This window comes from Daucus carota, chromosome 1, assembly GCF_001625215.2.
Source record: "Daucus carota subsp. sativus chromosome 1, DH1 v3.0, whole genome shotgun sequence".
NCBI classification, from domain to species: Eukaryota; Viridiplantae; Streptophyta; class Magnoliopsida; order Apiales; family Apiaceae; genus Daucus; species Daucus carota.
In genome coordinates this window covers 7705583-7777671 of record NC_030381.2, presented here as the reverse complement: position 1 = coordinate 7777671, position 72089 = coordinate 7705583, and the positions used below count along the sequence as shown (strand labels likewise).

General features: G+C 36.9%; 1 protein-coding gene across 1 annotated transcript; it reads left to right on the top strand.

Annotated features, from left to right (window-relative positions):
- The first annotated feature begins 45572 nt into the window (after positions 1–45572).
- Positions 45573–47987, top strand: LOC108217448 (uncharacterized). The gene has a single exon (XM_064087773.1). The coding sequence runs from the start codon at positions 45573–45575 to the stop codon at positions 47985–47987; it is 2415 nt and encodes an 804-aa protein (XP_063943843.1).
- Positions 47988–72089: the final 24102 nt, after the last annotated feature.

The following is a 72089-nucleotide window of genomic DNA, read 5'->3' as shown; positions in this document are numbered from 1 at the left end:
CACAATCAATAAAGCAGAATGACAATATAAGAGATTGAAAGCAGTAAACTCTTATTCACTAAGCTTGAATGGTTACAAAAACTCTCTCAGTGATTTATATATTATCACTAAGAGCTGCTAGGGTTCTTAACAATGTACTCGATAACTTAACTCCTATAGAGTAACCCTAATCTGTGTTTATATAGACACAGTTACAAAATCAATCTCTGATTTGATATCCTATAAATCAGCTATGTATTCTATCAATCAAAGATTGCTACAGTTTTCTGTTTAGTTTCCATAGTCAGCAAATTACTCCTCCGCTTCTATCCTTCCTTGAAGTATATCCGCTTCTGAGCTCTTTCCACGTGTAAACTCTGACGAGTCTTGACTATGTAAACTCTGATCAGACTTTATCAAACTCTGGTCAGACTTTATTAAACTCTGATCAGCTTCCAGCTTAAACTCTGATCACTCCTGTTCTAAAACAAACTTTAAGAACATTAGTAATCATCAATTATATCTAACATATATATATATATATATATATATATACACGGTAATAAACTAACTGTAATAAATTTATTAAAATCCGAATTAAATATTCATATATTTCTGATATCCGAACAAATCTCACAACTCATGGGTGTGTACTTATCATATACCATGATCCAGTTTAAATAGGGATCTCAATGTAGTGTGACGATTAACTTATTCAAAAAAGCCAAGAATGTGACAATGAAATACTTTGTCTTGAAGCTAGTAAGTTTGTTACTGATGGCCATGATGTTTTACATAGAAGGAGCATCCGGGAGTACGCAGCAGAACAAGATATCACAATGTTAGGAATCAATAATTTTTGATGATAACATAAACATTTTTGTAACATGTCTTACTTAGAATCTTTATCAAATTTCAGTTGTAATTGTTACATTTCTTGTCTTTGGGAATTATCAACGGATGGGTAGAATAGGATGGCTAATTGTAAATATCCAATGCCATGTAATTTTATCTAAGTGAAGGATATTCAACTGATGAGATGTAACTGTTCAACTGATAAAGACTGGATGATGTTTCAACTGATGAAAATCAAGCATTCAACTGAAGACAAAGTGTTCAACGGATAATGCTGAGGAATTCAACTGATGAGACTGGAACAGCATTCAACTGATGGAGTTTGTAATTCATTCAACTGATGAGCCAGGCATTCAACTGATAAAGTCAATAGCAGTTGAAAGCAACCAGAACCTTCAACTGATGAAGCAAAGAGCAGTTGAAAGTGACTAGAGCTTAAGTCTGACAAATCACATGGATCGAATTACACTAAAATAGACATGGAAGCCTAATTAGGAAAATAAAGAAGAAGCAGAAACATACTTATCTCATGCAGTGCAATCTGGATCAAATCAAGATGATGGTCAAAGATGAAGACATCTCAGAAAGCATGCATAAGACAAAGTTGTGCAGCATTGTTTTTAGATTAGAGTGCATTTTGTAATCTAGCTAAAAGCTTTGTAAAACTTGGAGTATATAACCAAGTTAGTAGCATCAGTTGAACTTGTTCAAATTACTTGAGAGAAAAATCTGAGAGTTAGAACTTGTTTTGAGTGATGAACCAGCAGCTGTGCGAATTGTAAAACAATCCACAGATTCTTCTATATAAAATCTCACGGGTGGATCATTCAATCCACCCGTATTTTTAATACTTGGTGTTTTTCTGTTTATTGTGTTCTTAGTGTATTGTTCTTGAATCTTTTAAATTTGTAAAAGATTGTATTCAACCCCCCCCCTTCTACAATCTTTCTCATAGTTGGTGTAAAATAACAATTGGTATCAGAGCCAGGTTCCCAACAAACAGGGAAAAAGATCAACACTGCTAGAGAAAGATGGGAAAGAAGGATGCTGGAGTGAAGATTCCTGTTCTTGACAAAGACAACTATTTTCACTGGAAAGTGAGAATGCATCTGCATCTGTTGTCCATTGATGAAAGCTATGTGAACTGTATTGAAAAAGGACCTCATGTCCCCATGAAGGTCTGCACAAGTATGGGAGCTGATGGTGAAGACATGGTAGGTAAGATGATTCCAAAACCTATCCATGAATATTCTCAAGAAGATACTGAAGAAGTGCACAAGGACAAGAAAACCATGAATCTTCTGTTCAATGGTTTGGATCAAGAAATGATTGATAGTGTTATTAGCTGCACAAGTGCCAAAGAAGTTTGGGACACCATCAGGACCATCTGTGAAGGGAATGAGCAAGTGAGAGAGAACAAGATGCAGCTTCTGATTCAACAATATGAGTCATTCCATTTCAAGGCTGGTGAAAGTTTGAGTGATACATTTAACAGATTTCAAAAACTGTTAAATGGTCTAAAGCTCTTTGGAAGAGTATATCAAGTTAAGGATTCAAACTTGAAATTCTTAAGAGCTCTTCCTAAAGAATGGAAGCCCATGACAGTCTCTCTCAGAAATACACAAGAGTTTAAAGACTATACTCTAGAGAGACTGTATGGAACCTTAAAAACTTATGAGCTTGAAATGGAGCAAGATGAAGAAATTGAGAAAAGCCAAAAGAAAGGGCATTCATCTGTGGCTCTAGTTGCATCTCTGGAGGATACTGTCAAGGACAAGGGAAAGTCTCAAGTTGAAGAAACTGAGAAGTTGGTCAAAGAGGAGAGCTCAGAGTCAAGCAAAGGAAGAAGAAAGGAGAAAGAAGTAGCTGATTCTGGTGAAGAAAGTGATGGAATTGATGAACATCTAGCCTTCCTGTCAAGAAGATTCTCCAAACTGAAATTCAAAAAGAATTTTAATTCTGCAAAATCTTTTAAAGGCAATCCCAAGTCTGATAGAAGCATGGTAGACAGATCAAAATTCAAGTGCTTCAACTGTGGGAATGCAGGTCACTTTGCAAATGAGTGCAGAAAGCCTAAAGTTGAGAAAAAGTCAAATGAAAACATTGACTACAAAAAGAAATATTATGAACTTCTCAAACAAAAGGAAAGAGCATTCATCACAAAGGATGATTGGGCAGCTGGAGATGATTCTGATGAAGAGGAGGAGTTTGTCAATCTAGCTCTAATGGCCAACTCCACAGATCAAGAAGAAAACACTGGAAGCAGTAGTCAGGTATTCACTACAAACTTAGTTGAGTTAACTAAAGATGAATGCAATGCTACTATTAATGAAATGTCTACAGAATTATATCATTTGCATGTTTCTTTAAAATCTCTTACTAAGGAAAATAGTAGAATTAAGGAAGCTAACACCTTTCTAAGTGATAGAAACAGTGCCTTAGAAGCTCAATTTATTGAGTTTGAGAAGCTGAAAATTGAGTGTCAGACAGCCAAGGATGATCTCTTGGTTGTTCTGAAAAGAGAAGAGATCATAAGAAAGCAGCTTGATAAGGAACAAGAGATTATTGCCAAATGGAAATCTGGTAGGGATGTTTCCACCAATATCATCAACATGCAAGGTAGAGAGACCTTTGTAGAGAATGAGTGGAAGAGGAATAAGAAAGTGCTTGAGATATCTGGGAACAGTTCAGGTGATGAGAATACTGATGATGATCATCAGTTGAAGAACAAAGTCTCAACTGATGAGAGTCATCAGTTGAACAAAAACTCATCAGTTGACAAGAGTGTTCTCAAGAAGCTTAACAAGAAATATGGTCCTGTTAAAAAGAATTTTGTTAAAGGTGAGAATAGTTCTTCTGAGACCAGTGATAGTGTTAATAACACTCTTCATTCCAGTAACAAGAACAAGAAGAAGTTGGATACTAGTGAGCATAAATCTGAGGAGACTAAAAAGAAGAAAGGAAATAGAAATGGCAAAATAGGAGTTAACAAGCACACCAATTACACTCCCAATGCTAGTGCTCTTAGGAAAACCTGCAGTAAGTGTGGTAGTGTAAATCATTTATCTGCTAATTGTAAAACTGTGGTTGCTCCTAATTTATCCTTGCCTATTCCTATGACATCTGTTCCTCACATGAATTTATCTGCTATGAATATGATGCCTGGTTTATTGCCTCACAATCCTTATTCTCAGCCTAACATGCCATATATGTTCAATCCTTATTTCAATGCCTTTAACATGCCTCAATTTCATTCAAACTTGCATGGAATGAACAATTTATGCATGTCTCAAAGGCCTGTGTTTGAAAACAGAGTTGATGTTCCAATTTCTCAACCAAAACCAAAGATTGAAACAATTTGGACCCAAAGGTTGAGAAAGTGGAAAAGGCTGCTAAGACTAACAAATCTGGACCCAAAGCAATTTGGGTACCAAAATCAACTTGATCTGTTTGTAAAATGTGTGCAGGGAAACCACAAGAAGAATTTGTGGTACTTGGATAGTGGATGCTCCAGGCACATGACTGGTGATTCCTCCCTGCTCACAAAGTTTGTGGAGAAAGCTGGCCCTAGCATTACCTTTGGAGATGACAGCAAAGGATATACTATGGGATATGGCTTGATTGCAAAAGAGAATGTCATCATTGATGAAGTTGCATTGGTGTCTGGTCTTAAGAACAACTTGCTTAGCATCAGTCAGCTCTGTGACAAAGGTTACAAAGTCAATTTCACTTCTGCAGCCTGTGTTGTCACCAAAGGAGATGACAACAATGTGGTTCTAATTGGACAAAGAAAAGGAAATGTGTATGTAGCTGACTTCAATTCTGTCAAGTCTGAATCTATCACTTGCCTTCTCAGCAAAGCAAGCTCAGATGACAGTTGGCTATGGCATAAGAGATTGTCTCATCTAAATTTCAAAACCTTGAATGAGTTAGTAAAGAAGGACTTGGTAAGAGGTCTACCAAAGCTGGAATTCTCAAAAGATGGACTTTGTGGAGCCTGTCAGCTAGGAAAGCAAAAGAGAAGCTCTTTCAAAAGCAAGACTCTTTCATCAATTGTGAAGCCCCTTCAGCTCTTGCATATGGATTTATTTGGACCAGTCAACATAATGTCCATTTCAAAGAAGAAATATTGCTTAGTGATTGTTGATGATTTTTCAAAATTTACTTGGACTTTCTTCCTACATTCTAAGGATGAAGCTGGGAAAATCATCATCAATCATATCAAGGCATTAAACAACAATCCAGATGTCAAAGTTGGAAGGATAAGAAGTGACAATGGAACAGAATTCAAGAACTCTGTGATGAAAGAATTTTGTGAAGAAGAGGGAATTATTCATGAGTTCTCTGCACCAAGAACTCCACAACAAAATGGTGTTGTTGAAAGGAAGAATAGAACTCTTATTGAGGCTGCAAGAACCATGATTAATGAAGCTCAACTTCCAACCTATTTTTGGGCTGAAGCTGTGAACACTGCTTGTTTCACTCAAAACATCTCACTAATTACCAAACCTCATAATCTAACTCCCTTTCAACTCTTCAAAGGAAAGAAGCCAACAATTAGCTTTCTTCATGTATTTGGATGCAAGTGTTATGTTCTAAGAAATCAAGGTGAAAATCTTGGAAAATTTGAGGCCAAGGCAGATGAAGCTATTTTTGTTGGATACTCTGATGGAAAATCATTTAGAGTATATAATCTGAGAACCAACATTGTTATGGAATCAATCCATGTAGTTTTTGATGATAAGAAGATTCAAGGATTCTCAGATGAAGGATTTCATGATAATCTCAGATTTGAGAATGAAGGTGAAGGTGATCTGTATGACAGTGATGATGATGATGACATTATTCAAAATGTTGGAATTAATCCTGGAATTAATATTCCAACTGATGACTCTCTGGTGCAAGAAACAACTGCTATTGGAAACTCAACTGAAGCATCAGTTGAAACTACATTGGAAGGATCAGTTGAAACATCTCAAGGATCATCAGTTGAAAGAATGTCTCAAAGTTTCAATCAGTCTAGAAATAATGAGATGTCAAATTTAGGGGGAGCTTTCCAACATGGAAACCTGAACTTCAATAATGAAGCCACATCATCAAGACAATCACTTCCACCACAAAGAAAGTGGACAAGGGATCATCCTTTTGAGCTAATTATTGGAGATGCAAATGCATCTGTACAAACAAGAAGAGCAACTCAAGATGAGTGTTTGTATAGTGCATTCCTTTCACAGGATGAACCTAAAGTCATAGAAGATGCTCTCAAAGATGCTGATTGGGTTCTTGCTATGCAAGAAGAATTAAATCAATTTGAGAGAAACAATATATGGAAGCTGGTACCCAAACCTAAAAACAGAACAATTGTAGGAACAAGGTGGGTATTCAGAAACAAGGTGGATGAGAATGGAGTTGTCACCAGAAACAAGGCAAGGCTTGTTGCTAAAGGATACTCTCAATCTGAAGGAATTGATTTTGATGAGACCTTTGCACCAGTTGCAAGACTGGAAGCAATAAGAATCTTCCTGGCCTATGCTGCTCATGCAAACTTTAAAGTTTATCAAATGGATGTCAAGAGTGCTTTTCTAAATGGTGAACTGGAAGAGGAGGTATATGTCAGTCAGCCTCCTGGTTTTGAAGATCCAGAATTTCCAGAGTATGTTTACTTTTTATTAAAAGCTCTCTATGGACTAAAGCAAGCACCTAGGGCATGGTATGACACTCTGTCTCAATTCTTGTTAGATAATCATTTTTCCAGAGGAACTGTGGATAAAACACTATTTTACAGAAATGTAAATGGTGCCTTTATTCTGGTTCAAATTTATGTAGATGATATAATCTTTGGTTCTACAGATGAGAAACTTTGCAAGAAGTTTGCTAATCTAATGAAAAGTCAGTATGAGATGAGCATGATGGGAGAGCTCACCTACTTTCTTGGTTTACAAGTTAAACAAGTAAAGGAAGGTATATTCATAAATCAAACTAAGTACATTTATGATCTACTTAAAAAGTTTGATTTATTGGATTGCAAAGAAGCTAAGACTCCCATGCCAACAGCCACTAAATTAGAATTAAGTCCTAATGAGAAATCTGTGGACATCTCTAATTATAGAGGCATGGTTGGTTCTCTTTTATATTTGACAGCTAGTAGACCAGATATTATGTTTTCTACATGTCTCTGTGCTAGATTTCAATCTGATCCTAAAGAATCACATCTTATTGCTATAAAAAGAATATTCAGATATCTTAAGGGAACACCAAATCTTGGTATTTGGTACCCTAAAGACTCTGGATTTGATCTAATTGGATATTCAGATGCTGATTTTGCAGGATGCAAAATTGATAGAAAAAGTACAACAGGCACCTGTCAATTTCTTGGTGACAGATTGATTTCTTGGTTTAGCAAAAAGCAAAATTCTGTATCAACCTCTACAGCTGAGGCTGAGTACATTGCAGCTGGAAGCTGTTGTGCACAATTATTGTGGATGAGAAATCAATTACTTGATTATGGATTAAATCTCTCAAAAATCCCAATATTTTGTGACAACACCAGTGCTATTGCTATAACTGAAAATCCAGTACAACACTCAAGAACCAAGCACATTGACATCAAATACCACTTCATAAGAGAACATGTGATGGCTGGTACTGTTGAAATGCATTTTGTTCCAAGTGAAGAACAGATTGCAGATATTTTCACAAAGCCTCTTGATGAATTCACATTCACAAGGTTGGTAAGTAAATTAGGTATGTTAAATTTCTCCTAATTTAGAGTGAATTTTTCTGTAATTTGGCAGCCAGAATTTGATTAATTTTGATTTATCAAAATTGAATTAATTATAATTCTGGATAAAGTCTATAGTATTTCAACTGATGAACTAGTGAAATTGTTTCAACTGATGCTTGAAACAATATCCTCTTGCGTTGTTTTTCATTCAACTGATGACACCAGTTGAAGACGCCTTCAACTGATCTTCATCAGTTGAATAGGAAGTTTAAAGAGGCGCTTATTTCATCCGTTGAAAGTATTATCAGATCTGAGCCGTTGAAATTTCTTTTGTCTCTCACCTACTTTATACACACGATCGTGTGTGTAATTTTTGTAGAGATAAATAAGAGTAATTTCTTCTCAACGGTAATTTCTCAGCCAATCACAGCAATTTTCTGAGAAAGTATTTAAGTGTTTTAATTTATTTTCATTTCTTTTCATCTCACTCTTTCGAATTCTTCAAGTTCTCTTCTCTCTCTGTGCAAAAGCAAACTCTAATTTTTCCTCAAGCTTTCTCTGTAACTACAATGGCACCAATGAAGAAGTATACTGCACCAAGTGGGTTTATTTATGAGAAGAACAACTTCGCGTCATTTGTGGATATCAAGGCTGTGGAGGAGAAGGAGTATCACAGGATGATGGAGTTCATCAAGTCAAGCCAGCTCTCTTATGCTATGCTTGAAGCTCCTACCATCTACCATGAAATAGTGGAGGAGATGTGGACCTCTGCAGAGTTTAATAGTGAGCATGAAACTCTAACTTTCTCTGTCAATAATGAAATTCATTCTGTCAATGCTGATGTTATGAAAGCATGCTTTAAGATTCCTGAAGATACTGTTTTATCTTTGCCTAGTGATAATCAGTTGGTTAATTTACTTTATGCCATGAATTATGTTTTGCCAACCGATGCCTTAGGTAAAATAGAAAGAAGGGGTCTTAGGAGAGAATGGAGTTATTTATGTGATGCTTTTATTAAGGCATTTTCTGGTAAGATTAGTAATTTCAATGCTCTCACTTCCCAGATTTTACAAATGCTTTACATGTACCTGACTAATGAATATTTCAACTTTGGTGGTTTGATGATCCAAGAAATTGGGGAGAAACTAGGTGATAAAATTGGTAGACCTAGGAATATTTATTATGTCAGATTTCTCACGATGCTAGCTAATCATCTCAACAAAAAGCTAGTTATTACTAACAAGGAAGCCAAGCTTCCCAGTTTTGTGCAGGAAAAGAGAGTCTTTAAAGACCTCTTTAGGATGAATTTATATCCCTCCTTGGAGGTGGTGTACCTGCCAACAATGGAGGCTGGAAAGCACAAAGAGGTACATGGCTTTCCTACTACTCTTTCTCAACCCTCACCTTCTTTGCTTTCTGCCATCAGGGCTGTTGAAGAGGCCCATCAACAGTCCACACAAGTGGCAAAACCTTCTAAAAACAAGTCCTCTAAACCAACCTCAGATGCCTCCCGAAAGACATCTGTTGTAAAATCCAAGAAACACAAACCTGAGGGGAGTGTGATTGGAGGTTGTGAGGGGGAGGGAAAGGGTGAACATAAAAGAAGCCCTAAGAATAAGGATGGAGAGATGTGTGTTAACCAGCCAAGCCACTCTGCAGTCTCCCAAAAGACTGTAGATGTTAATATGGAATTAAACTCATCCCTAGCAGCATCCTCCCAAAAGGATGTTGCTATTGAAAATAGTCCTCAACCAGGGACACAGTTAAAAAGGGGGAGGGACACCACTTCTTCACCAGTAAAAGCTTATGGGAGAAAGAAGCTAAGAAGTGAAAAACTGAAGCACTCTGCACACACACAGGCATCCATTCTGGATTTTATGCTTTTAACTTCTCAAAGTCAGATTGATGTGACTCCAATAAATGTGGAGTCACAGCCCCCTTCTTCATCTCAACCAATCACCCATATTTATGATCTTACCATCTCTACAACTCAAACACAATCTCCAACCTCTTCTGTGGATGTGGAATTAATTCACACCACACTTGTAAATTCTCCATCTTTGGATTTCATGGAGAAGCCCCCATCTGAGATTGATCATCATCATTTTGATGATTTGTTGGATCTTTCTCTTCCATTTCCTTCTTCTGTGACAATGTGTTCTGTGGATTTTCCTTTAAAATCAATCACCACAGACTCAACTGTCACAGCCTCTAAACCTATTTCTTCATTTTCTTCAACTGATCTCCCTCATCAGTTGACAAGTGTTTGTCCTTCAACTGATCTGCTTAACAGCTCTCATCAGTTGAATGCCTCTTCTACTCATGTTTCAACTGATGTCTCTCATCAGTTGACAACTGCTGCTACTTCAATTAATTTACCTCTTTCTACAGCAGTTGATCACATGGTAGCACAAACACTTCTAGGATTGAGTGGAGTGAGCTATGGAGTGGAGAGGCAGCCTAGTGAGCTGGCAAAAGGAGAGGGTGTGGAGAGTCTGGCATTTTCTTCTAGCCAGGAAAAAGGAGAGGATAAGAGTGACCCTTTAGTAAGGGTAAGTGAGGGAGAGGTGAGTGGTGTGGTGAGCCAAGGGGAGCCCTTGATGCAAGAACAGAGAGAAATTGAGAGAAATGCAGGTGTCAATGAAGGGTTTAGTGAACAAGAGTTTCAAGCTGAATACAGATCCATATTGGATGGTGTTTCACTAGACCCTGAGACTTTTACTCATGGGATGTCCTCCATTCAAGACTTTGCCAGATTGGACAATCAAGCAGCTGAGAGGCACCTCAATCTGATTCACACTACATCTTCAATGCTTAGAGCAAAGGAGGCATTTACAGCTCTGCCTGCCAATGCTGGAGATGATTTTCATTATGATGATAGTGATGAAGACCTCAATGATGCTCTTGAGGAATCCCTTGTTGAACAACCTACAACTTCTCTACCTTCATGGCTCTCCATGCAGTCTGCCAATGCAACTGTTGTTAGCATGGAGCTGGAAAGGCAAGCCTCCACCATTCTTCAATCACAACCTGGAAGCTCATCCTCTTCTCCAGTCATCTCTGCCACCATTGCCAGTCAAGCACTAGACAATCTCAAGCTTCACAAGTTTCAATCTCTCCATTTTCAGCATGAGATAGAGCATCTCAATTCTCTTATTGCCTCTGTTAAGACTGATCTGACCAAGCAAATTGATGAAAAGCTTCCAGCTCAGGTCAAATCAGCTCTTTCTGCATCTGAGCAAAAACAACTACAATTGGAGAAGCAAGTGGAAGCTCTGGAAGGAAATGTCTACACCTTAAACTCTAGAATGGATGAGATGTTGCAGCATCAAAGAATTCAGACTGGACTGCTTGAACATCTTCTTCTTGCCTCTGGTGTTTCACTTCCTAGTTCATCCCCTACACTTGCTGCTAACAAAAAGGGGGAGAAAGAATTACCAACTCCTGCAGAATTGATCAGTCAAATTCCTCCCCCTTTCCACACTGAAAGGGAAAAGCAGAAGATTGCAAGGATGAAAGAACTGGACTCCATTGCAAAGAGAGTGGCTCAACTGGGCAAGAAATCATCTACATCTTCTACAGCCACCACAGCTCAAATCTCTTTTCCAACCACAACCACAATTCTCAGGGTAATTACACCTGAGATTGTTATTCCCTCCAAGACAGAAAAGGGTGAGCCATCATTTCTGAATGAGTTCAAGCCAATTCTGTTTCCAAACAATTGTGGTTACTCCAGGCCTGGAAAAGACTCAAGCTCAATCTACTTTCCACTAGCCAGGCCTGACAAAAATGAATACAAGCTTTTGGGCCAAGAAATCAAAAGTTATAATGATTGTGCAGATGTGGCCTTAAAGGCTCATTTTGCCATCATCTACAGAGAAGGCCAGAAGCTGTTTATTGGAACTGGCCATCCTCATTACTCATTTGCAAAAGCTGAAGAGGTGGCCAGAGAATGTGAAAAAGAGGAGTTTGAATCCCAACTCTCTTTGAACCAAATAGAGGTGGATGAAAGGTATGCTATTGAGCTGGAAGAGGAGTTGGCAGCTGAGCTTTTAAATGAGAAAGGATTGCCTCTTGAATCTTCTACAAAGAAAAAGAGAGTCAAATCTAAAACTAAGATGCCTGAGGCAGCCAAGAGAAGAGAAGAAGTGCCAGAAAAGCCTATCTCAAAGCCTTCTTCTCCAATCAAGGATACCACAGTAGTACATCCAGATGTCAACTTCCATGATGAGCCAATAATGCCAAAGGAGGAGCCAATTGACTTGGAAGATATTCCAATTCCAGCTTTTCTTGTCCAAGAATCTTCCAAGCCAAAGAAGAAAGTCAAGTCTGTGGCTAAGAGGATAGCTAACCCTCCTAAACCTCCAAAAGAACCTGAGAACCCTGATGACTATCTCATCATTGCTAACATTGAAGAAATTTCTGAGTTGGATCTGGAGCTGGATGATCTTCAAGAAGTAAGAGGAATAGAAGCAACTTCAAAGTTACCTGAAAGATTGGTATTCTCTTACAAAAACAAGGGTGATGTCATCTGGCCTCTTCACAGAGTTCTGAATTCTGAGGGATTCAGTTCTCTAACAAAAATATATGGATCTATGAAGAGGACTGGAGGATTTACACCACCTGCAAAGCAAATGGTACTAAAGAGAATCCTTGAGATCAGGAAGGAATGGAACTCAGATGCTAGTCTACAAAGAAGGCTGAAAATTCCCTACACTGGAAAGAAAATTCATCATGAACCTACTCCAGTCATGGAATTTAGGGACAATCAAGGTGTTAGGAGATTTTTCAGACCTAAAGATCAACTCAAGGTTGCTAGCTTGAATACTCTGAAGACTCTCCAATCCAAGCTCAACAGACAAGACAGTGATGAAGAATGGTTCTACAGGATCTTTCAGAAACAGATCAATATTCTTGAAGAAAAACTTAAGTCCAGAAGAAGAAGATCTTCTAGGAACAAGTAACTGCTCAGTCTAGAGGAGCATAATCATCTGTAATCTTTTCTAACTCTAGTATTTAAATTCTGCATTTTATTTTATTAATGTTTTGTTATCATCAAGTGTAGAATTTATGTCTGCATCTTCTCCAGTCATAAATTGGGGGAGATTGTTAGGAATCAATAATTTTTGATGATAACATAAACATTTATGTAACATGTCTTACTTAGAATCTTTATCAAATTTCAGTTGTAATTGTTACATTTCTTGTCTTTGGGAATTATCAACGGATGGGTAGAATAGGATGGCTAATTGTAAATATCCAATGCCATGTAATTTTATTTAAGTGAAGGATATTCAACTGATGAGATGTAACTGTTCAACTGATAAAGACTGGATGATGTTTCAACTGATGAAAATCAAGCATTCAACTGAAGACAAAGTGTTCAACGGATAATGCTGAGGAATTCAACTGATGAGACTGGAACAGCATTCAACTGATGGAGTTTGTAATTCATTCAACTGATGAGCCAGGCATTCAACTGATAAAGTCAATAGCAGTTGAAAGCAACCAGAACCTTCAACTGATGAAGCAAAGAGCAGTTGAAAGTGACTAGAGCTTAAGTCTGACAAATCACATGGATCGAATTACACTAAAATAGACATGGAAGCCTAATTAGGAAAATAAAGAAGAAGCAGAAACATACTTATCTCATGCAGTGCAATCTGGATCAAATCAAGATGATGGTCAAAGATGAAGACATCTCAGAAAGCATGCATAAGACAAAGTTGTGCAGCATTGTTTTTAGATTAGAGTGCATTTTGTAATCTAGCTAAAAGCTTTGTAAAACTTGGAGTATATAACCAAGTTAGTAGCATCAGTTGAACTTGTTCAAATTACTTGAGAGAAAAATCTGAGAGTTAGAACTTGTTTTGAGTGATGAACCAGCAGCTGTGCGAATTGTAAAACAATCCACAGATTCTTCTATATAAAATCTCACGGGTGGATCATTCAATCCACCCGTATTTTTAATACTTGGTGTTTTTCTGTTTATTGTGTTCTTAGTGTATTGTTCTTGAATCTTTTAAATTTGTAAAAGATTGTATTCAACCCCCCCCCTTCTACAATCTTTCTCATAGTTGGTGTAAAATAACACACAAGCTGATTTGCAGTTGTTTGACTCAGTTTGGAAGAATATGTCTATATATTAGAACAATCGTGAACTATGGGTGGACCGGAACGTAAAACATTCTAGTCTTGCATTAAATATTAAGGAGGGAAAAAACATCTCCAAGACTGGGAAGCTAGTGAGGTTTTTTGAAGGAGGCAACGATGACAAGGATTACATGCCTGCCATACTTACTTAAGGAGTTGGGATACAAGCCTGGATACTTCTATGAAGTGATGAAAATTACTGACAACGTGTCTTCATACTTGGAGTTCAAAGTTTACCCTATTTTCAAGATGAAAGACCAAATTCCTACCTTCTATTACTTTGCTTTTGCATTGGATGACCTGTGGGATACAACTGACGACCCAACAACATGTTTACTTACTAGAGGTATGTTCTTGCTTCCATATTTGGAGGTATGATTTCAATTATTCTGTAGTGACTTGATGATCCCGACTGCTGCCAACGCTCCCTTCGCCTAGCTAGTATGAAAGATGTTGTCCCGAACGTCAAACCACCACTATCGCAAACCTAACCACTTAAAATGTGTATGTGTTGATGTGATTGACTGTCTATGCAGGAAGATAAAACATTATGTATGCACATCTTGATAAATAAATAAACTTTGGATTTTACGGGCTATGTTGATTGCAATTCTCTTAAATAATATAAGATCTTGTCTTATATTATCCAAAATATGATTTAAACTCAATTCGAACTCGAAATCCAAAAAAAACCTGAAATATATATAGCAGTATATGTATGTCATATGTCTTTTATATTATTTAAAAATTTGTATTATATTTTCCCAATTGAATGGTCACTTTTACAATATATTTATTGTAATTCAATAATAATGAATATGTTATGTAGTTTACTAGAAATATGTAATTGTGTTTTTCGAAAATTATAAATCAATGTATTTGAGTAAGATGATGTACCGTAATCTTTAATTAAATAAATTGCTTATTTTTTTTGTTTATTGTTACAGTGCCACCGGTGCATTAAATTTTAATTTTGGGTTTCGAGTTTCAGAACCAATCAGTTTTCGATGTTTCAGATATTTTAATCTAAAAAATTCTGATTTCGAGTATATTCGAATCTAATCCGAAATTCGTCAGATCGGATTCAGATATTCATTTTTAAATATTTTTCGAATTCAAATCGGGTATGAGTATTGATTAAAAAAACTCGAGTTTGAATAAGAATTATGTTATTCCTAACTTGACCGGATTGCCATCGATGAATGTAAAAAACCCAAAATATAAATTATGTGCCAAAAGATCAAGAAATTCCGACAAAAATGACGAACAAATTGGATTTAATCAAGCCGATTGCTCCGAGAATTTCATATAAAATTTTATTAAATCTAGAATATTTATTATATTTTATTAAGATAAAATCTATATCGAATATCATCATAATTCTATGAATTTATTGAAAATCGTAGACAATGTTATAAAATCTTAAATACTATCATATTTTTTTAAGACAATTTAAAATTTTGATTAAATATCATCCGATTATAATATATTTTTTAATATAACAAATATAAATATATTCTATAGAATACTAGAAATTATCTCCTTGTCTTTTTTGAAAATTTTTAATTGATGTATTTTGAGCGAGATATTTACCATAATCTTTAAAATCAGGTGCTTATTTTCCTTTTTCATTGCTAAAGTGCTACTGGTGTATTAAATTTTAATTTTCAGGTTTTTCAAAAGATATTGATTTTCGGTATTTTGGATTTCGATCAAGAAATATCGGGTTTCGGATTTATTCGAATCTAATCTGAAATATGGGGATCGAATTCGGATATTAATTTTCAAATATTTTTCCGATACGGATCAAGTTAGGATATGAAGAAAATTTTCGTTTTAAGATATGGTTTATGTTATATCCGACCCGATTGACATCTCTGCCAATGTATGTAAGACGTACGCAAATATAACTTCTGTTTCAAAAGACCAAGAAACTCTAGGAAAAAAAAAGACGAAGAAATTGGATTTTATCTAGTGGATTCTTCCAAGAATTTCATATTTTTTTTATTAAATCTCGAGTATCATTATATATTTGTTAATATAATTTAAAATCTTAATATATAGAATATCATTAGTTTTTATTGAATTTATTGAAAATCATTGGAAATGTAATAAAGTCTTAAATAGTATCATATTTTTAAAAATAACTTAAGATCTTGATTACATATCATCATATATGTGGTAATAAATTGATTGTAATAAATTTATTAAGATCTGAATTAAATATTCAAATATTTTTGGTACCCGAAAAAATCTTACCAGTATTGGATTTGTAGTTAGACGTACGCAAATATAACTTTTGTTTCAAAATACCAAGAAACTCCAGCGAAAAAAAGACGAAGAAATTGGATTTTATCAAGTGGATTCCTCCGAGAATTTCATAATTTTTTTCATTAAATCTCGAGTATCGTTATATATTTGTCAAAATAATTTTTTGATTAAATATCATCAGATTTTAATGAATGTATTGAAAGTCGTAGAAAATGTTATAAATCTTAAATAGTATCATATCAAAATAACTTATGATCTTAATTGCATATCAACATATATGGTAATAAATTGATTGTAATAACTTTATTAATATCCGAATTAAATATTCAAATATTTTTTATTTTTGAAAAAATCTCATCACTATTGGGTCTGTAGTTAAACGTACGCAAATATAACTCCTGTTTCAAAATATGAAGAAACTCCACACAAAAAATGACGAAGAAATTGGAGTTTATTAAGTGGATTATTCTGAGAATTTCGTAAATTTTTTATTAAATCTCGAGTATCATTATATATTTCTTAAAATAATTTAAAATCTTGATCGAATATCTTCAGATTTTAATGAATTTATTGATAATTATAGAAAATGTTATAAATCTTAAATAGTATCATATTTTTAAAAATAAGTTAAGATCTTGATTGCATATCAACATATATATGGTGATAAATTGATTGTAATAACTTTATTAATATCCGAATTAAATATTCACATATTTTTGATATCCAAAAATATCTCACCACTTTTGGGCCTGTAGTTAGATGTACTCAAATATAACTTCTATCTCAAAAGATCAAAAAACTCCAGAAAAAAAAGACGATGAACTTGGATTTTATCAAGTGGATTTTTCCAAGAATTTCATAAATTTATTAAATCCCGGGTATCATTATATATTTGTTAAAATAGTTTAAAATCTTTATAAAATATCTTCAGATTTTAATGATTTTATTGAAAATCATAGAAAATATTATAAATCTTGAATAGTATCATATTTTTAAAAATAACTTAAGATCTTGATTGCTTATCAACATATATATGGTAATAAATTGATTCAAATAAATTTATTAATATTCGAATTATATATTCACATATTTTTGATATCCGAAAAAATCTCACCACTCTTGGATGTTTAGTTATCATATACCATGCTCTGGTATATATAGGGATCTCAATGCAGTGTGCCGATTAACTTATTCATAAAAGCCAAGAATATGACAATGAAATATTATGTCTTGAAGCTAGTAAGTTTGTTACTAATGGCCCTGATGTTTTACATAGAAGGAGCATTTGGAAGTACCCCGCCTTGTTGTTTCTATGATCCTGACTGCTGCCAACGCACCCTTCGCCTAGCTGGTATGAACGTTGTTGTCCCGAACCTCAAACCACCACCACTGCAAACTTGACCTGTTAAATGTGTGTATGTGTCGATGAGAATAACTGTATGTGCAGGAAGATAAAGTTTATGTATGCACATCTTGATAAATAAATAAACTATGCATTTCACGATCTATGTTGATTGCTATTCTCTTAAATAATATAAGATCTTTTGTATAGCAATCGACAATTATTGATTGACATCATTAGCTAACAAAGGTATGCATTTTTACTCGCTAGAAATACTACAATCATCAGACCAATCCCGCTCGTAGGCAGTGACCCATAAATAAAGGGATAATAAAATAATCTGATCCGATGGATACCCGCTTCGAAATCCGAAAATTTAGATATATCGAACCCGATTTTTGGATTTCAAATTGGATTTGGATTTGATTTTCAGATTTGACATTTTTTTATTTTGGATTTAAATTTAGTGTTTACCGATCCAATATCTTATCCGGGATATGATTCAAACTAAATTCGAACCCGAAATCCGAAAAAATACTGGAAATATATATAGTAGAATATATATACATACATACATACATATATATATATATATATATATGACATATGTCTTTATATTTTTTTTGAAAATTTGTATAATATTATCTCAGATGAATGGGCATTTTTATAATAAATTTAATTTAATTTGATAATTATAAATATGTTATGTAGTTTACAAGAAATTATTTAATTGTGTTTTTCGAATATTATTAATTAAGGTATTTGAGTGAGATAATTTACCGTAATCTTTAAATAAAGAAGGTGCTTTCCTTGTTTATTTTTAAAGTGTTACGAAAGGCATATGTTCAGCCTATTTGTATTTAAGAAAGTACAACTCAACTCAGATAAGAAAGCTCAGTAAATAGTAAGTCATCGGAATCCGTACGAAGAACGTCAAATGATTTATGGGAATTATATGTCAGATAAGTTCCAGGATGTTGCTGCACACCACAGAAAGAAGTTCATTAATATGTTCAAGCCTCAGTGCACAAATAATCTTTTGTGGCACGTCCAGGAGTTCAGAAGATATAAAGTTTCTATACTTTATTTTATCAGAAGATTCCATTTAAATGAAGAAGTACTTACAAGACAAAGACTCGACAAACAAACCAAATTCTTATTGTTTATTTGACGAAGAATACTTGATTTAACTAGATACAGATGAACCAGACTGTACATCTGTGTATCAGTTATTCAAATTAAATATTTGAAGTCAAGCAGAAGTGGTAGTTCGTTCGTTCGACAAATCAAGAAGAAGTTATTAAAGCTTAAAGAAGACTAGAAAGCAGATCTACTGAAGATTGGGTGATTAAATATTTAATAGACTATTATTTTACTTCTCAAATAATTATATTAATTATGTAATTTATTTATTAAATTAATTCACTCTCGAATTAATTTAATTTATGAATTTATATGATTAACTTAATTAAGTGAATAATTTTCTATTTTATATATACTATTATATTCCATTTATAATCACCAAAACAAGCTCAGCAAGACAATCCATGATTGTCTTATTGAACCTGCTACAAGGGATGAAAGTGGTGTGCAAGACAATTCAAATGAATTGTCTTGCCGAATGGATTAATGAAGCAGCAAGACAATTCAAATGAATTGTCTTGCCGAAGATCTCACCACTGCAAGACAATCTGTTTGTCTTGGCGAATGTTTGAAGGGCTGTAAGACAATCTGTTTGTCTTGCCGAATGTACTAAGATGATCAAGACAATCTTGATTGTCTTTCTGCCATACGAATTGTCTTTCCTTCCCTTTGAATTGTCTTTCCCTTTAAGTAATTGTCTTGTTGGCAAGGTTAAAGCTTGGTAGACAATGTAAAATTGTCTTACCTTGCCTTGTATTGTCTTGCCCAAGCCTAGTTTGTCATACCTTCTTTGCATTTGTCTTTCCTAGTTTGCAATTGTCTTGTCTAGTGATTTTCTTTCATGTACAAAGCTTTGCCTATAAATATGGCTTAGTTTCTTCATTTTTAAGTGTTCATCACTTTGTAATTCAAAGCATTTGTAAAGCTTTCAAGTTGTTCGTAACTTGCTTGATCGTTATATCCACAGTTTTCTGTGCTTTGATAACCCGGTTGTTTTAATCACTAAATCTAGAATATACACTGTCGAATTTATTCTACGAACTTTAGTGGACATTAAAACTGAACCATATTAATTATATAACGACTTAAAACATTGTTATATTAATTAATTATAATCTGATTAACAAGTTATATTTCAATCAGATTCACTTCCGCGATAATTTGGTATCGATTGTATTCAACCCCCCCTTCTACAATCATATCTGGACCTAACAATTGGCATCAAGAGCGGTTAATACGAATACACCGTATTAGATCCTATACACACTCTGTAACGTTTCAAATATTTTTTATTCGAATTAATTTTATTCCAAAAATTAATTCTAATTTAAAATATTTTTCTTTCAGTAATCCAAATCTCATCCAAACACTATTCTCTTTAAATCCTTAAAAATGAGTACACAAAAGATTAGTAGCATTAAAATCCCACCGTTCAGCAAAGAACATTTCGGCCTATGGAAGTGGCACATGTTACTATTCCTCCGCACTGCGAACAGGAAATATATCGGGATATTAAACAAGGGTGTTTCTACTTCGATGAAGCTTATAATTGCACACGAAGAGGATGGTGTGTTAATGCCTCATAAAACTGTTCCGAAAGAACTTTCTGAGTACACAGATGAAGAGAGTGAACAGATGAACCTAAATGATACTCTTCAACTGATCTTAGTTGAATCCCTAGATCTCGTCATGTACAGATGAAGAGGATGGTGTGTTAATGCCTCATAAAACTGTTCCGAAAGAACTTTCTGAGTACACAGATGAAGAGAGTGAACAGATGAACCTAGATGATACTCTTCAACTGATCTTAGTTGAATCCCTAGATCCCGTCATGTACAATGCTGTTGTTAATTGTACGAATGCGAAGCAAATCTGGGATACGTTAGAGATTATCAACGAAGGCTCAGAAGAAGTAAGAGAGAACAAGAAAGAAATACTGATGGCTCAGTATGAACAGTTTGGTTCCAATCCCGGAGAAGGGATTTCAGATGTATTTATCAGACTTAATAATCTGATTAACAACTTAAATCTGAATGGGAAATACTACGACAATGAAGAGGTCAACATGAAGTTTCTCCTGACCCTTCCTGAACATCTGGAACACAGAATCACTACAATCAGGGAAAGCAGAGATCTAAATGAGATATCTCTGGAAAGACTCTACGGAGTTCTGAAAACTTATGAACTGGAACAGGTTCAGACTAAGCAGAGATATGGATGGGGTAAAACACAGAACCACTCAAGAGCTCTAGTTGTTGAATCACCTACACCGGAAGAAAAGAAGGATGTTGTTGTTCCTTCTAAAACCACTCAGGATTTTGTTGTACCTGAGATGGGTCAGACTGCTTCTTCCAGTGGTGATGATGAGTTCAATACAATGGAAGAGCTAGAACTGTTAGAATATTGATAAGTGGTATTTATACACACTTATAGGCCTTCATTTCCACTTAAATTGGTTGGTTGTACTTAAGTGTTTAGTGTCTTTTGATGTGTTTTTATTGTTTTTCTGTGCAGGTCACGAGTTGAGGTGATGAAGTGATTTTCTATCATTTTAGGTTGGTTTTGGTGCATTATTTGCAAGAATAGAGAATTGTTGATTCACCGCGACTTGGGATTTTGTGGGTACATCTTCTACAAACCCTCATGAGAGCACACTCGTCCACTAGAGCTATCTAGGGGTTTAAAGGGCTTGTTGCATATGCTAAATGCAACCGTGATCACCTACGGAAGTGGTACTAGAAGAGAGGAAGGACATGCACGCGAGAACGAGCGAGAAACGAAGAAACGAGGCTGCCATGACAGACAGTAGCGCGCCCGCGCTAACTTCTAGCGCGCCCGCGCTACAGTCTGCTGCAACTAGCGCGCCTGCGCTAGTTTAGCGCGGCCGCGCCCAGCAGAAGTGTCCCGGGCCGATTTTTACAGCTTTTCTGATGGATTTTCGCAGCGGTCGAGGCCCGGTTGACTTGGTCAATGCATTTTAAATTCTCATGTGTAAAACCCTAGCCTCCAAGTAGTTAGAATATCGAAAAATAGTTAGTTTTTCTTGTAATCAAGCACATTATCAGTTGTATTAGATCGTTCTTCGCGAGGAAGTGACAGTTTCGAGCGAGATCGTGAACTTCAATCTGTAACGTGTGATCTTTATTATTAATTCAAGCATTTTTATTCCGTTAATTCTTGTCTTTATTCTATCATGTTTTCATTAGAACCCATGATGTCGATTGGTTCGATTATGAACTAACCGCCTTCATGGGATTCTAATGGATTTATCGATGTAATCTAGTATCGAATATTAATTACTTGATTGTGTGACGTACGTTGATTTCTTTGCATGAGCCGTACTTATTCTTCTTAGGAGAGTAGCTAACTTCTAAGTTGTTTGTTAATTCTTTCTGAAGCGAGAGTGGATGATTGAATTTAGAACTCTGCCATGTAAACATAGGATTATGTGAATGAAGCATAATTTGTGGTAGACTTGAACTATTTTTATCACCCTGTGTAATCACGATAGACGACTTGTTATTTAAACCTCTCTGCTTACACTACCGCTATAGAGATATAGGGTCTGAGCTTTGTTGGTGTCCATGAGATTTCTATCTTAATTGTGGATTTTGATTGGTATGATACGTGTGCAACGAGAGATGGCATGTATTACTTTCGTGTTGTCTGATTAGGATCAACAGTCGCATGTTAATCAGTAATTTCAATTCTAGATGAAGTCGATAATGAAGTTAGAATCCCATGTGTTTTCCTATTCTGAATTTGATTAGTAAATTTAGTTATTAGTATAAAAGAAACCAATCCTTGTTAATTGTCTTAGCAGTGATAATTGATCATACATTGTTGCATAGGTGCGTATTCTTAATTCACCAGTCTCTGTGGGATCGAACTTAATATATTACTTGTGATCACGTGCGCTTGCGTGTAGATTTCACCGAACAAGTTTTTGGCGCCGCTGCCGGGGACTCGGTGTTAATTAATTAGTTTATGTACTTGTCATCAGTGTGCATTAAAATTCACTGACTAGGATTCTATTCTCTTCTCACTTTTCTTCTTTTCTTTATTTCAGGTACTTGGATCGCGTTTATGCAAACACGTTCTCAAACCCGTAAAAGAAAAGCAATTGATTCATCTTCATCTTCTTCTTCTGATTCTGAACCAATGAATTATGCAAGGACAGCAGTTGGTGTGGCAGCACGTGAATTTTCTCGTTTGAACATCAATGATAATAAGGCTGACATAATTGAGCCAGCGATATCAGCCAGTGGCATTCGCATCAAGCCATCAATCATTCTCAAGCTGCAAGATACTATTCAATTTGGGGGGTCAGTTCTTGAGGACCCAAACCTGCATCTCAGGAATTTCGAGAAATTCATTACTGATTTGGATTTTAATATCGGACCTAAGGATCTGGTGAAGCTGAGACTCTTCCCATTCACGCTGCGTGATGTAGCAAGATCGTGGTTTATCTCTCTCTCGGCAAACACTATTAATAGCTGGAACAAGTTGGAGAAAATATTCTGTACAAGGTTTTATCCTCTAATTAAAGTATCAGCTATCAAAAACACTGAAGGTAAATTCTCTCAATTCTCGGGAGAATATCTTTGTCTAGCTTGGGACCGATTCAAGAAGATTCTCGAAAATCTCAATGAAGATGACATGCCTCCTGGAATGGCAATTCATTACTTCTACAGAGGTCTTAATAGTCAATGTAGAGCAGTGTTAGACGTTGCAGCTGGAGGAACTCTTTGGAGCAAGAGCTTTGATGAGGCTTACGAGCTGATAGAGAACCTGGCCGCTGCTGAGCACAGAGACCTAAAGTGGAAAATTCCAAAAGAGGAAGAATCAGAGGAGGATGAAGCAGTCGAAGTCACTCAGGAAAATCAGATGACTAATTGGCACAGAATTAGAGCTCATTCAGACTCAAATTCTAATGCATGTGGAGACACTTGTCCTCTACTCTCAGCCAATGCAAGTAACCAATCAGTAATTCAATCATCTGCTGATTCAACATTGAACGAAGCACAGTACCGAAGGATAATCAGGCGTATTGACGCGGTGGAAGAACGAATTGGTCGTTTTGCTGATATATTAACGGACTCTCTTGCTGAAGCATTCTTGGCACTAGATGTTACTGTTACTTGGGATTCGTTTGGCTATGGAACGAGGTATCCTCCACAGGATACTTCAATCAGAATCGGATTAATTCTGGACTTCACGTCGAGCTAACGACGTTAAACAAGCGCTTCGTGGGAGGCAACCCACGCATTGGAACCACATTGTACCATTGTAAACCTCAAAAACACAAAAATCGAAAAATTCAGCCCCCGGGTGTCAGACACTAGCGCGCCCGCGCTAGTGTCAGCGCGCCCGCGCTAAGTTGCACAGCGCGCCCGCGCTAAGTTGCACAGCGCGCCCGCGCTATACTTAGCGCGGCCGCGCTACTGACTGCCGAGCCAGGCGATTTTTCTCCCAAAAATATTTTCTTTTCGTTTTTAAAAGCCCACAATCCTAATTTTGCATGCCTAGCCCGAAATACATCTTATTAAACCCTAACTCAGCTCTCCAATCCTTATATAAACACAAAACCCATCTCCAAATCCCATTATAATTCTTTAAACCCTAATTATATATACACATCCATACACACAACCTTCATCCAATCTCTCAAACCCACTACACACAAATCTCTTGCAACTCTAAATCTCTACCAATGGCACCCAAAAGAGCCCGAAGATCACAAGGAACAAGCACCCAAGCCCCTACATCTAGCGATTCTTCCTCGATGGGTGAGGTTGAGTTCACTTCCGATGGAGCACGAACCGAGTTTCAACGGCTTATGAATAAGTCGTTAGTCAAGGAGAGGGGATTCTTACCCACGGCGGAAGATGGTGAGCTTTTGAACATGGTTCAAGAGCGGGGATGGGAGTCTTTTTGCGAGGCTCCGGAGGCGGTTCCCTTGGCTATTATTCGAGAGTTTTATGCTAATGCCAAGGAGAATCGCGATGGATTCACGGTGGTGCGGGGAATCCGAGTTGATTATAGTGCGGAGGCGATCCGTAGGGTGATTGGGGGGCGTGCCAAGCGCCGTAATGAAGAAGATTGGGTTGTTGAGAGGATTGGGCGTGCCAAACGCCGGTTTGATGATGATCCGATTGATCTTGAGCGGTTGGTGTATGACATGTGTGTACCGGACACGCATTGGAAGATGACTGCACCTCCCTTGCCGGCACATGTTTCTTTTCCTGCAGCCGCTTTGAACCGGTATGCGAAGGCGTGGAATGCCTTCATCTGTGCTAACATCATGCCATCTTCTCATGGGCATGAGGTGACAGTGGATAGAGCGATTCTGCTCTTTGGGATTGTCTCAGGCAAGTATATTGATCTGGGACATGTTATTCATCAGGGGATGCTGAGGTTCTTACGGGGAGGAACCACTGGTGCCATTCCATATGGCACAATTGTTACGAAGCTCTGTCGATCAAGCGGTGTTCGTTGGCCAGCCAACGAGCAACTACAGTTGCCGGGAACACCTATTGACCATTCGGCGATCAGTCGGATGACGGAGTGGGATGGAGGAGTTCCCCACCCTCGAGGCCTCGGGTACATATATGATGAGGTGCCAGGGGGACGTCCAGCATTTGTGAGGAGGGAGCAGCCTAGAGCTTCTGGAGCTGGTACTTCACAGACGGAGAGGAGCTCCGAACCGATGGGAGATGCTCATTATCGCCGCCTAGCGAGACGGATGGACACCATGCATGACATCCACCAGAGGTTTGCGTTTGATTTGACACAGGCTCTAGGTAGTGCTTTCCAGGCACAGGGGGTCACAGTTCAGTGGCCAGTATTCGGAGCGGGGATGCAGTATCCGCCACCTGATTCACTTCCTGCAGAGGAGGGGGAGAACTCGGACACCGAGTAGGTACGTGGGTGCTCTAGCCTTTTTATCACTTTCAATGGGGACATTGAAAATTTTAGGTTGGGGGTGGTAATCTAAGGAAGAGCATATATTATATTTTATTGCATGTGTTAATTAGTTCATGTAGTTCACGTTTATTTGATTGATTTTATTGCATGTGTTAGTTAGTTCATGTAGTTCACGTTTATTTGATTGATTTTTTTTTATTTTCTCACGTTTTCTTTCTATTTTTCTCATATTTTCTTTATTTTTACATGTTTAGTAGTAATTGTCGTAGTTAGTATCACGAGCATTTGCATGAATTATGAAGTTAAGCCAAGTTAATTGCCTATGATGAGTTATGTGCGTAGTTCTTGATTAGTAATTTCAATTGCAATGCTAGGTTAGTACTTGGAAATTGCTTGTGTTGGAAATTGTAATTCACATATGTTCTTGAGATAGGATTTAGACGAAATTCCATGAATTCTAGGATTGAATTGAACACCCTTCAGCTTAGGTCTGTAAATCTTAAGTTTGGGGGAACTGAGGAGTAGATATACCTTTCTAAAAGAAAAAGAAAAAAAAAATATAGAAAAAAAAAAAAATATAGTAGTAAATAAATTCACTAGAAAAATAAGTGGTAGAATTAACTAGGTTGAGCTCATTAGTACTCGAGTAATTAAGTCTGAGGGGACTTTGTGCCTAACAACCTAAAGCCCTTCGTGGTTTGGGATTGTTGACCCAACACTCGCTACATGGGTACTAGTGTATAAATCTTTAGGGATCTCAACCATTGCACAGTTAAATAAACCACTAGAATAAAGTGAATAATTGGTGTGTGAAGTCTTGTGGTGTTCGTAACGCATTTACACTGCGAAGCGCTCTGACCTTAGACCGAGCAATTAATCACCAATAAAAAGAAAAAAATATAAGGAATAAAATAGAAGGGTGTGGACATTCTTTGGGACCTTGGCTTTTAGTTGGACTTGAGTGACGGGGTGTTAGTTTTAAACTTTTACGATTCTTGATTGGGATTCTGTGGGAGTAGTAGTTTTGTCTTGTCTCAATAAAAGAGCATGCTTGCACACACGGGCACTCCACACTTGTAAATAGAAGAGTGATTGACTTAGTAGCGAGAGAGATGAAATTTGAGAACATTAGCACAATCTGAGGTATTATATTTGGCAAGGAAATTACTTCATAGTTCACTCATTCATCACGTAGTTGCATTCATGCATTGCATTGTATTATTGTTAGTGTCTTTGACGCTTGAGGACAAGCATCAGTTTAAGTTTGGGGGTGTGATAAGTGGTATTTATACACACTTATAGGCCTTCATTTCCGCTTAAATTGGTTGGTTGTACTTAAGTGTTTAGTGTCTTTTGATGTGTTTTTATTGTTTTTCTGTGCAGGTCACGAGTTGAGGTGATGAAGTGATTTTCTATCATTTTAGGTTGGTTTTGGTGCATTATTTGCAAGAATAGAGAATTGTTGATTCACCGCGACTTGGGATTTTGTGGGTACATCTTCTACAAACCCTCACGAGAGCACACTCGTCCACTAGAGCTATCTAGGGGTTTAAAGGGCTTGTTGCATATGCTAAATGCAACCGTGATCACCTACGGAAGTGGTACTAGAAGAGAGGAAGGACATGCACGCGAGAACGAGCGAGAAACGAAGAAACGAGGCTGCCATGACAGACAGTAGCGCGCCCGCGCTAACTTCTAGCGCGCCCGCGCTACAGTCTGCTGCAACTAGCGCGCCTGCGCTAGTTTAGCGCGGCCGCGCCCAGCAGAAGTGTCCCGGGCCGATTTTTACAGCTTTTCTGATGGATTTTCGCAGCGGTCGAGGCCCGGTTGACTTGGTCAATGCATTTTAAATTCTCATGTGTAAAACCCTAGCCTCCAAGTAGTTAGAATATCGAAAAATAGTTAGTTTTTCTTGTAATCAAGCACATTATCAGTTGTATTAGATCGTTCTTCGCGAGGAAGTGACAGTTTCGAGCGAGATCGTGAACTTCAATCTGTAACGTGTGATCTTTATTATTAATTCAAGCATTTTTATTCCGTTAATTCTTGTCTTTATTCTATCATGTTTTCATTAGAACCCATGATGTCGATTGGTTCGATTATGAACTAACCGCCTTCATGGGATTCTAATGGATTTATCGATGTAATCTAGTATCGAATATTAATTACTTGATTGTGTGACGTACGTTGATTTCTTTGCATGAGCCGTACTTATTCTTCTTAGGAGAGTAGCTAACTTCTAAGTTGTTTGTTAATTCTTTCTGAAGCGAGAGTGGATGATTGAATTTAGAACTCTGCCATGTAAACATAGGATTATGTGAATGAAGCATAATTTGTGGTAGACTTGAACTATTTTTATCACCCTGTGTAATCACGATAGACGACTTGTTATTTAAACCTCTCTGCTTACACTACCGCTATAGAGATATAGGGTCTGAGCTTTGTTGGTGTCCATGAGATTTCTATCTTAATTGTGGATTTTGATTGGTATGATACGTGTGCAACGAGAGATGGCATGTATTACTTTCGTGTTGTCTGATTAGGATCAACAGTCGCATGTTAATCAGTAATTTCAATTCTAGATGAAGTCGATAATGAAGTTAGAATCCCATGTGTTTTCCTATTCTGAATTTGATTAGTAAATTTAGTTATTAGTATAAAAGAAACCAATCCTTGTTAATTGTCTTAGCAGTGATAATTGATCATACATTGTTGCATAGGTGCGTATTCTTAATTCACCAGTCTCTGTGGGATCGAACTTAATATATTACTTGTGATCACGTGCGCTTGCGTGTAGATTTCACCGAACAAATATCAATCTCTATCACTGTTTGCCAAGACGTTTGGAAACATGAGATTCCGGAAGAACCCTTCCTACAAATACAAACCTACTGCTAGTAAGTTTCAGAAGGGAGGTTATTCATCTTCTACAAGCAAAGGAGGATACAAGACTGGGATGGTGGATCGAAGCAAGTTTAAATGTTTCAACTGTGGTGAACCGGGACACTTTGCAACTGAGTGCAAGCAGCCCAAGGTTCAAGGAAAGAGAAAGGATTCGTACGATGAGCTGAAATAGAAGTATGATGCCTTAGTGAGAAAGCATCAGGGTACTTCTGGAGGTCAAAGCTTTAAAAGCAAATCTTATCTGGCAGAAGGCAAAAGCTGGGATGATACAGATAGTGATGAAGAGGAGCATCTAGGAAATGTTGCTTTCATGGCTAATACTGGATCATCTTCACCTCCTCCTGCTGGAAGCTTTCAGGTAGATCCTACATGCCCTAAACTTTTTATGCAATTAGGACTTGAAAGAGATGATGCTATTAAGAAGTTGAAAGCTGCCAATCTTAGAATTGATACTTTAGTCTTAGATATTCATGCTTATAAAATGAATGAGATAAAAGTATTAAAACCTAAAATTGAACAACTGACTATGGATTTAGGATTGCAATGTGCTAAAGTCAGAATTCTAGAGAAAGGTGAGATTGCTTTAAGACTTCAGCTAGACGAAGAGAAAGTGAAATGTAAAGCCTTTAAGGATGCTTCCACTATAGTCAAAGAGCTTAATGATAAACAAGAGATCAAGAGAACTGTTGGAATAGGCTTTGACTATAACAAATCTGTAGGTAAGGCTAGTAACATTACTCCCTTTAAAAAGAGTGCTGAGGAGAGAGGAATTCCTTTTGTTTTGAAAGATTCCCCTCATCCTTTGTTTAAATCATCAGTAGTTGAACCTCTTTTAGAAACTGCTATTGTCATTAAATATGAACTCAAACAGGAAGACCTTAAACTGAAAGAGAGTAATGAGAAGAGAGATGAGATTCTGACAAACCTTAAACCAATCAAAGTGAAAGGCAATGTTAGGTTGCCTAAAGATGGTTTAGGTGTCAACTCAGAAAGAACCAAGTTCAACAAGCCTAATAACTTTGTGAATAGTAAGAACAAAGACAATAGATGCCATTCTACTGAGAATTTTAAAACTGTTAATAATGTTAGAGTAGAATCTGTTGATGTTCCTACTATTGTGACTGATACTCCTGTTGCTCCTATATTTGATGCATGCCATAAATTTTGTGGTGTTGATAATTGTATGCTTTGTGCTTTCAATACTATGTCTGCTTATTTCAAGAATTTGCATGCTAAAAATGAAAACACGTCACCAAGACAACACACAAACAAAAAGTATGCTAGGGCAAAGACTGCTAGTCCTCCTCGTGTTAGGAAGGAGACTTATGTTCCAAAGCCTAAAACTAAGGTTTATAAGGTTGTTGTTAAGGAAGTAAGTTCAGTCAAGTCTGAACCAAGTATCAGTCCAAGAGGCTCTGTTGTTACACCTGATAGAAATCAGTTCTTTAAGTTTGCTGGACCCAATCAAGTGTGGGTCCCAAAGAATGTTTAATCAAGTTGTCTTTTGCAGGGTGCCAGTGGAGTTGTTCGAGTTGTTTGGGTGCTTGACAGTGGAGCGTCAAGGCACATGACTGGCAATAGATCCCTGCTGACAGAAGTTAGAGAGACAACTGGACCTACAGTTACTTTTGCTGATAATAGCAAGGGTCGTACTGTTGGATATGGCAAGTACAAAGTTGGAAGGATCATCATAGAAGAAATTGCACTAGTTGAAGGATTACAACATAATCTCCTTAGTGTCAGCCAGTTTTGTGACAAAGGTTATTATGTTCACTTTGAAAAGGAAATATGTATAATCAAACATACCAAGGATAAACGTCCTTCACTATGTGGCATCAGGAAAGGCAACATATTCTTAGCTGATTTATCTACTGGACCAGGAAATGAATATCACTGTTTCTATGCAAAAGCATCTTCTGAAGATAGTCAGTTATGGCATAAGAAACTCTCACACCTCAACTTCAAAACTATAAACTCTCTGGTCAAGAGAGATTTGGTGAGAGGTTTGCCTTCCTTGGAATTTACATCTGATGATCTCTGTGAAGCTTGTCAGAAAGGAAAAGCGAAGAGAGCATCTCACAAAAGCAAGACCATCAATAGTATCACTGAACCATTGCACCTGTTACACATGGATTTATTTGGCCCAATGAATATTACGTCAATTGATGGAGGAAGATATGCTTTGGTCATTGTGGATGACTTCTCAAAATTTACTAGGGTTTACTTCCTAGCTTCCAAGGATGAAACTCCCCTGACAGTAATTGATCATATCAAGAAAGTTGAATTGGAAAAGGGTGTTCCTGTAAAAGCAATAAGGTCAGATAATGGAACTGAGTTCAAGAATCAAACCTTAATCAACTTTTACTCTGACAAGGGAATAAACAGACAGTACTCAGCTCCAAGGACTCCACAACTGAATGGAGTCGTCGAAAGAAAGAATCGTACACTGATTGAAGCTGCTAGAACAATGATTGCTAAAGCAAAGCTACCTCTGTACTTTTGGGTTGAAGCTGTGAGCACTGCTTGTTACACCCAGAATAGAACTTTGATCAATAAGGATCACATGAAAACTCCCTTTCAGCTGTATAACAACAAGAAGCCATATGTCAAACATCTTCATGTCTTTGGATCCAAATGCTTTGTTCTTAAAGATGGTGAAGAGAATTTAAGTAAGTTTGAGCCAAAGGCATATGAAGCAATCTTTGTTGGTTATACCAAAATTGCTTATAGAGTTTTTGTGATTGACACCCTGTCAGTGAAAGTTAGTTTCAATGTTACTTTTGATGACACTAAACTTCCTAGTCTACAATCTGCTGATCCATCTGAGTCTCTGAAGTTTGACAACTATCCATATTCTGATTCAGATGATGATATGCCACCTGAGGTTGCAACAGGAGATGACAACAATGATGGTGATGATCCAGGCAATGGTGGAGGAAATGGTGGAAACACTGGAGATTCCACTAATGCTAGTGGTGGATCATCAAGTCAACCTGGCAACAACTCAGGGGGAGCTGTTGATCAACTAGTCACAAATTTCAGCTTAATGATAATACTGCTGAATCATCAAGGACACATCTTCCAAGGGAAAGGATTTGGAGCAGAGATCATCCCTTTGATTTAATTATTGGTGATCCTGATGCTGGTGTCAAGACTAGAAGTACTACAACAAATGAATGCCTATTCTCTGGGTTTCTATCTCAAATAGAACCAAAGAAAATAGAAGAAGCACTTGCTGATCCTGATTGGGTTCTTGCCATGCAAGAAGAACTCAATCAATTTGAGAGACAAGAAGTCTGGGCCCTGGTTCCAAGACCAAAAGGAAAATCTACCATTGGAGCTAGATGGGTCTTCCGTAACAAGTTAGATGGTGATGGCATTGTTGTGAGAAACAAAGCCAGACTGGTCGCAAAAGGATATTCACAAGAAGAGGGAATTGATTACGATGAAACCTATGCTCCAGTTGCTCGTCTTGAAGCCATCAGAATATTTCTTGCATTTGCTGCACACTCCAACTTCAAGGTTTATCAAATGGATGTGAAAAGTGTATTTCTGAATGGAAAGCTGGAAGAAGAAGTATATCTGGAACAGCCTCCTGGCTTTGAAAATCCAGAGTTTGCTGATTTTTGTATACTTCCTATTCAAAGCTGTCTATGGACTCAAGCAGTCACCAAGGACATGGTATGACACTCTCTCTGAGTTTTTAATTGAAAACAATTTTACTAGAGGTGTCATAGACAAAACTCTCTTTTACAAATTGCATGATAAGGATATGATATTTGTACAAATATATGTTGATGATATTATATTTGCTTCTACTAACGATAACTTGTGCACTTGTGCAAGAGATTTGCTAAGTTGATGCAGAGTAACTATGAGATGAGTATGATGGGTGAGCTGTCATATTTCCTTGGTCTTCAAGTAAGCCAAAAGGAAGATGGAATAGTCATTTGCCAATCCAAGTATGTTGGAGATCTTCTTCGAAAGTACAATCTAGAAGAGTATTCACCGGCAAAGACACCCATAGCCACTGCAACAAAGCTTGACCAGGATAAATCTGGTAAGAAAGTTGATATCACAAGCTATCGAGGTATGATTGGCTCCTTACTTTATCTTACTGCAAGTAGACCAGATATCATGTTTGCAACATGTTTGTGTGCTAGGTTCCAAGCTGATCCTAAGGAATCACATCTTATAGCCGTCAAAAGAATCTTTAGATATCTTAAGGGTACACCTGGTTTAGGTATTTGGTACCCTAAGAATACTGGTTTTGACTTAACCGGCTATACAGATTCTGATTATGCAGGATGCAGGATTGATAGGAAGAGTACGTCTGGAAGCTGTCAATTTCTAGGACGTCGGTTGGTTTCCTGGTATAGCAAGAAGCAGCACTCCGTGTCTACTTCTACTGCTGAAGCTGAGTATATAGCTGCTGGAAGCTGCTGTGCTCAGATCTTGTGGATCAAGAATCAACTGAATGATTATGGTGTTGTAGTAAACAAAATTCCCATATTTTGTGATAATACAAGTGCCATAGCCATTTCCAACAATCCGGTTCAACATTCAAGAACCAAGCACATTGATATCAGGTATCATTTCATTCGAGAACATGTCATGAATGGTACAGTGGTGTTACATTTTGTACCCACGACTGAGCAAATTGCTGACATCTTCATGAAACCACTGGATGAATCCAGTTTCTCTAAGCTGGTTTGTGAGTTAGGGATGTTAAATATGACATAGTTCTCTTGTATATATTTTTCATATGTATTATATGTTTTTGTATAATTTTGTGAATTTTCTGTGTAATTACATCTATATTAATGGATTTTATATGATATTTTGTATATTATCTGATAATATTCTGAGTAGTTATGCATGCTTGTATATTAGTCTGTAATTTTCTAAGTGCTCATTTACTCCCCTGTAATATTCTCTAAGCATTTAGATAATTATTTGTATTTATTTTGTATATTTCAAAATTAATTAAGCATAAATATTTGATTTTAAGTTAATTCATTTTATTGAATTAAAGTTAAAATCATAAATATTTACATTTAATTAAAGTTGGGATTTACAAAATATTTGTGTAATATATATTATTATTTTATAATAGATTTTTGATTTTTAGTGCAAAATGTTTTATCTTTTAAAATTAATCAAAAATCATATTATTTTTTACTTTATTTCTGCAAGACAATGTCTTTGTCTTCTGTTTGGCTCGGTAAGACAATTTATTTGTCTTATTGAACCGGTTTTATTCTATCAATCTCGGCAAGACAATTTTTCAAAATTGTCTTGCCCTTTTTCTTGGTTTTTATACGCACGGTATGACAATTTTTTTGTCTGTGTAGTTTCGGTAAGACAAACTCAGTTTGTCTTATTGAAAATTGTCTTTCTCAGTTAACTTTTGCACATCTCGGTAAGACAATGGAATTGTCTTACTGACTTCACACGCACGCATCGCCTCGTCTCGGCAAGACAATTTCAAATTGTCTTACCGAGACACACTCATTTATAAATAACCCTTAGACATTCCAGCAAGACAATCTAATTGTCTTGCCAGTTGTCTTCTTCATGTTCATCATCTGCATACTGCGATCATCTTCACACACACGAACTCGACCTCTCGTTTTTTCAAGTTTTAGAGTTAAAAACTTGCTGGTTTCTGTGTATTCAAGCTATACGCTTGCTGGTTTGGTTCAAATCGATGAAAATAAGTCGAATCTCTGTCGGATTTTCGTCGGGTTTTCAAGCTTTTCGACTGGGTTTGCTTGGAGTTACTCGCCATTGCTTGCTGTGGTTTGTTTTGGGTTCGATTACTCTGCTCTGCCTGCATTTTCCTGCGACTTGAATTGATCAGATTTGGGGTTAGGGTTTTGGACTGATTTAAGGGCTCGTTTGGTTTATGACATTTGGAGTTGGGTTATTTTGAACCTAAGGACACGTTTGGCTAGCTTATACTTGATATTTTGAGGAGTTAAAGTTAAAGGCGTGTTTGGAGTATTTGATTTGGAAGTGCCATTTAAATTAATTAAATTTTAATTCGATATTATTCTAATATTTCGAATTATTAATTAATTAATCAAATTTTAATTATTAATTGAACTTTGCGAGACATTTGAGAATTAACATTTTATTTGAAAAATTCTCGCTTAATTCAATTGTTAATTATTAAAAAAATGGCCGGAGAATTTGAGATTGCTGAGACCAATTATTGTGCTAATCTGAATCCTGAGGATTGCTCTCATAGATTCAAGAAGTGGATCAGATTCCTTACTCAACAAAGTCTCGTCAGTACTGCACTAAGTGCTGATATTCCAATCCAAGTGCAACCCTTGTACGACTTCTATTCCAATGCCGTCAACTCTACCACTCTCGAGAACTATATGTTGACTGGTGATCTGCCAAATGGACGAAGGATTGTCATCACTGTTGATGATGTTAACCGGATTCTAGGGTTTCCAAGGGACAACTTTCAAGTGTAACCTACCAGTAAAGAGATTACTCAGTTCTTCCAAGACATCCACTATCAGGGACAGATTTTTCTTCCCAAAATGTCTAAGAATAAATTGAAGGCTAAATGGGATGTCTTCTTCGATACCTTGGCTAAGGTGTTTGCTCCGACAACAAGGCAGAATTTTCACAACATATCTTCCATGCTACAAATCTTTGGATTCTCTGTAGCTTATAATCGTCGAATCAACTTTGGGAATATATTACTCAAGGAGATTATCAGAAAATGGGTTCTGTCACTCAGAGATCCATTCATGAAAATGAAAAAGTTGAGTGCCACTATCCAAGGTTCTTAATGCTGTTCTTAAATGACAAGATGAATGATGCTGATAGGGGCATGTACGTTGACTCGGCTGTGGTGCCTATTCTAAGGACTTGCACCAAGATTCAATCCAGGCTTGCTAATCAGAAGAAGCATGAGAATGTGCCTCTTGTTGTGACACCCTTCATGCTGGAACAGTTTAATGTTCCCCTTCAACCTGTTCAAGTTCCTGAACCTCTACAACAACAACAATATCATCCTGAACAACAGCAACCGGCTCAACCAGAAATCCAAGAACAAAAACAATAATCACCTACACAAAACCTCCAACCACTTCAACTCCTCCAAGACTATCAATCCTCCAGTCAATCCTCACATTACTCTCCCTACAACCCTCCTTACAACTCACCTTATCAATCACCTCACCAATCATCATATAACTCTCCTCACCAAGCTCAAAATCAATCCCCTCCTCATTACAACTTCTTCCCTGACCAACAAGCCTCCATCTTTCCCTCTCAGTCTGAACCAACACCTTCACCTACACATACACATAACATTCCCCAACCTCAATCTACCTCTCAGCCCCTGCCTGCTGATTCTGCTATCAATCCAGAGCTACAGGACTTCAGGACTGATTTACAGGTAGCTCAGGTACTTTCTAATCTCACTGATACTTTTAATATTGATAATGCAGATTTTGATTGTGAAATTGGATTTGATTTCCAGACTCCCAGCAATTAACCTGAAAACACCCAGGTTCATAACCAAGCTGACGTTTCCATTTCAACAACTGATTCTTCATCAAACACATCAACCAACACTACTACTACACCAGTTGTTCGAAAGGTAGCCCGGAAACGGAGTGGGAGTGCAATTCTGAGAGATCCCGCAGCTCTGTCTCATAAGAAGCAAAGGGTGGCAGAACCAGAGACAACTGCAGCCGCATCCATTTCCTCCCAAAAGGATTTGGACACTGAAATGGTAAATATACAGTCTCTAGATTCATTCTCTCCACAGAATGCGTTTATTGAAATTGGCCGTCCGACCGCGGTATCCTATAAAGAGTCAAGCACACAACTAGCACTCACGCTAGTAAACACTGAACCTTTGTCTTTTGATTCTTCACTTAAAAAGAGCACAGATTTTCAAAACATGTCATATGAAAAAAATTTTGATCACTCTTTCTTTTTGGATCAGGATCTACTTGGCAACCTGCAAGTACATCTGCCTTCACAAGCATCAGAAGGACAATTTGTTCCTTCACATCCTACAGTTCCATCTCAGGGAACTATGGTTGTCTATACAGGTACTGGTGACGGTGTGACAAACACGAGTGAACTCAAGCAAACACCGAGCGAAACACATGCACGAGAGGATAGTGACAAATCTTTGAGTGTTCGTGAGGTGAGTGCACACACCAATACAGATCTGTTACAGGAACAAATGGCTGCTCTGAAAGCTGAAATTGCAAGGTTGAATTCTGAGAATGCTAGTTTCAGAAGTAGAGAGCTGGTGACTCTACAGGAGAAAGTTGCTGATACTTCCTTTACTTCTCTGAAAAAGGAATTGGATGATCATATCAAGGGTATTCACTCTAGGATGGACAAGTTTGACAAAAACCAGGAGCTCTGTATGACAAAACTTGACAACTTGGAGCAAACTTTGGCTCAAGTTGTTCAACACTTGAAGATTAATCCGTCTACATCTCAGTCTACTCCAGAGGATCCCTCAACTAAGGGGGAGAAGGATAAGGAAGACAAAGATGATAACAGTAATGCTGATGCTGCTAATAGGAGTGATAAGGGTGGAGATGCTGATAAGAGTGATATGGGTGGAGAAGGAGCAAGTGGTAAAGACTCTTCTGAAGCTGATAGAAGTTATGAAAGGTCTAAAGGCAAAGAACCAGTACATCAATCTGATAATGTCTTCAACATTGACAATTATGATGATTATCCGAAAGACATGGATGATGATGACGTCTTCGATGCTACCTATCGTCAGGCTGAAGAAGAAGGTAAATTTGATGAAAGTTATTTGTTTCAGGAAGAACCTGTTGATCTTGAACACGAGGAGAATGTCCGTAAGTTCAAAGCAGAAAATGAAGCAAGGAAGCGTAAGCTTCGTGATTATCAGAAACTTCTGGAGGACAAATTGATCACAGAGGAACAAATCAAGATTGAAAAACAGAAAATCTATGATGCTGCGATCAAGCAGAAAAATCTTGAGATTAAAAGAAAGGAAGGAAAAAGCTTGGACATTGCAAGAAGAATATTCAATGGACCTCAAAGGGAAACTTTCGATGACAGAAAGTTCTTATCTCTGATCTATGATCTCCGAGAGGTAAACCCTGATGATGATGTTTTTATGCATGCCTTTGCTTTAGAGCTAGAATATGTAACTGTTGCTGTTAAGGGTTTGCTAGAAGAGTGGGAGCTGATTGTCTATACACAGAGGAATGGTTCATTCAGACTATCTGTTGAATTTCTCAAATCATTCTTTGTATCTGAGCTCTGGGTACTTCGCAACAAAGTCAAGCGTTGCTCCAATTTGAATGAACTTCTTCGCGACAAACTGTTGGATTGTGCTGTTTTCAACAGTCCTCAGGTTGTCAAGAACCCATACCGTGTCAAGTTCGTTCATAAGGAAATCTTCTGCACTGTCTATCTAAACGAAGAGGCTTTGCCAAAGTACCCTGCCAAACGTCTGGCTCTAGCATCCACTTTACTAAGGACCAAGGGCTTCGCTTCTAAAGCCAAGTCTGATGCTGATGATGTAATCTCATCCTACTGCACCCGAAGAAATATTTCTCAATACTTTCGGAGGATGAAGGGTGTAACAAAATCTCAGCCATCTGACTTCCGAGAAGACCCTGTGGAATTGGAAGTACTTCACCAGCTGGCTCTGGCTCGTGAAAGAAAGAAGCGTGGAGAATCCACTCCTGCTGAAAAGCCTTCTCAGAATGAACCTTCTACTCCAATCATTCATGTCTCAGATATAGAAGAAGGAGAAGTCACTCGTTCTGAGTGAAATAGATTGATTAGGATATTTGTTAGATATGTTCGAGGAACATCCTTTTGTAATCTATTAATGATCATGGTTTAATGTTTAATGCAAAACCATAAACTTTTGCTATTTACATTCCAATGTTTAAATCTTTGTCTTATCTGTTAGTTGAGTTATCCTCTACGAAATTTGCATGTTATGTTAACCAACAAATAGGGGGAGATTGAAAGGCTATGTTCAGCCTATTTGTATTTAAAGAAGTACAACTCAACTCAGATAAGAAAGCTCAGTAAATAGCAAGTCATCGGAATCCGTACGAAGAACGTCATATGATTTATGGGAATTATATGTCAGATAAGTTCCAGGATGCTGCTGCACACCACTGAAAGAAGTTCATTAATATGTTCAAGCCTCAGTGCACAAATAATCTTTTGTGGCACGTCCAGGAGTTCAAAAGATATGAAGTTTCTATACTTTATTTTATCAGAAGATTCCATTTAAATGAAGAAGTACTTACAAGACAAAGACTCGACGAACAAACCAAATTCTTATTGTTTATTTGACGAAGAATACTTGATTTAACTAGATACGGATGAACCAGACAGTACATTTGTGTATCAGTTATTCAAATTAAATATTTGAAGTCAAGCAGAAGTGGTAGTTCGTTCGTTCGACAAATCAAGAAAAAGTTATTAAAGTTTAAAGAAGACAGAAAGCAGTTCTACTGAAGATTGGGTGATTAAATATTTAATAGACTATTATTTCACTTCTCAAATAATTATATTAATTATGTAATTTATTTATTAAATTAATTCACTCTCAAATTAATTTAATTTATGAATTTATATGATTAACTTAATTAAGTGAATAATTTTCTATTTTATATATACTATTATATTCCATTTATAATCACCAAAACAAGCTCAGCAAGACAATCCATGATTGTCTTACTGAACCTGCTACAAGGGATGAAAGTGGTGTGCAAGACAATTCAAATGAATTGTCTTGCCGAATGGATTAATGAAGCAGCGAAGATCTCACCACTGCAAGACAATCTGTTTGTCTTGCCGAATGTTTGAAGGGCTGTAAGACAATCTGTTTGTCTTGCCGAATGTACTAAGATGATCAAGACAATCTTGATTGTCTTTCTGCCATACGAATTGTCTTTCCTTCCCTTTGAATTGTCTTTTCCTTTAAGTAATTGTCTTGCTGGCAAGGTTAAAGCTAGGTAGACAATGTAAAATTGTCTTACCTTGCCTTGTATTATCTTGCCCAAGCCTAGTTTGTCATACCTTCTTTGCATTTGTCTTTCCTAGCTTGTAATTGTCTTGTCTAGTGATTGTCTCCCATGTACAAAGCTTTGCCTATAAATATGGCTTAGTTTCTTCAATTCTAAGTGTTCATCACTTTGTAATTCAAAGCATTTGTAAAGCTTTCAAGTTGTTCGTCACTTGCTTGATCGTTATATCCACAGTTTTCTGTGCTTTGATAACCCGGTTGTTTTAATCACAAAATTTAGAATATACCCTGTCGAATTTATTCTACGAACTTTAGTGGACATTAAAACTGAACCATATTAATTATATAACGACTTAAAACATTGTTATATTAATTAATTATAATCTGATTAACAAGTTATATTCCAATCAGATTCACTTCCGCGATAATTTGGTATCGATTGTATTCAACTCCCTCTTCTACAATCGTATCTGGACCTAACATGTTACTAGTGTATTATATCCAAATTATTGGAGTAAAAAGATGGTTCAATCTAAATTTACATTAAAATTTAGGTCAAAAACTACTTTTACCGATGAAGATGGCCAAATAGTAGAAAGATGGCCAAATACAGGAACCATTTGCAGCTTGTGGAGCAGCAGATGCACGCCTGACAGTTACAACTCACAAAACACTATTTACAAGATATTGCTTAATGCTTTTTTCCCCGAAAAAATAGTAAAAATACATTTTTGTACATGCATTAGTTCAAATGGTGCCGCTGTTTGTCATTTATTATAGGTCATCAGATTCATTTTTAGAAATAGATAAGAACAAACCAAATAAGAAGATGAAGCTAGAAATAACACACATACATATACATGTACTGCGATCCTCCCCAGCATATCCGATATTTATTCTACTAGTATATTATACAAGGAAAAACTAAAGATGTATTAATGTTCCGTCGATTATTATACAAACCATTCGACTTTTTTCACGTAACTGAGAATCGTATAAAGTCTTATCACCGTATTCGTTTTGGGAATCTTTAATGAGTAAAGTGCATTTTGTGTACCTGCACTTTAAGCGAGACACCACTTGTAATACTGCACTTCTAAAACCACCACATGCAATATCGCAGTTCATAACTCGATACAATTTTTAAAGTTCCGCCTATAATTTTTAACGCTGTTAACAGACAAAAGGGTATTTGTGTGATTTCACCTCTGTAACGACTCTTTGGTGCTTCTTTTTGCTATTTAACGAAGTTGCAACCTCCTAAATCATTCTACAGCCTCACGCAACCTTAATTTTCCAGTTAGCATATGAGACAACTGTTGGAAAACTAGGGTTGTGTGAGGCTGTAGAATGATCTGGAGGGGTTGCAGCTTCGTTAAATAGCAAAAAGAAGCACAAAAGATCCATTACAGAGCTGAAATTACACAAATAACCCTTTATCTGTTTACAGCGTCAAGAATTTTAGACGGGAGTGCATAAATTGTATTGGGTTATGGACTGTGATATTGCATGTGGTGGTTTTAGAAGTGCGGTATTGTAAGTGATGTCTCGCTTAAAATGCGGAAACACAAAATGCACTTTACTCATGTTTAATAAGAAAGGATTAGTTGGTCTGTGCACCCTCTAGTCACCGTCTGTTTTTTTGGAGGCGCTCTAAACATCATTATGCTTCCTCCTATAGATCTACTCGTCGACGTTTCAACATATTCTTTTTCTTCCACTACCTCCACTTATTCCTCCTGCTGCGATTGTTAGTTCCACTGAGATCAAACATATAAATTATCACGCCAAACATGGGTGATTATGTTGACTATACAAATACTATAGCTCTCAATACTTTTTCGATCTAAGAAATCGAATTATTTACATAAAAATATCAAACATTTAAGCAGCAAATATATATGTCACGTCTTATGAACTTGTTTTGACTTGAATTTCAAAAAATGAGTTCCTTATATACCATTTTATTTGAAACACAACGTATATATTCCAGGTTGCGTGAACTGAGTTTGACTAGACTAGAATCCGGCAGGAAATTAAAATTATATACTGTCAGTGTGTGCAAATCATGTTGAAATTGACATACATAAGAATGTAAGAGTTGTATGTGTTGTATACATACGATTGACCGAGTGCTTTGAGGTTGTGAAAATGATCTTGAGTAAGGGTGAGCAAAACCGAAACGGAACTAAAAAACCGAACCAAAATGTGCAAAATTGGTTCGGTTTGGTCCAAATTTTCTTAAATTCGGTCTATCCGGTCTGGACCGAATATGTATTGTATTTTTAAATTATTTTTGAACACACAACGATGCAAAAAAACATATATTTGGATTTAGATCCTGAAAATCTATGTAAAAAATAGGATTCTGCAGCAAAACCTTAGTGGTTCCATGGTTCTATTTTAAGAATTGGTTCCTTCTTAAGCGCGACCCTATAATATGGGGCCGTTTGGCCAAGCTTAAAAAAAGTGATTCCATGCTTAAAGTAAAGAAGTGGAGTAAAAGTGAGAAGTAAATAAGTTAATAAAGTGTTTGGAAAAGAAGCAGAAGCTGTGAGAGAGAAGCTAGCATTCTCAGCTTTTTAAAAGTGCTTCTACTTCTTTACACAAACGGGTCAAGAAAAGCAGAAGCCAGAAGCAGAAATGACTTCTGCTTCCCAAACAGCCCCTATATATAGTACTACTCCAATACAAACCCTCATATTCTACAAACCAAAAACCCAACTGTAATATCACTAAATTCTAAACACTATATCACTAAATCTTTAAACAACCCCACTTCCACCTACATCTTCCCAAACTCCGCCTCCACTTCCGGCAACACCATATTCGCCGCTCCTTCCACCTTTGTCACCCCCTGCCGCCCCGTTCACGTTCGCCATCCCTCCATTCCTCCTCTACCATATCTACCACCAACGTCCATCCCACCTCCACCTCTTCTACCACCTTCATCTCGACCTCTGTCATCATCACCTCCATCTCGACTTCTACCACCACCAACACCACCTTCACCTCTGCGTGTTATCTCAGCCCCAGCCTTGTCATGACTCAACCTCAACCTCCACCACCGCCATCTTAACCCCCACCCCCGCATCCTCATGCCTTGCCCCCTCCATGTCCACCACCGTTATCACTACCAAAATCAACAAACAAGAATAGATCTAGAGGTTTGCATCAAGTTCTGGGGATTTTTACGAATAATACTAATTTCTACAGCGAATATCACTAATTTATAAAGCGAATATCACTAAAATGTACAACTGATATCACTAAATCGCACATCATAGTATCACTGATTTATGTAAACATTTTAGCAGCAGGTGGCAGAGGTGGTGATGGTGGTTAAATCAGAAACACTATCATCTTCTCCTCCTCCATCACATCGCGGGACCTCCACCTCCGTCGTCTGCACCTCTATCATCTTCCCCGGTTTACAAGCTAATTTTAAAACCTACTACTGTCTATTTATCAACAACTATAGAACATAGCAACCTATTGAATCCGCTGAAATTGTTGCTCCTTTAACCCTTCCATGTCCACCACCTTCAGCTCCACCCTCACCTCCACCATCGCCACCACAACCAGAATAAAGTACAAGAACATATCTGCAGATTTTCCCCGAATTCTGGAAGTTTTCACCAAGTTTTGCAACACAAATCACTAAATTCTAAAGAGAATATCACTAAATTATATTGAGAATATCACTAAATTAAATTGGTTTTCAGTTTTTATTTAAGGGTTGGTTTCTAATATATATATATATATATATATATATATATATATATATAGAGAGAGAGAGAGAGAGAGAGAGTCCTACTCCAATAGAAACCAAATTAGCCTAAAAACTAAAAACCAGTTTCTGGACAGTTTTTTATCACTATTTTTAACTACAGAAATCACTAATTTGTACTTAACATATCACTAATTTATGTATAACGTATCTCGCGGATATAAATATATATATACACATATATGCAACGTATATGACCATCATCTTCACCCAAATCGTAATAATGGATCTCTTACCACCATTAGCAGACGTTTTCATGACTTGCCACCATTGTCTATCATCACCAATAGTCACATACACTTTCCATCATAACTTACAAAACTAACGACTACTTATCATCATCATACAACTTCTCTTGCGGCTTTCTACCGTCAAGAACCTTCCTACGGATGAAATTGATCATCTATAATCGATTATCAATAGTTTAGATAAGTAGATTTTCTCAATTTTGATAATAAAAATCGCTGTTTACATGCTATATAAAAACAGTGATTAGTGCAGTATAAATTAGTGATACCCGTAGTTATAAATAGTGGTAGGGAAACTGGTTTCTAGTTTTTATTTTAAGAGTGGTTTCTATTTGATCATGAGCCTATATATATATAGGCTAGTGATCAAATACAAACTACCCCATAAATACTAACTAAAAACAAGTCCAATTTAGTGCATGATATTTTCTGTAGCATTTAGTGATATTCTCTTTAGGATTTAGTGATATGTGCTACGGAAATTAGTGAAAACTTCCATAAACTGCTCAGAATCTCCAGATCTGTTTCAAAAACTGCTCAGAATCTCCAGATATGTTCCAAAAATTGCTTAGGATCCCCATATCTGTTTTCATTGCTGATTCAGTTGGCGGTGGCGGTGGTGTAGATAATGGAGGTGAAGGTGGAGAAGGAGGTGCTAGACATGGAAGGAGATTTTGTCTTTGTTCGGCTAGGTTTTGTCAAAGATACAGATTCAAAATTGCAGTAACGTTAGGCAGATCTTACTAGAAGTGAGGATGACCGAGGTGAGGCCGGAGGTGAAGGTGGAGGGGCTGTGGAGGCTGGTCGGATTTAGTGGTGATATAAATAATGGAGGAGATCATGGAGGTGGTGGTTATGGAGGGGGCGGGCGGCATGGAGGTGGAGATGGTGAAGACAGAGGTGGAGGTAGCGACGGAGGTGTGGTTGGTGAAGATGGTGGTGGAGATGGGGTTGTAATAGAAATCAGTGATATTTACTTTAGAATGTAGTGATATTTAAGCTTCGTTTTTAGTTTGTAGAATAAGAGGGGTTTGTAGTGGAATAAGACTATATATATATACATATATATATATACACATAGATATATATATAGATACATATATATATATATAGGGGTTTACTCCACTAGAAACTAAATTAGCCTAGAAACTAGTATCTGACCAATTTTATATCACTATTTTTAATTGCAAATATCACTTGTTTGTACATCACAAATCACTATTTTCTATGCAAGAAACCTCAGAAATATAGATTTATAAATATACATATATACTACATATATCGTCATCATCTTCACTCATACTACATCGATGAACCTCCTGACATCATTATCAACTCATTGCACTGCTACCGCCGTCACCTATAACCACGATTGACCTAACACCGCTTGTCATCATAACTTGCCATTACTAGTGATTATTTACCACCACCACACACCTCATCTCGTTATTTTCTTACCATCATAGACCTTCTACAACTATTATTGATCATCAATAATCGATCAATAATAGCAAACATAAGTAAATTTTCTCAATCATCAACATTAAAAATTGTTAATAATTGACTGCATAAAACAGTGATTAATAGCGTATAAACGAGTGATATCTGTAGTTATAAACAGTGATAATGTCAGTGGTTTCTAGTTTCCAGAATAACATTAGTTTCTATTTGATCACTTGCCTATATATATATATATATATATATATATATATATATATATATATGATATGGGTCAGAAATAATATTTAATTATTATTGGATCTTAAAAGCCCAGGAATGCTAAAGCCCAGCCAAATAGGGCCTGAGACTCTTAAATATTAATTTTGTAATTAATTAATAGAGGCCCAATTGTAGGTCCAGTTACAAATACAGGTTCTATAATAAATCTGATTCTAACAGATAAACATCCCGGAGTTCGGATAAATATCAGCAGCGAGAGGATAAGAGTTCTATCTTACCTCTTGCCTCGAGGCATACTTCGATAAGAATTCTGATACACGGAATTGTACTTCTGTCCGACTTCTGACTCCAAAGTGCCTATATAAAGGGCTCTACCCCTCATAACTAGAACTACGTTTTGGACTTGATTCTTCTACACACAAAAGATACGTAGGCATCTCGCACCGAGACCAGTCCGAAGCACGAATCGCTCACCCCCTCCGTTTTCTATTCTATAACATTTGGCGCCGTCTGTGGGACACGAAACAACAACCATGACAAACCCAACCGGACCACGTTCTGAAATCCATGTTCCACGCAGCCGAACCACCACTGGAGTCTCGACTGAATCAACCCCTGTAACTACCTCCCTCCCGCTCGGTACGACCATTGCTCAAACTACCGCTCCCCTGACTTTTGGCTCGCTGCCCCCTCTGACTCGAGTAATTGCAACCATCACCGACGCCGGCACGCATTACTCAACCATCACGACAACCACTCGTGGAGGCACGGGTGATGATTATGTGCACGTAACTGATTACGACTCCCCGGAGTCGGAGCAAGAGCGTGATACCCCCCCTCGGAGGAGGAGAGATACCGATCATACTCGACACCGTCGACGCCGCCATAGGCAGGAGGCTAATGAGCCCCGAGGGGCAACAAACCAGGCCTACGAAGATCGAATCCGTGCTTATGAGGAGGAGATCGCCCGTTTAAAAAGGGATCAGGCCAGATTGCCGCCTCCGGAACCAAGAGATGAAAACCCTCGTCAGACCGTCATGAATCAGATTCACCTGTTACCAGCAGGCGATCCCGATAACCTCGTTCCCCCTTTTACGCAAGAAATCATGGGTGCAAGAATTTCCCGGAAGTTCAAGCTCCCAACCATTAAAGCTTACGATGGCACGGGTGATCCCGCTAATCATGTTCGGACCTTCATGAACGCTCTTTTGCTCCAACCCGTCACGGAAGCAATCAAGTGCCGTGCTTTTCCTCAAACCTTGAGCGGGATGGCCCAGCATTGGTACAGCCGCCTACCCCCTAATTCTATCTCTTGTTTCGCCGACTTGAGCAGGGCTTTCATAGGGCAATTCGTTGGAAGCAAAACGCATGCTAAAAGCTCTGCCTCTCTAATGAATTTGCATCAAGGTAAGAATGAATCACTCCGGGAGTATATGAATCGTTTTACCAAAGAGGCCTTGAAGGTTCCGGACCTAGATCAGAAGGTAGTCATGATTGCACTCCAGCAAGGAACCACTGATGACAATTTTCGCAGGTCTCTAGCCAAGAGGGCCCCTGATAATATGAACGACTTACAAGAGAGAGCCGGGAAGTATATTAAGGCAGAAGAAAGCCTAAGGAAATCCCAGAATAACCAAGGGCCGAACGCTAATTTTAAGAAACGTGGGAACGACGCCGAGTATAACGTTGAGAACAAATATGCCAAAAAGGATGATGATGAAAAGTCTCCTGCTAAAAGGAAGGTAGGACCAAGGTTCACCGAATATGCTAGGCTCAACGCCCCGAGGAGTCAAATCCTACTGGAGATCGAAAAGGATGAGAGTGTTCGATGGCCGAAGCCCATAAGGACTGACCCAGAGAAACGAAATAAAGATTTGTATTGTCGATTTCACAAAGACACGGGGCATAAGACTGATGATTGTCGACAGCTGAAAGACGAAATCGAATTCTTGATCCGAAGAGGCAAGTTGTCCAAATTCACCAAGGATGGAGACAAGAATTATCGGGACAATGATAGCCGTGGAAGAGACAATGATGACAAGAGAACCCAGCCTCGAGGGCCTGTGATTAACGTGATCTCCGGAGGGCCTACAGCCGCCGGAACCTCAAGTAATTCACGGAAGGCTTATGCGAGGGAAGTAATGAGTATAGTTGGAGAACCCCCGAAGCGGGCAAAAATTGACTATGCAATGGCATTCGATAACATCGACCTCGAGAAGGTAAAATTCCCCCATGATGACCCCTTAGTAATTACACCAGTGATTGGAAACTCGTCCGTAAAGAGAGTGCTCATTGATAATGGAGCCTCGGTGGATATTTTGTTCTATGATGCCTATGAAAAGATGGGATACTCCGATACTCAACTGACACCCTCGGATATGCCTATATATGGCTTCAACAATGTGGAAACCAAGATTGAAGGCATGATACAACTACCTGTAACTATGGGTACCGAACCTAGACAAGCCACATGCATGATAAACTTCTTGGTTGTTAAAGCTTCGTCGACCTATAATGCCATCCTTGGAAGGACCGGAATACACGCTTTTGAGGCAATCCCGTCCACTTACCACATGAAGATTAAATTCCCGACTAGGAACGGGATTGGAGAAGAATTAGGAGATCAGAAAATGGCCCGAAGCTGTTATATTGGGGCATTAAGATCTGGAGGAGCCGGGGGGCAAGTACTACCCATAGAGGATCTCGATGTTCGAGAAGAGGAAGAAAGAAGAGGCAAGCCAGCTGAGGACCTGATTCCAATCCCATTGTATACTGAGGAACCCGAAAAGGTTACTTATGTTGGAGCCCTACTTCAGGAAGATTTGAAGCAAGAAATAGTAAAATTCTTGAGAAACAACCGTGATGTTTTTGCTTGGACAGCGGCTGACATGCCAGGTATTGATCCCTTATTCATGACCCATAAGTTGAATGTGAATCCTGATAGATAACCGATTAAGCAAAAGAAGAGGAATTTCGCTCCCGAAAGGCAAGAAGCCATTAAACAGGAGGTCGATAAGTTGCTGGAAGCCGGGTTCATTGAGGAAATTCAATTTCCGGAATGGCTAGCTAACCCTGTCATGGTCAAGAAGGCCAATGGAAAGTGGAGAATGTGCGTAGACTTCACTGATCTGAATGATGCTTGCCCCAAGGATTGTTTCCCTCTTCCAAGGATAGACACGTTAATAGATGCCACCGCTGGCCATGAGATGCTAAGCTTCATGGATGGCTTCAGCGGATATAATCAGATCCGGATGGACAAGGACGATGTACCCAAGGTATCGTTTATCACTGACTTTGGTGTATTTTGTTATTTGGTTATGGCCTTTGGACTTAAGAATGCAGGAGCAACATACCAACGCCTCGCAAACAAGATGTTTAAACATCTGATTGGTAAGACTATGGAGGTATATGTAGACGATATGTTGGTGAAAAGCTTGAACAAGCGGATCACCTTGAACACCTTAGAGAGGCCTTTGAAGTCCTGAGGACGCATAAGATGATGTTAAACCCAGCTAAGTGTGCCTTTGGGGTCGGTTCTGGGAAGTTCCTGGGTCTAATGGTCTCAAAGCGTGGTATTGAAGCCAACCCCGACAAGATAAAAGCTATCCTAGATATGGAACCCCCAATGAGTGTAAGGGACGTTCAGAAACTGACAGGAAGAATTGCAGCCTTGGGAAGGTTTGTATCCAAGTCAGGAGACAAGTGCTTGCCTTTCTTCAAAGCCTTAAAGAAGGTTAAGAACTTTGAATGGACGGATGAGAGCCAAGTGGCCTTCGAACATCTAAAGAAATATATGGCAGAGCCACCACTCTTATCAAAACCCGTAGAGGGCGAAATCCTGTATGTATACTTAGCTGTCTCGGAACAAGCGCTAAGCGCCGTCCTGGTTCGGGAGGAATCCAAAGCCCAGAAACCAGTATACTATGTGAGCAAGGTTCTGCATGGAGCGGAGCTCAATTACTCAGTGATCGAAAAGTTTGCTTTGGCCATGGTTACGGCCTCGAGGAAGTTGAGACCTTACTTTCAGTCTCATAAGATAGAAGTCTTGACAGACCAACCTCTCCGAAATGTTATACATAGCCCTAAGGCTAGTGGAAGATTGATCAAGTGGGCAATTGAGCTTGAAGAATTTGATATCCGATACAAGCCTCGAACGGCGATCAAAGCTCAGGCCTTAGCTGACTTCCTAGTTGAATGCACCGTTAGCAACCAGGAAGTCGGGGGGCAAGGAGACAAGGTAGAAGAACCTACTAAGGAAGAAAAACCTAAAGAATATTGGCTACTATTTTTTGACGGGGCTTCAAAAACAAAAGGTAGTGGTGCAGGACTCGTGCTCCAAAGTCCTGATGGCTTTACGGTGGAATATGCTATTAAGCTAGATTTCCCAACCACTAATAATGAAGCTGAGTACGAAGCACTGATAGCTGGGCTAGGACTAGCCAGAACCCTGAGGGTAAAGAACTTAAAGGTCTGTGGCGACTCGAAGCTTGTAGTTTTCCAAGTAAATGGCGAGTTTGAAGCTCGGGAAGATACGATGCTCAGATACCTGAGGATAGTTAAGACTCAAATGGCATTATTTGAAGAGTGTATCGTAGAATATGTGCCGAGAGAGGAGAACACTAAAGCTGATGCCTTGTCACAATTTGCTTCCTCTGATGATGAGGTATGCTCGGGAAGTGTTTACTATCAGGTTATGAGAACCCCAAGCATCGATGCTAAGTTGGTTGCTCCAATTGACACGGGAGCCACCTGGATGGACGAAATTAAATTGTATCTTGAAAGTGGTCATCTACCAACCAACGCTGATGAAGCACGAAAGTTGCAGGTAAGGGCCCTCAAATATGTCCTTATTGAAGGGATCTTATATCGGAAATCGTTTGTAATTCCCTATTTGAGGTGTCTAAGGCCTGACGAGGCCCGAGAAGCTTTCAGGGAAGTTCACGAAGGAGTATGTGGCCAACACCTTGGAGGGAGGGCATTGGCTCACAAAGTAACCCGTCTCGGATTTTATTGGCCAGATATGCTTAAGCAGGCTCAAGACTATGTGAAAAGGTGTGATCGTTGTCAAAGGTTTGCACCTGTTGTACGACAGCCACCTGAGATGCTGACATCTATCAATACTCCTATCCCCTTTACAATGTGGGCGATGGATATTCTTGGACCGTTTCCAATTGCTAATGCGCAGAGGAAGTTTCTATTGGTTGCGATTGATTATTTCACTAAGTGGATTGAAGCCAAGCCGTTGGCCAAGATAACCACCAAGCAAGTTGCTCAATTTGTGTGGGAGAACATTATCTGCAGGTACGGAATACCTCGAATCGTGGTTACAGACAATGGGACTCAGTTCAATAATGCTGAGTTTAGAAGTTATTGTGAGGATTACTCGATTGAGTTACGCTTCACTTCAGTTGCCCATCCTCAAGCTAATGGACAAGCTGAGGTGGCCAATAGGATAATCCTTGATGGACTGAAGAAAAGAGTTGAGAAAGCCCAGGGATCATGGGCCGATGAGGTACTCCCTATACTATGGGCGTATCGAACAACTTGTAAGGTTTCAACTGGGGCAACCCCCTTTCAGCTGGCTTATGGAGCCGAGGCAGTGGTGCCACTTGAAATCACTCATACATCCTCCAGGGTCCAGCAGTATGAGCCAGAAGCCAATGAAGAAGGTATGAGACTTGCACTAGATATGATTGACGAAATTCGTGACCAAGCTCATGCTAAGATTGTGGAAAACCAGAAACGAGCTTCCTATTACTATAACCTACGGGTTAAGGAGCGATACTTCCGGGAAGGAGATCTGGTACTTAGAAAAATTGAAGCCTCTGGAGTGGGTCCTAAAGGCAAGATGGCTCCAAATTGGGAAGGCCCCTACCAGGTTAAGGCTGTCAATGGCCATGGCTCATACAAGCTCCAGACCTTGGAAGGAGTTGAAGTTCCTAGGAGTTGGCATGCAACCAACTTGAAGATATATTACATTTGATATCTATTCTATAATAACAAAAGTTAGTAGTTACCACAAGAATAAGGTCATGTTGACCACTGCCATGTAGTTGATTTCCGAAAGCAGTTTATCTCTTTTACTATGATATTAATAAAGTCCTGAGGATTATCTAACTTGTTTATACTAGTTATTCGTACTTGTGTTTCCACTTGTGTTTTCTTCAATAGAAGTCCACAAGTTTCAAGTTTGAACTTACACGCTTAAAGCTAGAAATCCAAAGTACGAATCACTTTGGATAGAAAGCTCAGAAAATAATATACTGACTCGTAAGAGTTTAACCCTGCAGGGAAATTACGAAAATTAAAAGATTATGCTAAGGCTTGGTTTCCCAAGTTTAATTTCAATCCTAAGTAGAGGATGTTTTGTTGTTAGGTTTAAAATCCTAAACTAAATGCACGACAAACAGAAAAGCAGAAAAAAGGCATAAGATAAAAGTTAACTTAGATAAATAAAAAAAGTTTTAACCCCGAAGGGTTGACATAAATATTTAATTACAAAATAAGCCACGCAGGGCTGAGAGAGAGCCTAGTCTAGGGGAGCCCATCCTCAAACAGGTCCTCTTGGGCCTTCTCTTGCTCCTGGGCCTCCTCGTCCTGGGCCACGGCATCCTGGACTTGGGCTTCTTGGGTTTTCGACCCGATATCCTCCGCAGCCTTGCTAGGATCCACGATCGCGAGTTCCTCGGAAGGGATCTCCTCACCCTGAGAGTCATCTGGGTGCGAATCCCCGAGGTTTTCGACCTCCATAGGGGAAGATGCCTCCTCCCCTGGAAGTTTCAGAACGGGGAAGCGCTCCAAGGTGACCCCCTCGATTTGGGTCCCGAGTTCCTCAACGATCCGTTCCCAGCAAGACTTGAAGGTCTCGGGGAAACTAGCGTCGTACTCGGCGTTGAGGAGGTCTTCAAACTCCTTCGATGCCTTGTAGTCAGCAATGGCCTCCCTCTTCACCCTGGCCAACTCCGCCTCCAGGATGCGGACCTTTTCTTGCTCGGCCACGAGCTCCGCTTCCACTTTTCGGAACTGCTCAAAATTGCCAGTCGAAGCTTCGAAGTAACGATCGCGATCGCGTTCCGCGATCGCCTTCTCAGCCCTAACCGCCTTCAAATTATGGACGGCGGCCTGGAGGTAGGTGTTAACCTGCACAGTAAAAACATATAAATAAGAAAACATATAGAAAATTTTCTAAGTAAAAAAAAAAGAGGGCTTAGAAACAAGAAAGCATATAAAAGTTGGGCTTACCGTAGCCACGACTTGGGCCCCCAGGAGCTCAATCTGAAGGTCCTCGGACAATTCGACCACATGGGCCCGGTCCCGAGGGGTGACCACATTCTTGGACCACTCCGCGGCAGCCCGGGAATCGCCCACAATGGTGTCTTTGTTTAACAGGCCCCATTGGACCACGTAGGGGCCATCGTCCTCTTCAACGGCGGTGGGCCGTGGAGACAAAAAAGCTGGAACCCGCTCCACAGGCCCAGTTCCCCCTTCCTTCCTGGGCCGCTTGGTGCGCGAGACCTCAGTTGGCACGGCCTTCTGCGCGGCGGTTTCCCGCTTCTGGAAAATGCTCCCCAAAGCAACTTGGGCTGAAAAGAAAGATCATGAAAAATTAGAGGCCCAGTCCATGCCATTACATAAAAAATATACATGTATATATAGGCAAGATATAAAAAGGGCATACCCTTAGGGCCCGAATCGCTAAGCCCGTGCAATTGAAGCGATGCCTCGGAGATTAACAGCGAACAATGGTGAAGATTGTCGGCCGTTAAAACCTTAATGGCCGCCTCTTCTTCAACCCCTAACTTGAGGGACCTCATTGGCCCATCCTCGGCCCGACTAAAATCTGAATAAAAATAGTCGGCCCAGTCTGCCCCCTCCATATACAGATAAAACCACTGCTTCTTCCAGTTAGGGAGGGAATCAGGGGCCGAATCTGAAACGAAAATGCTACGGCCCAATGTTCGATACTGGATTTTGACCCAGCCTTCATCATTTGGGGCGTTGACAAATTTGAAAAGATACCTAAACACAGCCACACTGGGCTCCAAGTTCTGCTTCCTACATTGGACCATAAAGCAGTATATAAACCTCCAGCCATTGGGCTGGAGTTGGGTTGGACACACCCGGGCCTCAGCTAAAAGCCTATAGACAAACATCGGAGGTGGCAACCTAAAACCAGCATAAAAGGTTTCTTTATAGATTCGAATAGCCCCGGGCTTTGGGTAGCAAGCCCGGTCATTTGGGTCTGGGGCCACGGCCCTATAAGGATGTTCGATTCCAAAAAGTTTGGCCATAATATCTACGTCTTTTTGCTTATACTGGGAAGGGTACTTATAAGCATCTAGATGAAGTAAATTAGGGAAGGCTTGACCAAACTCAGAAAGAAGATCACGAAGAGAAAAAACGCTAGCATGAACGAGGGATTTTTTACCTCGGTTAACGCGAGAACGAGCCACGGGAGGCTGAGAAAGTTGGGATTGCTGGGAAGAGGACGAATCCGCCATTGATCTTCAAAAGGATGAATGCCGAAAACCCAGAAATTGATGAAGAAAGAAGAAGACTGATCGGAATCTGGGAAAATCTTTGAAGATTCCCCAGAAACTGGAAAAAGACTTAAATATCGGCCGGAATCTGGAAAAAACTTGAAGACGGCCGGAAATGCGCCTGAGAACTCGCCGAAAAACTAAAGGATTTTGAGAGTGTTTGAGGGGATTCTAAGCTCGTAAACTTGGAAACTATTGTGTGAAATGAGAAATGAAATCTCAAGTCGCACTTATATAGAAAAAGCTCAACCCGTTCACTTGCCGGTAAACCCTAAAACAGACAGGTTGCAACCGGTAAAATGGGCTGTGGGCCGGTCTCAGAGCCGTGTCATAGGCGGGAAGCCCATGAGTTTGAAAATCTGAACCTATTCTAGAAGGATCTCGAGAATTCTGAAAGATACTCGGGAAATTAAAAGGAAAATAAGCTATATAGGCCTGACAAGTTATAGACTAAGGCCCACAACCTATAACGGTAACATGCTCCTAAAACAATTATAGGGAAACGTATTACTTACAAAATGAATACTACAAACATGTCTCCTTGGCGGGGTTACCCACGCCAAGGAATCATAACAATTGAAGCCTTATGAAGGCCTTGCACTCAACCACGCCCAGGAAGCATACCTCCTAGGCGTGGTGTAGTAAGTTGTCTCCTTGGCGTGGTTACCCACGCCAAGGAAGTATATCAATTGAAGCCTTATGAAGGCCTTGCACTCAACCACGCCCAGGAAGCATACCTCCTAGGCGTGGTGTAGTAACTTGTCTCCTTGGCGTGGTTACCCACGCCAAGGAAGTATATCAATTGAAGCCTTATGAAGGCCTTGCACTCAACCACGCCCAGGAAGCATACCTCCTAGGCGTGGTGTAGTAACTTGTCTCCTTGGCGTGGTTACCCACGCCAAGGAAGTATATCAATTGAAGCCTTATGAAGGCTCCAAACACAACCACGCCTAGGAAGCATGTCCCCTAGGCGTGGTATAAATTAGGTCTCCTTGGCAGGTCAGCCCACGCCCAGGAAACAATTTACTCTTGAGAAAGTGTATGCGAGCCTGGGAGCATGCCTCCTAGGCGTGGCAACTAAAAGTGCCTCCTTGGCGGGTATAGCCACGCCAAGAAGGATGGACACATGAAGGAACACTCAGCAACGCCTAGGAGGCATGTCTCCTAGGCGTGGCTATTTAAATGCCTCCTTGGCGGGTGTACCCACGCCAAGGGAGCATATCCTTGAGAGGGATAAATTTTCACTAAAGAATTATTTAATTCTTCATAAAATATTCAAAAATTCCCCAAAAATTGGGAAAAATGTGAAAAAATCCTGAAAATTCAGGAAAAATCATAAAATTGAGATTTTAATTTCAAAAAATATTTTAAAGGCTCGAAAAATTCCAGAAAATTGGAATTTAATCGCAGAAGTTCCAATTTAATTGAGTTAAGCCCCGGAAAAATACGAAAATGCCCGAGAGCACCATTACAAGCATAAAAGGATACTCGCAATGATGCGAAAACTACTCGGAAGGTCATAAAAAGGACTCGTGTCTTCCGGTATTCCAATCAAAAATGAAGTGCGATCCTGAAGAATACGAAACAAAGCTATCTTTATTATACAGTCAATTCAAATCATCTCTCGAATTATTTCAAAGTAGTCAAGATCGGAGAGATCCTTGCGCTATTTATGGAACTTCAGACCCTGGGTGATAGGAATTGGCAGAAGTTAGCTTTCTCGCATGATGAATGAAGCTCAGAAAGCCGATAAGGTCTCAGCAACTTTTGAAAAGTTTCTACAAAACTTGTCGAAAGTTGGGGGGCAAATGATATGGGTCAGAAATAATATTTAATTATTATTGGATCTTAAAAGCCCAGGAATGCTAAAGCCCAGCCAAATAGGGCCTGAGACTCTTAAATATTAATTTCGTAATTAATTAATAGAGGCCCAATTGTAGGTCCGGTTACAAATACAGGTTCTATAATAAATCTGATTCTAACAGATAAACATCCCGGAGTTCGGATAAATATCAGCAGCGAGAGGATAAGAGTTCTATCTTACCTCTTGCCTCGAGGCATACTTCGATAAGAAGTCTGATACACGGAATTGTACTTCTGTCCGACTTCTGACTCCAAAGTGCCTATATAAAGGGCTCTACCCCTCATAACTAGAACTACGTTTTGGACTTGATTCTTCTACACACAGAAGATACGTAGGCATCTCGCACCGAGACCAGTCCGAAGCACGAATCGCTCACCCCCTCCGTTTTCTATTCTATAACAATATATATATATATATATATATACATATATATATATATATATATATATGGGGGAGCGTTCTGGTACAAACTTACAAACTTTATGCGTTCAACACATATATAATTTGAGTTCAACATTTTTTTAACGTATTTTGTTGAACATCGATTGAAATTGTGTTGGAGAAATACATAAACTAATTTTTCAATGTAAGAAACTAAGTTAAACGTATATTATATAACTAATATTTATGTTTCTAGACCCTACCCAAACCCCAGAGGTATAGTTTAATCATATTTATAGATATGTTCAACACAATGATAATTAGTGTTCTACACCCGATGTTGAACCCCAGTTAAATATGTGTTGAATGTATGATTTATTTATTTGTTATTTTTAAAAATTGTGATGTTTTTTCAAGAATTTTCAACATGTATACTTTCTATAATTAAGTATTCACACAATGGGAGAATTAAAAAATTTCAAAAAAAAAAAGTTTGTAAGTTTGTAACTTAAAAAAGTTTTTATTCGATCCTATCCTTTTATATATATATATATATATATATATATATATATATATATATATATATATATATGTATGTATGTATGTATGTATGTATGTATGTATGTATGTATGTATGTATGTATGTATGTATGTATCTCATATGTTATATTTATAATATTTAATTTATAAATTTAATTTTGTGAAGTGGTGATGATTAGTTACTATTATTTTCATAAATGACTTATGATTTTAGTTTTATTATATAATATAATTTTAATTTTTTGAGAAAATTAGTATTTTGATCTGATTTAGGCTGGGGAAAAAAAAAGAGAATTTCGATTATTCATTTCGGTCCCGTTTTGGACCAAACCGACCGAATATTCACCCTTAATCTTGAGATTGTGAAACAAAGCCCATGTAGCCAATTAAATTCTTGAATCTTTTGATGATTTCTTCCGGTAATTGTTATGCTATGTCGGGTTTTGCTGACTACAAGTGTTTAAATAGTGGTTTTTGGTTTTTATTCTAAAATTAATTTGTTATATATATGTATATATTATAATTTGAAAATAAAACATATATAATTCGGATTTTTCGGCTGTAACCGTATTTATAATTCTAATAACCGAACCAAATAACAATTCGATTAATACCCGAAAATTGAATTAACCGAAATTTTTTGAAGAATAAAAACCGAACCCAACAAGAATTGCATGGTTCGGTTCGGTTTTTTGGTTTCGGTTCCATTTTGCTCAGCCCTAGATGGGATAACAAATTTTTATTTTTCATCAATTCAATGCATGTATGATGTCACAATCATATCAATAAATACTTTGTGCATTTATGAACTCATCTCTTCAACCGAAATAGCTAAGTGATTAAATAAATTTGACTTTCGAGAAAATTAGTATAGATTTCCCCTAATCTGGCATAAATAAAGGCACCTAGACTGAATAAGAAATGTGTATCAGTTCAATGCATGTATGATGTCATAATCATATCAACAAATACTTTGTGCATTTATGAACTCATCTCTTTAACCGAAATAGTTGAATCATTAAATAGATTGATGTTCGAGAGAATTAATGCAGATCTCCCCTGATTTGGTATAAATAGAGGCCCCTCGACTGAGTTAGAAATATATAGTGTTGCTAAGTTCATTATACTAATGGGGAATAAAACATTGAAGTGCTGGGTTATGAAGCTAGTAACTTTGTTACTCATAGCCCTTATGCTTTATATTCAAGGAGCCTCCGGGAGCCTCCCAGATTGTTGTTCCTTTGACCGTGACTGCTGTGAACGGTCCCTTCGTCTCGCTGCTACGAACGTTGCTGTTATTCGCAAACCACCACCACCGGAAACCTGACCATTTAAAATGTGTGTATGTGTCGATGTGATGGACAAGCACATAAAACTTCATGTATGCACATGTTAAAAATTAATGAATAAACTTTGCATTTCAGAGTCTATGTTAAATGTTATTCTGCTGAATAATAATATAATAACATATGATCCTCTTGGAGACTCATAGTTTGTAATTAATCACCGTATTCCATTATTTACTTTTTTATCATGATGTTCTGCGTAGTAATGGTTATCCATCATATTTTCTATAAATATTTAAGGGTTTGTCTAGTGTGTGCCCATAGGCACATGCTAAGCACTAACATTTATAAAATTGGAGGGTTTTGATTGGTGTGGTTGTTGTAACTGCAGGGGGTCCACCATTATGAAAGAAAGTAAGCCAATAGAAACCATCCAAATTCATAAATTTTGGTGCTTAATGTGTGCCCATTGTCGAACCAACATGTTAGTTATTTGCCCTCGCAGGGTAGTGACGGATGAATGCAAGACATTGTTTCAAAAAATGAAGAAACTTCTAACAAGAAAAACGAAGAAATAATTATCGGATTTTACTAAAATTTCAAGTGAATTCCTCCTAAAATTCATGAATTAATGATTATATTAAATCTTAGATACTGTCATATTTTTTTAAGATAGTTTAAAATATTCATTGAGTATTATCAAATTCTAATTAATTTATTCCAATTTGAATTAAGATTCAAATTGATTATTCATTGATTTCTGATACCTAAAAAATTTCACCACCTCTCGGACGGTGTTTGCGTGGGCTTAAAGCCCGGGGTTAAAGCCATCTCTGACTTTAAGCTGAAAAATGTTTGTTTGTCTAATAAGTCAGAAGTCAGTTTAAAGTCAGAATAAGCCAGAAACTGACTTAAAGCCAGAAGTTAGTTTGAGGTACTTGTTTCGGTGGCTAATTTTTTTTTGAACTTTTTTTTTGTGATAAAAATTACTCTTGAATCATAAATTACTTATAAATCATTTTTATTTTTATTATTATATTTTTATTATTCCTAACTTCTCTTACTTTGCTCATGCATTGGACGACCTGTGGGATACAACTGCCCACCCAAGAACATGTTTACTCACTATAGGTATGTTTTTGCTTTCTTATTTGGAAGTATAATTTCAATTATTCTATCCCTGACTGCTGCCAACGCTCCTTTTGCCTAGCTGGTATGATAGTTGTTGTCCCGAAAGTCAAACCACCACCACCGCAAACCTGAGCACTTAAAATGTGTATGTGTTGATGTGATTGACTGTCTATGCAGGAAGATAAAATATTATGTATGCACATCTTAATAAGTAAATAAATTTTGGATTTTACGGGCTATGTTGATTGCAATTCTCTTAAAAAATATAAGAACTTTTCTTATATTATCCTATCCAAAATATGATTCAAACTCAATTCGAACCCAGAATCCCGAAAAAAAACCTGAAATATATATAGCAGTATATATATGTCATATGTCTTTGATATTATTTGAAAATTTGTATAATATTTTCCCAAATGAATGGTCACTTTTATAATATATTTCTTTTAATTAGATAATAATTAATATGTTATGTAGTTTACTAGAAACATGTAATTGTATTTTTCGAAAATAATTAATCAATGTATTTAAGTAAGATGATATACTGTAATATTTAATTGAATAAGTTGCTTATTTTTTTTTGTTTATTGTTACAGCGCTACCGGTGCATTAAATTTTAATTTTTGGGTTTCGAGTTTCGGAACCTATCATTTTTGAATTATATCATTGTCTTTTTTGAAAAATTTTAATTGATGTATTTTGAGCGAGATATTTACCATAATCTTTAAAATCATGTGCTTATTTTCCTTTTTCTTTGCTAAAGTGCTATTGGTGTATTAAATTTTAATTTTCAGATTTTTCAAAAGATATTGGTTTTCGGTATTCCGATCAAGAAATATCGGGTTTCGGATTTATTCGAATCTAATCTAGTAATCTTAAATATGGGGCCGGGGATCAGATTCAGATATTCATTTTCAAATATTTTTGCGATCCGGATCGAGTTGGGATATGAAGAAAATTTTCATTTAAAGATATGGTTTATGTTATATCCGACCCGATTGTCATCTCTGCCAATGAAATGAATGTAAGACGTACTGCTTCAAAAGGCCAAGAAACTTAACAAAAAAATGACGAAGAAATTGGATTTTATCTAGTGGATTCTTCCGAGAATTTCATATTTTTTTATTAAATCTCGAGTATCATTGTACATTTGTTAAAATAATTTAGAATTTTGATCGAATATCATTTTATTTAATTTATTGAAAATCATAGAGAATGTTATAAAATCTTAAATAGTATATGTGGTAATAAATTCATTGTGATAAATTTATTAATATCTGAATTAAATATTCACATATTTTTTATATCCAAAAAAATCTTACTCACTCTTGGATTTGTAGTTAGACGTACGCAAATATAACTTCTGCTTGAAAAGACAAAGAAACTCGGGGAAAAGAAATTTGATTTTATCAAGTGGATTATTCTGAGAATTTCATAATTTTTTTTATTAAATCTCAGGTATCGTTATATATTTGTTAATATAATTAATATCTTAATAGAATATTATTAGTTTTTATTAAATTTATTGAAAATTATTGGAAATGTAATAAAGTCTTGAATAGTATTATATTCTTCAAAATAACTTAAGATCTTGATTGCATAACATCATATATGTGGTAATAAATTGATTGTAATAAATTTATTAATATCCAAATTAAATATTCACATATTTTTGATATCCGAAAAAATCTCACAACTATTGGGTTTGTAGTTAGAGGTACGCAAATATAACTTTTGTTTCTAAACACCAAGAAACTCCAGGAATAAAAAGACGAAAAAATTGGATTTTATCAAGTGGATTCCTCCGAGAATTTAATAATTTTTTTCACTAAATCTCGAGCATCATTATATTTTTGTTAAAATAATTTCTTGATTAAATATCATCACGTTTTAATGAATCTGTATTGAAAATCATAGAAAATATTATAAATCTTAAATAGTATCATATTAAATAACTTATGATCTTAATTGCATATCAACATATATGGTAATAAATTGATTGTAATAACTTTATTAATATTCGAATTAAATATTCACATACTTTTTATATGAGAAAAAATCTCATCACTATTGGGTCTGTAGTTAAACGTACGCAAATATAACTCATGTTTCAAAATACGAAGAAACTCCACACAAAAAATGACGAAAAAATTGGATTTTATGAAGTGGATTATTCTGAGAATTTCGAAAAAAATTTATTAAATCTCGAGTATCATTATATATTTGTTAAAATAATTTAAAATTTTGATCGAATATCTTCAAATTTTAATGAATTTATTGAAAATCATAGAAAATGTTATGAATCTTAAATAGTATCATATTTTTAAAAATAACTTAAGATCTTGATTGCATATCAACATATATATGGTGATAAATTGATTGTAATAACTTTATTAATATTCGAATTAAATATTCACATATTTTTTATATTCGAAAAAATCTCATCACTTTTGGGCTTTTAACTTCTATCTCAAAAGATCAAGAAACTCTAGAAAAAAAGACGATGAACTTGGATTTTATCAAGTGGATTTTTACAAGAATTTCATAAATTTTTTTTATTAAATCCCGAGTATCATTATATATTTGTTAAAATAATTTAAAATCTTAATCGAATATCTTCAGATTTTAATAAATTTATTGAAAATCATAGAAAATGATATAGATCTTGAATAGTATCATATTTTTAAAAATAACTTAAGATCTTGATTGCTTATCAACATATATATGGTAATAAATTGATTGTAATAAATTTATTAATATTCGAATTATATATTCACATATTTTTTATATACGAAAAAATCTCACCACTCTTGCATGTGTAGTTATCATATACCATGCTCTGGTATAAACAGGGATCTCAATGCGCCGACTTATTAATAAAAGCCAAGAATATGACAATAAAATACTGTGTCTTGAAGCTAGTAAGTTTGTTAATGATGGCCCTGATGTTTTACATAGAAGGAGCATTTGGAAGTACCCCGCTTTGTTGTTTCTATGATCCTGACTGCTGCCAACGCACCCTTCGCCTATCTGGTATGAACGTTGTTGTCCCGAACCTCAAACCACCAACACAGCAAACTTGACCAGTTTAATGTGTGTATGTGTCGATTTGATTAACTGTATGTGCAGGAAGATAAATTTATGTATGCACATCTCCATAAGTAAATAAACTTTGCATTTCACGGTGTATGTTTATTGCTATTCTCTTAAATAATAGAAGATTTTTTGTATAGCAATAGACAATTATTGATTGACATCATTAGCTAACAAAGGTATGCACTTTTCCTCGTACTACAATCATCAGACCAATCCCGCTCGTAGGCAGTGACCCTTAAACAAAGGGATAATAAAATAATCTGATCCGAATGATACCCGATTCGAAATCCGAAAATTTAGATATATCGAACCCAATTTTCTGGATTCCAATTTGGACTTGATTTTTAGATTTTAAATTTTTTTATTTTGGATTTAAATTTAGTGTTTACCGATCCAATATCTTATCCGGAATATGATTCAAACTAAATTCGAACCCGAAATCCGAAAAAATACAGGAAATATATATAGTAGAATATATATATATCAAGAAAACCGAGAAACCCTGCTAATCACCGTTGATCACGTATGCGTATTTAATAATATACTGTATTGTAATTCACAAGATTTTGTCAAAGATTGTCCTTCTATTTGGATATATTCTGATTGCATTTAAAAAAGGAATACCGTACAATGTACGTAATTAATACTGGTTTTCTCAGTTTTCTTCATACCTAGGTTTTCTCTGGAACCTCACTCTATATATATATATGAGTTAAGTTCTATGTAGTCCACATATTTACCGTAGTACCGTAAACCACGTATGTTCTGCAACTATATAATGGTATAAAAACATTGCAAAATGTATGAAACTTGTTATTTTGTGAAATGCATTTTATAAATATCACTATTTTATGAAAAATATTGAAAATCATTTATGTTCGACAAGTAGAAGACATATGTTCTGTAATATATAAATATGTTCTGCAAACTTAACATATTTTTGCAGAAGAATGTGTTTTTCACTATTTAACTTGTAGAATGTTTAAGATTGTCAAAATTTTTAACAAAATAATGATGTTTATAGAACATGATTTGCAAAATAACACATTTTGCAATGTTTTTATGTCATTTGATAGTTGCAGAACATACGTAGTCTACGATACTACGGTAAATATGTGGACTACATGGAACTTTGTTCATATATACATATATATATATGTGTGTGTGTGTGTGTGTGTGTGTGTGTGTGTGTGTCTTTATATTTTTTGAAAATTTGTATAATATTATCCCAGTTGAATGGGCATTTTTATAATAAATTTAATTTAATTTGATAGTTATAAATATGTTATGTAGTTCACAGAAATTATTTAATTGTGTTTTTCGAATATTATTAATTAAGGTATTTGAGTGAGATAATTTACTGTGATCTTTAAATAAAGAAGGTGCTTTCCTTGTTTATTTTTAAAGTGTTACTAGTGTATAATAATCAAATTATTGGAGTAAAAAGATGGTTCAATCTAAATTTAGATTAAAATATAGGTCAAAAACTACTTTTACCGATGAAGATGGCCAAATACATTAAACATGGCCAAATACAGGAACCATTTGCATCTTGTGGAGCAGCAGATGCACGCCTGACAGTTACAACTCACAAAACACTATTTACAAGATATTGCTTAATGCTTTTCCCCTCGAAAAAACAGTAAAAATACATTTTTGTACATGCATTAATTTAAATGGTGCCGCTGTTTGTCATTTATTATAGGTCATCAGATTCATTTTTAGAAATAGATAAGAATTAACAAACCAAATAAGAAGATGAAGATAGAAATAACACAGACATACGTATACATGTACTACGATCTTCCCCAGCATATCCGATATTTATTCTACTAGTATATTGTACAAAGAAAAACTAAAGATGTATTAAAGTTCCGTCGATTATTATACAAACCATTCAACTTTTTTCACGTAACTGAGGATCGTATAAAGTCTGATCACCGTATTCGTTTTGGGAATGTTTAATGAGTAAAGTGCATTTTGTGTATGTACCTGCACTTTAAGCGACACCACTTGTAATACTGCACTTCTAAAACCACCACATGCAATATCGCAGTTCATAACTCGATACAATTTATGCAGTCCGACCTATAATTTTTAACGCTGTTAACAGACAAAAGGGTATTTGTGTGATTTCACCTCTGTAACGACTCTTTGGTGCTTCTTTTTGCTATTTAACGAAGCTGCAACCTCCTAAATCATTCTACAACCTCACGCAACCCTAATTTTCCAGTTAGCATACGAGACAACTGTTGGAAAACTGGGGTTGCGTGAGGCTGTAGAATGATTTGAAGGAGTTGCAGCTTCATTAAATAGCAAAAAGAAGCACAAAAGATCCATTACAGAGCTGAAATTACACAAATATCACTTTATTTGTTAACAGCGTCAATAACTATAGACGGGAGTGCATTAATTGTATTGGGTTATGGACTGTGATATTGTATGTGGTGGTTTTAGAAGTGCGGTATTGTAAGTGGTGTCTCGCTTAAAATGCGGAAACACAAAATGCACTTTACTCATGTTTAATAAGAAAGGATTAGTTGGTCTGTGCACCCTCTAGTCACCGTCTGTTTTCTTGGAGGCGCTCTAAACATCATTATGCTTCCTATTATAGATCTACTCGTCGACGTCGACGTTCCAACATATTCTTTTTCTTCCACTACCTCCACTTACTCATCCTCCTACGATTGTTAGTTCCACTGAGATCAAACATATAAATTATCACGCCAAACATGGGTGATTATGTTGACTATACAAGCATTATAGCTCTAAATACTTTTTCGATCTAGGAAATCGAATTATTTGCATAAAAATATCAAACATTTAAGCAGCATATATATGTTACGTCTTATGAACTTGTTTTGACTTGAATCTCAAAAAATGAGTTCCTTATATACCATTTTATTTGAAACCTAGCGTATATATTTCGGGCCGCGTGAACTGGGTTTGACAAGACTAGAATCCGGCTGGAAATGAAAATTATATACTGTCAGTGTGTGCCACTCATATTGAAATTGACATACAGAAGATTGTAAGAGTTGTAAGTGTTGTACACATACGATGGACCGAGTGCTTTGAGGTTGTGAAAATGATCTTGAGTAGGGGTGAGCAAAACCGAAATGGAACTGAAAAACCGAACCAAAATGTGCAAAATTGGTTCGGTTTGGTCCAAATTTTCTTAAATTCAGTCTATCCGGTCTGGACTGAATATACACAGACTAGACCGAAATAAAATTCGATTTGATCGAGTTCTTAATAAAATATTGTGGTCTGAACCAAAGAGACTGAATTGTCCAAATTATAAGGGTCATGTTCCACATAGGACCATTAACCATAGAACACTTAGAACCATTAGCTTATTTCTATTATTAGTTGGGGTTCTGCAGCAGAATTGCACATGAAAAAACTGTCATAATTATGTATTGTATTTTTAAATTATTTTTGAACACACACAACGATGCAAAAAAAACATATATTTGGATTTAGATCCTGAAAATCTATGTAAAAAATAGGATTCCACAGCAGAACCTTAGTGGTTCTATGGTTCTATTTTAAGAATTGGTTCTCTCTTGTGCACAACTCTATTATATATATAGTACTACTCCAATATAAACCCTCATATTCTACAAACCAAAAACCCAACTGTAATATCACTAAATTCTAAACACTATATCACTAAATCTTTGAACAACCCCACTTCCACCTCCATCTTCCCAAACTCCGCCTCCACTTCCGACAACACCATATCCGCCGCTCCCTCAACCTTTGTCACCCCCTGCCGCCCCGTTCACGTCCTCCATCCCTCCATTCCTCCTCCACCGTCTCTACCACCAACGTCCACCCCACCTCCACCTCTTCCACCACCTTCATCTCGACCTCTGTCATCATCACCTCCACCTCGACTTCTACCACCACCTTCACCTCTGCGTGCTATCTCAGCCCCAACCTTGTCATGACTCAACCTCAACCTCCACCACCGCCATTTTAACCCCCACCCCCGCATCTTCATGCCCTGCCCCCTCCATGTCCACCACCGTTATCACCACCACAATCAACAAACAAGAACAGATATAGAGGTTTGCATCAAGTTCTGGAGATTTTTACGAATAATAATAATTTCTACAGCGAATATCACTAATTTATAAAGCGAATATGACTAACATGTACAACTGATATGACTAAATCGCACATCATAATATCACCGATTTATGTAAACATATCTGCAGCAGGTGGCAGAAGTGGTGATGGTGAAATCGGAAACACCATCATCTTCTCCTCCTCCACCACCTCGCGGCACCTCCACCTCTGTCGTCTGCACCTCCATCATCTTCCCCGGTTTACTGCCAATTTTAAAGACCTACTACTGTCTATTTATCAACAACTATAGAACGTAGCAAGCTGTTGAATCTGCTGAAATTGTTGCTCCTTTAACCCTTCCATGTCCACCACCTTCAGCTCCACCCTCACCTCCACCATCTCCACCATCGCCACCACCACCAGAATAAAGTACAAGAACATATCCGCAGATTTTCCCCGACTTCTGGAAGTTTTCACCAAGTTTGCAACACAAATCACTAAATTCTAAAGAGAATATCAGTAAATTATTTTGAGAATATCATTAAATTATATTGAGAATATCACTAAATTAAATTGGTTTTTAGTTTTTATCTAAGGGTTGGTTTCTAATATATATATATATATATATATATATATATATATAGAGAGAGAGAGAGAGAGAGAGACAGAGAGAGAGAGAGAGAGAGAGAGAGAGAGAGAGAGAAAATTTCTATGAAGACTGATTTTTGTGGAGGCTTTAGAGACTTAATCATAGCCATCTATTTCTTACCCATCCAAGGGCTTGCAGATATTTGTCATGTACATTTGTTTTCTCTCCCTATCATGTCTTGTCCAGCACTTCTAAATCGGTGAACAATAAGCAGAAATTCTATATCCTGCATAACATAAAATAATAATTTCATAATATTGGTGTTCAATCACCGAAATCCTAACAAATAAAAATAATAACTGCGTACAAAATAAAGATGTAGTTGGACATTGCTATGATTGGCACTGAACTCATTGTCATTGTCTGGCAACGAATTGAATTTGTTGCAAGACAAAATAACATTTAGATAGATCACAAATATGTTATTAATATTACGTTGCTAGAAATGCATGATAAAAATAGTGTAAATTATAAAGATAGTTTTGAATTAAAACTGAAACAAGAAATGCAGGACAAAAATTTTAATAATACATTACTAGAAATGCAGAACAAGAATAATGTAAATTATTAATATTACATTATTGGAAATGCAAGACAGGAAATGCAGGACAAAAGACATTTATATGTCCATCAATTGCCATATTATTTTAACGGTAGATCTTGTAGTCTCTAAGGACTCTAAAGTTTTTGATCTCCATTGAGCCCAACTCTATATATATATATATATATATATATATAGGCTCATGATCAAATAGAAACCACTCTTAAAATAAAAACTAGAAACCAGTTTCCCTACCACTATTTATAACTACGAGTATCACTAATTTATACTGCACTAATCACTGTTTTTATACATTATGTAAAAAGCGATTTTTATTATCAAAATTGAGAAAATCTACTTATCTATATTATTGATAATCGATTATAAATGATTAATTACATCTGTAGGAATGTTCTTGGTGGTAGGAAGCCGCAAGAGAAGTAGGATGATGATAGTAAGTAGTCGTTAGTTTTGTAAGTTATGATGGAAAGTGTATGTGACTATTGGTGATGATAGACAATGGTGGCAAGTCATGGAAACGTTTGGTAATGGTGCTAAGAGGTCCATTATTACGATTTGGGTGAAGATGATGGTCATATACGTTGCATATATGTATGTATATATATTTATATTCGTGAGATATGCTATATATAAATTAGTGATATGTTATGTACAAATTAGTGATTTCTGTAGTTAAAAATAGTGATAAAAAACTGTCCAGAAACTGGTTTTTAGTTTTTAGGCTAATTTGGTTTCTATTGGAGTAGGACTCTATATATATATATAGAGAGAGAGTTGGGTTCTGTGGAGACTCCAATTTAGTGGAGTACATGGAGACCACATTTATCACCCTTCATTTACTAAACAAACAGATGGCCACGATTATAGGTAGTTATAATACTTTTTCTTTTAAGAAAACTGCAAATACTCAATTGTTCCGCATACGGTCGACTAGATATACACTAACTAAGTTGCACTTCAATAATTGCACCTCAATCACATGTTTTGGCGATTAGTGAATAATTTTTATCCATTAAAATACTTTGTTAAAGATATAACCCAAAAGAAAAGTCAAGTGAATGACATATTTTATTGAGGAACCTAAAAGAAGTCATCGATGCAGAACACAAGGACAAGGGAAGATATGACAACTGATCGTGCTTGAGCGTATCATATTTGTTCCTTGTACCGCGTCTCTAAAAGATATAACCCAAAAGAAAAGTCAAGTGAATGACATATTTTATTGAGGAACCTAAAAGAAGTCATCGATGCAGAACACAAGGACAAGGGAAGATATGACAACTGATCGTGCTTGAGCGTATCATATTTGTTCCTTGTACCGCGTCTCTAAAACATTGTTAAAATTGTTCTTCACTTTCAGATGATTCTTAAAATTGTTACGCACTTTCATATGATTATTAAAATTGTTCTGCACTTTCAAATGATTATTAGAATTGTTCTTCACTTTCTGGTAATCTTGAAAGAATCTTGAAAGAATTGTTTCAGAACTTAAATTTGTTTTATGCAGAACAATTATTGATCTATATATCTTTCATGCAACTGGTGAAATCATTTAAATCAGCATGTTCTTAAATTGTAGAAGATGATATGCAAACTAAAGATTTGCAACAGTTCTGTAATCCATAACAAAGAGAAGAACAGATTAAACAATTAAAGATAAGAATGATGGTAGACTCTCCAAATGGAGCATCCTAAATTGGCGCATAGTAGTAAATAACGGTGACAAAAAGATTATATATTTAAAGGATAGTCTTAGAAGAAATAATAGAAAAGTTACAACCGTTAGATTTGATTAAAATGAACGGACCAGATGGAGGACTCCAATACTCCAAACAATTGTGGTCTCCATATAACTTAGACCTATATATATATATATATATATATATATATATATATATATATATATATATATATAGTCTTATTCTACTACAAACCTCTCTTATTCTACAAACTAAAAACGAAGCTTAAATATCACTAAATTCTAAAGTAAATATCACTAATTTCTATTACAACCCCATCTTCACCACCATCTTCACCAACCACACCTCCGTCTTCACCATCTCCACCTCCATGCCGCCCGCCCCCTCCATAACCACCACCTCCATGTCCTCCTTCATTATTTATATCACCACTAAATCCGACTAGCCTCCACATCCCCTCCACCTTCACCTCTGTCTCCGTCTCCACCTCCGGCCTCACCTCAGTTATCTTCACTTCTAGTAAGATATGCCCAACTTTACTGCAAATTTGAATCTGTATCTTTGCCAAAAACTTGCCGAACAAAGACAAAATTTCTTTCCATGCCCAGCACCTCCACTTGCACCTCCATTATCTCCACCACCGCCACCACCAACTGAATCGGCAATGAAAACAGATCTGGAGATTCTAAGCAGATTTTGGAATATATCTGGAGATTCTGAGCAGTTTCTGAAACAGATCAGGAGATTCTGAGCCGTTTATGGTAGTTTACAATAATTTCCGTAATACATATCACTAAATCCTATAGAGAATATCACTAAATGCTACAAAAAATATCATGCACTAAATTGGACTGGTTTTTAGTTAGTATATATATATATATATATATATATATATATATATATATATATATATATATATATATATATATATAGGTCATTGCTCAAAAAACAGAACACTCTTAAAAAAAAGAACAACACAGAACACTTTAGAATCAAATGTAGAATCTCATCAAAAACTTGAATTAAATTCAGATTTTAAGGTGATTAACGTTTTATTATGAATAAAAACAGTATCCACCATGTTTAACAATAAATATAAATTAAAAATAACATGATTCTATGTAAAATAATCGTGCAAAAGATATATCTATATGATTCCATTCTGGATTCTGTTCTTGATTCTATTCTGGATTCTATAATATTTCATAGTAATAATTTCGATGAGTTTGGGGTGTTAGATTTCATATATTAAGTTTAATTGGTGTTTAACCATATAATTATAATCTTAACAAATCATTTTTTTTATAAAAAATGAAGTGTTATGATAGTGTTCTTTGTTGTACTTTTTTTAAAGTGTTCTTTCTGGAGTGCAACCCTCTACATATATATATATATATATATATATATATATATATATATATATATATATATATATATATATATATATATATATATATATATATATATATATATATATATATATATATATGCCAACATTCCAGAGAGGGACTCCTTATATGGAGTTACATAGAGCGCCACTATAAATCATCAATTTTATTATAAATTCTGTTATAGAATACATATAAAACGTGATTCTAATATAGAATACTATAAAATAAATCTATTTTAAGTAATTTAACACTTAAAATTTGATTAAAAAAGTATATTTTCGAAACTGATTCTACAACAGAATAATTCTGGATGATTATTATTCTGTTATAGAATCATGTTGAGATATTGTTAGGAATCAATAATTTTTGATGATAACATAAACATTTTTGTAACATGTCTTACTTAGAATCTTTATCAAATTTCAGTTGTAATTGTTACATTTCTTGTCTTTGGGAATTATCAACGGATGGGTAGAATAGGATGGCTAATTGTAAATATCCAATGCCATGTAATTTTATCTAAGTGAAGGATATTCAACTGATGAGATGTAACTGTTCAACTGATAAAGACTGGATGATGTTTCAACTGATGAAAATCAAGCATTCAACTGAAGACAAAGTATTCAACGGATAATGCTGAGGAATTCAACTGATGAGACTGGAACAGCATTCAACTGATGGAGTTTGTAATTCATTCAACTGATGAGCCAGGCATTCAACTGATAAAGTCATGACTTCACCATAAGTCTAGAACCTTCAACTGATGAAGCAAAGAGCAGTTGAAAGTGACTAGAGCTTAAGTCTGACAAATCACATGGATCGAATTACACTAAAATAGACATGGAAGCCTAATTAGGAAAATAAAGAAGAAGCAGAAACATACTTATCTCATGCAGTGCAATCTGGATCAAATCAAGATGATGGTCAAAGATGAAGACATCTCAGAAAGCATGCATAAGACAAAGTTGTGCAGCATTGTTTTTAGATTAGAGTGCATTTTGTAATCTAGCTAAAAGCTTTGTAAAACTTGGAGTATATAACCAAGTTAGTAGCATCAGTTGAACTTGTTCAAATTACTTGAGAGAAAAATCTGAGAATTAGAACTTGTTTGAGTGATGAACCAGCAGCTGTGCGAATTGTAAAACAATCCACAGATTCTTCTATATAAAATCTCACGGGTGGATCATTCAATCCACCCGTATTTTTAATACTTGGTGTTTTTCTGTGTATTGTGTTCTTAGTGTATTGTTCTTGAATCTTTTAAATTTGTAAAAGATTGTATTCAACCCCCCCCCCTTCTACAATCTTTCTCATAGTTGGTGTAAAATAACAATTGGTATCAGAGCCAGGTTCCCAACAAACAGGGAAAAAGATCAACACTGCTAGAGAAAGATGGGAAAGAAGGATGCTGGAGTGAAGATTCCTGTACTTGACAAAGACAACTATTTTCACTGGAAAGTGAGAATGCATCTGCATCTGTTGTCCATTGATGAAAGCTATGTGAATTGTATTGAAAAAGGACCTCATGTCCCCATGAAGGTCTGCACAAGTATTGGAGCTGATGGTGAAGACATGGTAGGTAAGATGATTCCAAAACCTATCCATGAATATTCTCAAGAAGATACTGAAGAAGTGCACAAGGACAAGAAAACCATGAATCTTCTGTTCAATGGTTTGGATCAAGAAATGATTGATAGTGTTATCAGCTGCACAAGTGCCAAAGAAGTTTGGGACACCATCAGGACCATCTGTGAAGGGAATGAGCAAGTGAGAGAGAACAAGATGCAGCTTCTGATTCAACAATATGAGTCATTCCATTTCAAGGCTGGTGAA

What these genes read in the sequence shown, in the direction of transcription:
- LOC108217448 (XM_064087773.1), top strand. Translation starts at nt 45,573, where the DNA reads ATGACAAACCCAACCGGACCACGTTCTGAAATCCATGTTCCACGCAGC.